Here is a 63,002-nt window from a genome sequence, read left to right on the forward strand (position 1 = left end):
TTGCATCTCAGCCTCCTGGAGTGCGCGCGCGCGCGGGGGGGGGGTGGTTATAGGCGTGCGCCCCCACACCCGGTTTTCCTCTGGGATTTAAGTGATGCTGTGTATGGTCCCCGCCTTGGGGAGGCGCCATGTGGTGGGCAGGAGCGGTAACATGCCTGGCCCCGGCGTGCTGGGGACAGAGGGGGCAGGCTCAGGGGTGCAGGGTCAGCCGCAGGACTTCCCGGGTGTGCGCCGCCGTGGAGAAGCTGTGTCTCCGAGGATGAGAGCCGGTTTGTGAGTCAGGGAAGGGGTTTCCAGGCGTTGCGGACGGCGAGAAGAATGGGGGTAGAAAGGGCCCCTGTTTTGGTCCTTTGTCACTTGGGAGTTCTGGGACTTTGAGATTTTGGGGTCACCCTTCGGACCACGGGGACCCCGGTGAGTCCCCAGCGGAACAGCTACGATGTCCAGGACGCCCTTCGCGGTGCACTGTGGGCCCCAGGAAAAGCAGATCATCGGCGCCCAGGGACTGCGGGATGGGGGAGGGGAAGGCCTGGCCTCTGGGCGGGGGCCACAGCGGAGGGCGCAGGTGGCAGGTGGGGACTGAGGAGTGGGAGGGAGGAGCGAAGCCTGGACTGCACTGCGTTAGCCAGTCCAGCGCTGGCAGCCGGGCGCGTCTACTGTCTCGAATGGGGGGGCTCCGTCCAGTTGCGTTCCAGGGCACTGAGGGTGGGCGGCAACCTTTGGTCTGGGCCCTCTGATCTGGGGGCCTGGGGGTCGCCTTTGTCCTCACTCTTCCTTGCCCCGCGAGGCACTGTGTCGTTGCATATGACTCTACCATCCCAAGGTGGGGCCCTGGGCCTCCAGCCTCTGGCCGGCCGTTGGCTTTCCAAACTGAGGTTGGGCGTCCCTGACCCCAGAGTCCTCAGAGCCTCAAGCGCGCGGTCCCAGGGAACGCAGCCAGCTGTGCAGGAAGATCACCCCTCCTGCTTGCCCTCCCTGAGCCACAACCCAACCCCCGTGGGCCCCAGAGTGAGCAGTGGCCCTGCGGGGTTCTGTGGCATTAGAGACTGGACTTCTGGGGGAGGGGCAGATGTGTTGTCACCTTGCAGAGCCCCCCAAGCCGAGTACACCCGTCTGGCTCCTCTGTAGGCTCCTGGCTTTTGCAGAGTCATTGTGGTTGCTGGAAGTGCCTTCCCCAGGAAGAAGGGCAGGTCAGTGTGATACCCTGAGCACCAGAGGGGGAGACTTTGTTTGTTTTTAACAGGTCTGCTATGTAGCCCAGGCTGGCCTCAAACTCACGGCCATCCGGCCATCCTCCTGCCTCAGCCTTTTGAGTGCTAGAGTTACAGGTGGGCACCACCCCCGACTGAGCTGGAAGACAGCTTAAGCATCATCTAGGGCCTGCTGAGGAGGTGCCTGCCTGTAATCCCAACTCTGGCAGGCTGAGGCAGGAAGATGGCTGGGTCAAGCTCGTCTGCTCTCTTAGTGAGAAGTCTCCAAATGAATTTGTTTGTTTTGTTTTGTTTTTGGCTCCTGGGAATCGAACTTGGGACCTTGCTGATGCTCTTGCCAGGTAGGCACTGTGGCGCAGAGCTAAGTCCTGGCTGTTTGTTTTGTTTGGAGACTGGGTCTCCCCCTTAGTTTAGGCTGGCTTGGAGCTTTCAGCGCTCTGGGCCATAGCTCAGAGCAGAGGCCCAGGGTCAAGTCCCCCCAGTACTGCAAAGGAAAAACAGGAAGAAAGGGCCATTCAGTCTGCCCGCTCTGCCCGCCCGCTCTGCCCCTCCACTGTCTGTCCTCCTCTTCCTCTCCTTCCTGTCCAGAAGTGCTACCTCCTGGAAGGTCCAGCACCTAAAAACCCAGTCCAGACCAGGCTTCCAAGCCCCTCACAGGCGTCTTCTCAGGGTCAGGCTGGAAGGGAAGCCCTGCGGAACCGGAACTGGGGTACTGCTCACAGCAGAGGGGGTGCAAAGGCTGTGCCATGCCAGCCAGCTCCTGAGCCCAGCCTCCAGTCACAGGTGCCCAGGGACTGAGGAGGAGCACAGGGCAGGAGGAGGCCACATTCATCGACCCCACAGCTTCCTGCTTAGGAGAGGAAACCGAGGCACGGGTGTAGGGTGCGGCTGGCTGGGAGAGTCAGAGTGGAGCCCAGACCCTGGCCTGCGGCCTCTGGTTTTCTGTTTTCCCCTAACTGCTCTTGAGCACTGACTGGCCCTGCTTCCAGTCTCCTCCAAACCGGGAGGGGCCAGGAGCCCTGCGCGGTGGGGGCAGCTGTGAGGCTCAGGCCAGAGGGTGAGGGGAGCATGGCTCAGGCTCAGGACTGGAGCCCTGAGCACTCAGGAAGGGCCTGTGGGGACTCCAGACACATTTGACATTCAGGTGCCCAGTCAGATGGTCAGATGCCAGGCGAACACAGGGTGATCTGGCTGCTGCGTCCAGTGTCCAGTCACACAGCAGTCCGAGACCCAGGTGTGCCCGACCTCTGGGTCCTTTCTAGGAGCCTCTCTTAAAAAAATTTTTTTTTGTACTGGGGATCGAACTCAAGACCTTGCACTTGCCAGGCAGGTGCTTATGACACTGAGTTAAATCCCCGGCCCCCTTGAAAAGATTTTTTAATTTGTTTTATTTTATGTTTTGGTACCAGGAATTGAACACAGGACATTGTGCTTGCCAGGCAGGCACTCCGCAGCAGAGCAACATTCCCGGCTTATTTTTATTATTTACTTAGTTATTTGGTGCCGGGGATCGAACTCATGACCTTGCGCTTGCCAGGCAGGCGCTTGCCAAGCAGGCACTTGTGCTCCTGAGCCAGATCCCTGGCCCTATTTCTAATTTATTATTTTTTAATTATTATTATTGTTTTTTCTGCAGAATGAGCCCCTTGCTCAGGCCAGTCACACTACCTAGAGCAACTGGAGACAGCGACCAAAAGCCAGGGGTGGTGTGGAGCAGGGCAGCTGGGGTGCAGGTGCTGGGAACACAGTGGGGAGGTCGGCTGGCCAGCGGGGAGGGTCCCAGAAGCCCGGGGGGGAGGTTAGGGGGTCCAGGCTGCAAAGCCCTCCCCCTCGCCGGGAGGCCGTCTCTGGCAGACCACAGAAGCTGCATGACAAAGGTGCTGATGGCTCTGTGCCTGTGCAGCCGCCGGCTGGGAGGCCCCTCCTGTTGCACTCCTGTGGGGCCCCTCCTCTACCTGCCTCGGGCGGTCGGGTGGCCGAGGGTGAGCGCAGCTGCAGCCCCACTGTGCGTGGGTGATCAGGCTTGCCTGGGAGGCTCAGCTCCTCGGTGCGGTACAGCGCTCAGATCTGTCAGGTTGGGGGTGGGTCCAGGACGGAGACCGGGGACTCGGGCTCCATGGACACACGGACCTCTCCTCCAGACCAGGCTGGACACACCCGGAGACCCCAGGCTGCCTGGCCCCTTGGGAGCTGCCTGAGATGGCCTGGCTTGGCCGACATCTGGTGTCCAGGCTCTGGCCTGCCAGCCGCTGGGAGTGCCCCAGTTTCTGTTCGGCCTTCAAGCAGGACGAGTTTGGGGACTGAGCAGACAGACACACAGATGTCTTCTGGTGCAGATGGACACTTGAGGGCTGTTCACCGGCAAACAATTGAGCACCGGGCCAGCACCGTGAGCCCTCAGAACACAACCGAGCCAGAAAAACAGCCCGAGGGGCAGTTTAGGGAGGCTTCCAGCAGCCCCACTTCTCCTCCGTGCCTCCCGCTGGCCAGCCGGGACGAGGGCGGGGCGCAGGTCCCAGTGCTGGCAGGAGGCCTCGGTGCCCGTCTGAGGCTCAGTCTTTGAGGGGATGGGGTGTTGTGGGAGCTCTCTGAGAGGATTCTGGGTGAGGGGATTGGGGCTGGGGGGTTGGGGGCAGGAAGTTGTCCCCAGGGGAGCCATCCAGGTCCATTCAAGGGTTGAGCACTTGTTTAGGGTTGGAGGCTGCCCCCTCTGGGGACCCGGATTGTCCAGCCAAGGCCATTGTCTGGCCCCTTCCCCCCAGTCCCTCCCAGGCATCTTTGAACCTGAAGTCAGATATTTTTTCTCTGCACGCCCCCACCTCCTTGATTTTCTCCCCCAGGAACTGAGGCTGGAGGCCTGGGTGGGACAGTGGGGGAGGGGCCGGGCTGCTTTGACGTTAGATGCCCACTGGGTAGGGCTGGGCCCGAGCAGCAGGGCTGGCTTGGAGGGTATGGGGCTTCGCCTCCAGTCTGGACTCTGGTTGGGAAACAGGCCAGTCTGTCCAGGGCCTAGGCAGGGGCAGTAGATGGATGTCGGTCCCTGTGCCTGTGTCGGTGAGGACTCAGGCAGCGGCTGTCCCTGGAGATGGGTGGGACTGAGGCTGGCCACATGGGTGCCAAGGCCGAGGCTGCGGGTGGCTGGACGGCAGGGTCCCGCGGGAACACCTGTGTTCTGGCCAGCGTGGGAGGTAAAGGGGTCGTCTGGGCAGAGCGTTGGTTAGGAGCCGAGGAGTGGCCCGGGAGGACTCCGCACTCAGGCACCCAGTGAGTGAGGGGCTCAGGGGGGCACTGTGGTCCCAGGAAGGTGTCGGTGCCACGGAGGATCGGGCAGCCCCCGGAGGCCAACAGGGAGACACGGTGTCTCCAGGGGGCGCGCCCAGCCGGGTCCCACAGACACCAGCAGCACCAGGTCAACACCCTGGGCCTCAGTTTCTCCCACCTCCTCCTCCACCCACTGGGGGCGGGGCCACAGGTCAAGGCTAGGGGTGGGATTGGGCCGGGAGAGGTGTGGAGCGGTGCCGGCGGCCCTCATTTCTCAGGCCTCCGGCTGGAGGGTCCCTCCTTCCCCATGGCCGGACACCTGGCTTCTGACTTTTCCTTCTCGCCCCCGCCGGGCGGTGGGGGTGATGTCCCGGGAGGGCCGGAGCCCAGCTGGGTTGACCCTCGCACCTGGCTGAGCTTCCAAGGCCCTCCTGGGGGGCCAGGAGTTGGGCTGGGGGCCGCGCTGGGCTCTGAGGCCTGGGGCGTCCTGCCGTGCCCACAGCCCTACGAGTTCTGCGGAGGGGTGCCGTACTGCGGCCCTCAGGCTGGCGTGGGCCTGGCGCCCCAAGGTGGCCTCGAGGGCTCCCCACCCGACGGTGAGGTGGGAGCCCCGGTAGAGAGCGGCTCGGAGGGGGCCTCCCCCGAGCCCTGCGCATCCCACCCTGGCGTGGTGAAGGTGGAGAAGGAGAAGCCGGAGCAGAACCCCGAGGAGGTGAGAGAGGTGCCCTGCCGGGTGCGGGGAGGCGGCCAGTTGGCAGGAAGTGGTCACCTGCGACTGCTGTCCAGGCCTGCAACCTGAGGGCACTGTGGCTCTGCCACCCTGGGGGATGGGTGGGGACGCAGGTCACCGAGGAGCTGGGGCCGGGACACCCCCAGGGAGCCTGAAGCTCTGAATGTGGGTCGGACGTGGCCTCAGCCTCGTCCAGGGGTCTCAGGGCTTCACCGCCCGCCCTAGTGGGGATCGGCCAGTGCCACCCGCTCTGCACCAGCTCCAGCTGGAGGCACGGAGCCCCTTTGCCCATCCCAGGCCTTGTAAAAAAAATCTGTCCCTTATCAAACCCAGGGCATTGGCCTCAGGGCTAAGCAGGGCCTGGGGGTAGAAATGGTGCTTATCCCGGCATTGTCCCTGGAGGCAGGGTGTGACTGGCCTGATAGCGAATGGCCGTGTGAGTGGCCTCCGCTGCGGTCTAGCTGAAGGCCTGGTGGCCTCTGCCTCGGGCACCCACTCGCTGGCCGCACTCCCTCGTCGGGAGCTGGAGGTGCGGGTTTGATTGATTTCAGCTTGGATTCCTTGAGTTCTAAACTAGCAAAAGATGCAGTGGGAGTCGCCGTCCCTGGGCCACTCTTAGGTGGCCCTGCACCAGGCGGGTCGCATCTGGGAGCCGTGGGTGGGCACAGACGGGAGGCCGGCTGGCTTGTGGCAGGAGGTGATGCCGAGTGACCATGGCTGGGCTGGGGGCCACTCGGGCCACTTCGGCAGTGGCGGGGTCTCTGGACGTCCGCCGCTCCTGGGGAGGCCTGATTATCGTGTTTCACGGCTCTTAACTGCCTGATGAGGCTAGACTGCGATGTGTTGGCCCTGCTCCACATCCCCAGTAGGATTTAGGGAGCTGAGAGGCAGTGAGGACAGCCTGGTTTTCACTGGCTGTGCGCACGTTGCCTACCTGGATGTGATGGCCACTCACACAGAGCCCTTAGGCTGAGCTCGGGAGTCTCCCCCAGCTTGCCTTCCCCCTGCGGGCGCCTCTGGATGCCCCGGGGTGCAGTCCTCGAGCTCTGCTCTAGCTCCCCTTCCTGCCGCCCCACCCCCACTGTCACATGCCCTTCGGTGACTGTGCGTCTGCCCTCTTGGGGGGAGCGACGGCCACCCCAGCACCCACTGCACAGCCCACCGTGTCTGGTGCCCCTGTTGTCATCTGTGCCCACTGCTTAGGAGACGCTGCTGTCCCAACCTTCAAAATACCGGCGCCCGAGACCTGCCTCTAGCTACCTGTGCCTCCTCAGCTGAGGACAAGGCATCTTCCGAAAGTGGGCATTTCCGGATGATTTCATTCTGAGCTAAACCCGCCAAGTGTGCCAGGCCCCACTCAGCTCCCCCCCGCTGACATCAGAAATCACCTTGGGATTCTTTTTTTTTTTTTTTTTTTTTTTTTGTGGGCCGGGGGAGAAGCAAGGTGTCACTGTAGTTCAGGCTGGCCTAGAAATAATGGCAGTCCTCCTGCCTCAGCCTCCTGAGTGCTGGCATTACAGGTGCGTGCCCCCACATCATGTTTAAAATCACGGGCCCTCCCCTACGGTTCGTTCTCTACTTATGACACTGATTACTATTGGTTTTTATTTCTTTTATTTTTAATTTTTTTACTATTGATCTTTTGTTTTTGAGGCCAGGTTCACTGGCTAGCTCATGCTTGCCTTGAACTCCCTAGGCCGCCCAGGCTGGGCTTAAACTCACGGCAATCCTCCTGCCTCAGCCTCCCAAGTGCTTACAGCCATGCACCATCATTCCCAGCTTGATCACTGTGAGGTGTTGTTTTACTTTGTTTCATCTTGTATGTTGAGACAGGATGTTGCTGTGTAATTCAGGCTGGCTTAGAACTCACTGTAACCCAGGTTAGTCTCAAACATGCAGAGATCCTCCTGCCTCAGCCTCCTGAGTGCTGGGTTACAGGTGTGTTCACCACACTTTGCACATGTTTTTGTAATGTTCCAGTGTGTGCCATGTCTAGTCCTCTCTGGAACCAAGCTGGAGAGAGTGTATTTGGATTTAATTAGAGTCAGCTAAAGTTCCTTGGGCAGGTAACCCTGGATCAGGGAAGCCGGCCTTGAGCATGGAGCTAACAAGTGGGAGCTCCCTGTGTGTCTCCTTCACCCCTCAGTGTCCTCCTGGGCGCAGTGGCCCCTCATTCTGCCCTTTGAGGGGTGCTCCTGGTGTAGTGGATGTGCCCTTCCTGGGAAGTGTTCCTAGCCTCATTGAGCAGTGGATGGGCCAGTGGCGCTGGTAAACCAGCTATTTGTTGAGGTTTGAGGGGGCAGCTGAGATAACTCCTCCGACTGTTCCTTGGTTCCTTGGGGTCACCCACTAGAGAGGCAGTGGATGGAAAACTGGCAGCCTGGGTTCTGAGTCCTCTGCCTTTTTAAAAATGCAGTCCCAGGACATCAACGCGCTTCAGAAAGACCTGGAGCAGTTCGCCAAGCTGCTGAAGCAGAAGAGGATCACTCTGGGGTACACGCAGGCCGATGTGGGGCTCACCCTGGGTGCCATCTTTGGGAAGGTGTTCAGCCAGACCACCATCTGCCGCTTCGAAGCTCTGCAGCTGAGCTTCAAGAACATGTGCAAGCTGCGGCCCCTGCTGCAGAGGTGGGTGGAGGAGGCGGATAACAACAACGAGAACCTTCAGGAGGTAAGGGCTGCCGCCCACCCCGCCTGCAGAGCTCCTGCCCCTCCCAGAGAGGGCAGCACGTTTCTCATTTCCCCGCTCCATTCTGTTTCTTGAGGCAAGGTCTCACTACTCAGGTTGGCCTCAAATTTACAGTGACCCTCCCACCTCAGCCTCCCAAATCTAATGCTGGGATTATAGGCGTGCGCCACGCCTTACTGCGTTCCTCTTTTCTGTTTGTTTTTTGTGCTGCCGATGCGCATGCACTGATTGTGCTCAACCTCTAGCACTTTGGCTGGGCTGGGAGGATCCCCATCCGTTCTCATCTCCCTGGCCCCAGGACCCAGCTGGTCATCCCTCCTAGTACTCAGCTCCCCAGTCCTCCACCTCAGCGTGGCACCCACACATAACGCCAGCTCCAAAGCCCACCTGCCTTCCTCCCATCTTCCCAGAAATGCAAAACGGAGAGCCTCCTGCAGGCCCGGAAGAGAAAGCGGACAAGTATCGAGGACCAAGTGAGAGGCAACCTGGAGAACATGTTCCTGCAGTGCCCGAAGCCCACGCTGCAGCAGATCAGCCGCATCGCCCAGCAGCTGGGGCTGGAGAAAGACGTGAGTGCCCGCCCCGCCCCGCCCCGCCTCCAGGCTCCCTCCCTGCTGCTCTGCCCTCTCCACTCCGGAGCCGCCCCGCCCTGCCCTGACCAACTATCTTCCTGGGGGTCGGTCGTGTGCAGCGCCCCTCTCCTGCGTCCCCCCAGGTGGTCCGAGTGTGGTTCTGTAACCGGCGCCAGAAGGGCAAGCGATCGAGCAGTGACTATGCCCAGCGAGAGGAGTACGAGGCTGCGGGGTCTCCCTTCCATGGGGGGGCCGTGACCTTTCCTCTGGCCCCGGGGCCCTGCTTTGGCACTCCGGGCTACGGAAGCCCCCACTTCACCACGCTGTACTCCTCGGTCCCTTTCCCAGAGGGGGAAACCTTCCCCCTGTGCCTGTCTCTGCGCTGGGCTCCCCCATGCACTCAAACTGAGGCTGGGGCACCACCCAGCCCCTCCCGAGGCAGGCCAGGGCCGGGGCGGGGTTAAGTTCTTAATTCACTAAAACGGAGCAGTTAGAAGCACAGAGGGTGGGACCAGGAGTTTGGGGAGGCTCGGAGGGAAGCGGAAGTTGAGTGATGCTCTGGATTTTAATCCCCTCATCATTTGATTTTTAAATAAAGAAGCCTGGGGCACAGTAGATACTTTGGTCTCCGATTTTCCTTTAGTTCCTGAAAAGGGAGTAGAGATGGAAGAACCCAACGGTGGACACTAACTTCTCTCATACCCCCAGGGACCCCAAAACTGAGTGCCACTCAAACTGTTAGAGGTCAGATGCTGCCCAAGGAGGAGCTGGGGCTGGAGCCTAAGCTAACTCTAGAGGCCCCGGGAGGCAGGCGCTGCCTCTTGGGGTCCCGGAGTGTTTAAACTGAGTGCCACACCTCCACCCAAAGATGTGGGCACCTGTGGTCCATTCCTGTCCAGAGCTGGCTTCCTGGATGACATGGTACTCTTGAGCCCTTGGGGGCTCTGCGTTAAGAAATGAGGTTCTCAAATAACTGTTTCTGCTATGCATTGTCTGGCCAGAAGGTATGTTTTACGCATTTTTTTGCGGGGTAGTGGGGATTGAACCCAGGGCTCTGCAATGGGCTAAATCACCAGGTGTTCATCCATCCATCCTTCCATCTAGTCTATTCATTATGCTGGGGATTAGATTTGGAGCCTTTGCACTGAGCTCTATCCCCACCCCATTAGTTATTTTGGACACAGGGTCTTAGTAAGTTGCCCAAACTATCAGTAAACCTGGATCCCCACAGGGGATGGCGGGTGTGCACTGCCACACCCTGCTCAGCTTGTGTGGCCAATAACATCCCATTTCTGGCTCTGTCAACAGCGAATCAGAGGGTTTTGCTTTGAAGCAGTTTCCTTAATGAGGGGATAGCATGGGTTGGGAAGTTGAAGGAGGAGGGGACAAGCCTGTCCAGTCAGTCGCAACAGCCCAGGTGGAGGTGCAAGGCTTTCTTAGAACTGCAGGAGAAATGTGATACTTCTGCAACACTGGCCAGGATTCCTGGTTAGAAGGTGAAGGTCTGCTGGGCCACATTAGTACTTGCTGTGGCTGGTTTGCCAGCTTCTCTTCCCCCTTAGTAATGGTGAACCCTATAAAAGCTGTCATCCGATGAGCTTGGCCATGTCCAAATACATTGTTTTAGGTTTTTAAAGACAAGGGTCCTTGTGTTGCTCAGGCTGGCCATGAACTCGCTGTCCACCCTGGAATGGCCTTGAACTGATCCTCCTGCCATGGCTGCTGAGTCCTGGGCCTGTGAGCACGCACCAGTGTTTTCTCCTCTAGCTCTTCCCCCCACCGCCTTCCCAGTGAGCAGGTTCCTGCAGTTCCACTCATCCACTCTGTTTGCCCACGAATTGGGAAGCAAAGCACATCAGAAGAGCAAGTACCCAGGAGTAGATAAAGCTGCTTGTTGTTTATTTGGAAATAAAAGCAAAGCTCTAGAAATATTTAGCCATCAGTGCTAAAGCATAGACTGGAAACCAGCCCCAGGTCACAGAGGTCATGGTCAGCAGCAGGATTAGCCAGGTTAAGGACCTCTGCAGTAGTTGCCCAGAACACTGTAGGTGGTGCCATTCAAAATCCTGAAGAGCTCTCCACTGCCCCAGGCCTGGCTTCTGCAATTGCTGGGTGCTGCTCAGATACTCCTGGCATCCATGGTGACAAGCCTTACATCCGGTAACAGCCACATTCCAGCTCCTGGCAACTCATGGAAGCAACACCCTCTTTGGCAGGAAATTAGCTTTTGTCACCTTGGCCACGAGGGCCTGCTCCAGGCCCTGAATCAGTACCCACAGCAACCTCTCCTTGAAGTCATAACCTCCTGCAGGGGGAAGGAAGAAGGGAAGCATTTTTAGGGTCCTGCTGTACCCCATTGTCCCACTGTGGACTAGAGGTGCCAGTTCCATCCCCAGGTGCCTTGGCAGTTGGCCTCTGATCGGGATGCCCACACACCACCTAGGGGAAAGGAAGTCGGCCTCCCTATCAGCTTGGGTGCTACAGCCAGCACCAGGCACGTACTGACACTATACCCAGGGTACTGTCTCTTAAGGGGGGCTGCACAGGGTACCCCACTTCCTAACTGCAGGGGGAGCAGGATGGGGGTGCTGAGTGTTTACTGGACAGAGGGCCATATCCCGATATTCTGAAGGAAGTGCAAAGGCATTGTCACTGAAAACCTGCAGAAGCCTAGATTTCAGCCCTAAATAACCACAGGGTGAATGAACCTGGATAGATTCCTGTGAGCTGGGAAGTTTATTCCCATCCTTCATTTTTTTGAGGCAAACATCCTATGAAGCCCTTGCTGACCTTAACTCTGTCTTTAGCCTTCCGTGCTGTGACTATAGGTGCCCAGCACCCTGCCTGTCTAATCCTCATTGCTACGCATTAGAAGAAGAGTCCTAAAAAGTAGGAACTTTTTAGGGATGCAACGGTAGGTACAGCCCTTGCCCAGCAGGAGTGAAGCTGTGGGTTCCATCTCCAGTCACCAAAAAGGGGCAGGAGCTCCTTGTCTGCACAGGGCAAGCTTTTGTTTTTTGCCACACTGGGGCCTAACCCAGGGCCGCATGCTAGGCAAGCCCTGTCACTGAGCTACATCCTGAGATCCAGCCCAGCAGGCTTTATTTTGTTGTGCTTTTTTTCTTTTTTCTTAAGATAAGGATCTCAACTTACCCAGGCTAGTCTCAAACTTGGGGTCTTCCTACCTCAGCCTCCAAGTAGCTTGGACCAGCCAGTTCTATTTTTTTTAACACTCCAGTTTTAACCACCATTCCTATGTCAACTAACTTGTCTCTGGAAATATTTAGCCATCAGTGCTAACTCTGCTCTGGCCATTCAATGTCCTGCTTCTGTCCACCCTGCCCCCCCAACCTCCAAGCAGGGCGCCTCTCAGCCTAAGGCTCTGTAGAGGAACGGAAAGGGAAGGGTGAGAGCTGGTGGGAGGCTGAGGAGACCCCGCCTCTGCTTACCCTCAGGGTGTTACTGAGGCCTCTCCACACAGAGCTTCTTCCTGGGCTCTGGAAGCACTGGGGGGCTCTGGGGAGCCTCACTTTCGTCATCCAGCTCTGCCAGCACTCGGTGAGCTGATTTCCTCCGGTTTCTTGGGGGTGGGCCTGGCGTGGGCCCCCCGTCCTGGGATGGGGTGGGAATGGGCAGGCTCTGGGGCCCACCCCCACCCCGGGAGAAGGTAAGGGGCTGGGGCTGGAGCTTGCTGAGGCTGCCGATGGAGTTGAGGATCAGTGTGGCCTTTGGAGCAGGGGACCCGGTGCTGAGAGGCCGCTGTGGGGCCCCTTGGGGGGGCAGCATGGGCCGAAAACCAGCCCCAGCCCTGGCTTCTCTTGACCGAGGGGTGGTGATGGCTGCAAAGTCCTGAGGTTTGACCCTGACTTGCTGGAACATGAAGTAGAACTCCGAGGGGCTGGAACCTGGGGGCTCTTCAGGGCCAAAAGTCAGGAGGTCACCATCACTCAGCTCCAGCCTGTGGCCCCTGGGGAGCCGGACATTATTGACCAAAGTCCCTGTTAATGGTGGGGCGTGACACAAGTGACAAGAACAGAAGTGACCAGTCAGAAAGAAACTGACCTGTTTGACTTTCAGGGGGACACAGGAAAGGACAAGCAGTTCCCATGTGCATTATGAACCCTTTGGCCCAGGATGCCACGCACAAACTCCTTGTTGGAAGAGACAAGTTTATTTCTCTTGTGCTCTCCCTCAAGGGGGCTCTTTCCTCTGCACTGAGGTCCAGGCTCTCATGCTTCCTCTGGGCAGTGTGGCTCAGATTCTGGCTCTACCACTTCCGGCTCCGTTTGCTAACCTGCTTTCCTCATCTGTAGGTAGAGGCTGTCAGAGCCCCCGGTGTCAATGTCTCGGTGTCTAGCTCAGAACCGGAAGTGCTAAGTGAATGTGGGCCACGCTGTCATCCTAATGTTCGAAGCACCCCCAAAACAGTTCCCCAGCCTTGTGTTTGCCTAAGAGAAGATTGAGACCTGGAGCAGTCAGGCATCAGACCTGAGGTTCTGCCAGGTTCTAGTGGCAGAAAACCATGAGCCCAGGCCTCTGAACAGTTTTTTTTTTCCCCCCCCCCCCCTGGGCAGTCTTGAGTTGGGAAGAAAGACATACCCAGATCCTTAAAATAAACCCATTACTGCCCAATTACAAAAAGGGGCACCTCCACAAGGCTGGAAACTGAGTCAAGCCCAAGCCTGGTCCCAGAATGCCATTACTTTGACACCTGCCTGTTGGTGTTGCAGGCTGTGGACTGACCTCCCAGCTCCAGTGTGAGCTAAACAGGAGAAACAAGGGTCAGTCCTCAGAGAGCTGACTGTGATGGTAATTAGGGCAGCACAGACTGAGAGGTAGGTGGCATAGGTCCTGGAAGAGCCCATGGTTCTAAGCCTGCTCAGCCAGGCTTACCTTGGCTGCTGTGGTCCTCCAGGCTGACCCTCCAGTCATCACCGCGGCGCTCAGCATGCAGCTCCGCGTGGACCCCAGAGATGAGGCCAGGCTCCTGCTGGGGCCGCAGGGCCACATCACACAGATCTGCCCTGCGGCCCAAGCGGTAGGTGCAGCCTGCCCCGGTGGGTGGGTGGAAGGTGTAGAGATCACCACCCCTGCCACCCCCGATTCGCAGTAGCTGGAAGCAGGGCAGCATGGACAGTGCCTCTTCTGCACACCTCTTCCACTTAGGAGTCCATTGCTTGGCCCTGCGACTGGGCCAGGCACTGCCAGTCTGCTGCAGGAGGGACGCGCCCGGTGCAATTCCAACTTAGAGCGCACAGCCGAATGGTGCAAATTCAATGCAAAGCTGGCTTTTCAGCAGATTGCCGATCTTAAAAATCTGAGAAGGTCCAGTGCAGGGCAGAAATCGCAGAGCTGGGCACCTCAGTTGAACTGGGGCGCCCCAAACATCCAATCTGTGCAAGACAAGAACACATTAGGCAGCTATGGGGCCCGGCGGGCTGGAGGTGTGGACGGCAGGTGACCTGACTTCCGCTGTCAAACTCGCTTCTCCGAATACAGCCCCTCCGCACGTCTAAAGCTCTGAGGGAGGGGATGCACTGTCAACCCCAAGTCGCAGCGCGGTCGGGCCCTGAAAGACCAATAAAGCCAATTTAACCCTTTGCTTTCCGCCTCTCTGTGGAATAAACACAGAAGGGGCTCCTCGTGACCCTGCAAGGCAAACCCAGCCTTCTCCCTCCCTGCCTCAGCCTAGCTGCAGATCTACCCCTGCTCTGCAGTCTTTGTCTTCGGTCCAGGACGGCCCTCCGGGGTCTGCAGGCGCGCCGGAGTTTGACAGCCAGGAAGCCGGGGCAGGGAGGGGCGCGGGCTCCGCGCGCGGGCAGCGCCGACCCCTCCTTCGGAATTCCCGGATCCAGTGAGCCCGCCCCATACCGTTCCCGATTGGCCATTTCGTTTACCTTCCTCCACTCTATTGGGCTACGATCGGAGTAGGTGCCTCCCCCATTGCCCAACTTTCGCCTTTTCTGATTGGTTTATAAATTTTCCCGGGTTCCCGGGTAGGGAGGAGTCGCCAGGGCGCGGAGGCGTCGGACGCGTTAATTGGGCTAGTTTTAGACGCCCCTGCGCCTGCGCACACTTTTCCTCCTTCTTGCTTGGTGAAATAGAGCTTTTCCCCCGGCCCGCCAACCCAGCCGCCTTACGCAGGCGCGCTCGGGGGGGGGGGGAGGCGGGAGCGGGGTGCAAGGGGTGTGGTCACAGGGCCGAGGGACGCTCGAGCTAGGTGAGGGGCGTTCCAGAAGCGTCGGTTGTCGGGGGCGGGGGGTAGGGGGGGTTGGGTGCAGGGGTGGGGTTGGGGGTGGCTGGAGAGGGGCCGAGGGGCTTGGATGAGATGTCGCGGTACTGGCGTCTCTGTCCACGGCCTCCTCTGCCTGGATCACCACGGAGGGGAGGCGGGGCGCATCCCTGCGGGGCGCATGGCGCGGTGGTACCTGGCTGGGCCTTCGCTGGGCCTTGCTGAGCCGTGGCGAGGACTCTGCAGATCGGCCGCGGGGCCCCTGCGCTGGGCGCCTCCGCTCTCACCTCCGACCCGCGGCGGCAGGGATCAGAGAAGCTTGACGAGGGTAAAAACACTGCTCAGAATCCTGAAAGTAGGGGTAGATCGGAGACCTCCCCACGGGCTGCACATCGCAGTAAACTTTCTCCGTGGTGCGGTCTTTAGGCTCGGTCGTCAGGCGTGGGTGTCAGAGATAGGCCTGAACAAGCGAGCGGGTATCACCTGCGCTCTCAGAGAGGGCACTGCTTAGAGTGGGGACCTGGCTGTAATTGATGGCTTGTGACTGTGTTGTGGAAGTTTTCTCTGGGGAAGGCGGCCTGGAAACTGAATCGGAGTATCCTTGTTTGTCCACTTGTTCAGGAGACCGCAGGTGGCTTGAGAGTGAATCTAGAGCTATCAGATGCCTTAGAGATGCTGCCACCTTCAGGTCAGCGGGGCGCCAGGGAGATCTGGAGGGAATCCACGCTTCTCCCTGCAGAACTGACTTCTTGGTCTTGTGACCCTCCAGGTTTCGCAGGGCTGGTCCCCCCCTCCCACTTCCAAGCTCTGCCCCATCCCACTCAGCCCAGAGCGGCTCCAACCCGGGTCGCAGACATTCCCCTCCTCCAGCTCCCGGCCCATCAAGATGGTTCGGAGAGACACCAGAGGCCTCGGGTGACCGCTTGGGAACGGGATGTTTCTGATGGTGATCGTGGACCAGGTTGGAGAGGCAGGTAAGAGCTCATTGCCACCATATTCTGAGAGTTGCTTGCTAGGGACTTTCTTCACTGAGATGTGTTCCTTATCCTGTTCTGGCTCTTGGTTCTGTTACTTGTACTTTTTTTTTGTCTTTTTGAGACAGGTCTTGCTATGCGCTTCAAGCTGGCCTTGGGCTCACTTTATATCCCAAGCAGGTCTCAAACTTGCAAACAATTCTTCTGCCTCAGCCTCCCAAGTGCTGGGATTACAGGAGTGCGCCATCATGTCAGGCTACTTGTGCATTTTCACATGGGCAGTTATTTAACCAACTGTATAAATAGTAATGTCGTGTGTTAGACATTTGAGATGGGAATAACTAAAATGAGTAAGAGGCATCTGACTTAAATTCTCCCTTAATAAAGCATTTAACTGGATGTAGCGGTGCACACCTGTATTCCCAGTACTTTGGAGGCTGAGGCAGGAGAACTGCCATGAATCTGAGCCCAGCTTTGGGCTGCATAGTGAATTCAAGGCCATCTTGAACTACATAGACTTTGTCTCAAAAAAACTCAAAAATTGATTAATAAAGATTTAAAGTTTCAAAGAGGGTGAAGTTAACTAGCAGCGAATCCTAAAGCACAGTTCAGAGCCAGATGATGGGCAGAGAGACCTGGCATGGTGGTACGTGGGTTTGTTCTGAGCTCGGGGCTGAACGTGTGCTGTGCTGTCCGTGAACATTACGGAAATTCTCATTCATGCTGTTTCACCCGTGCGTGTTCCCAAATGTACTAGCTTGACACTCTGCCACTGCCAATCCAGAGTGGCATTAGCCCAGCCTAAAGTAACAGGATCAAGGAGTACTAGGCTGGCGCCAGGAGACAGAGGTTCTGTTTCGAGTTTAGGGTCTTTGCCGAGTCACTTAATGTTCTTAGCCTGCGGATCTCCTTGACTTAAAAAACTAAATCCAGTCATGTGGCTCTCGACCAGAGAGCTCTTAGGAGCCATGTTGGCACCCGTAGGATGCATGCTCTCCAGGGTTCAGTACTGCTGTTTCTTGATGTCAGTAAGGGCTACAGCCTAGCACCTGGCCTTGCGATTAGGTCCCACGAGCCCTAACAGTAATGCCTTGAATACAGAGACCCACCTTCCTCAGCTGCACCTCGCGGTTCCCCACATGTGAGCAGAGAGCTGCTCTTCCTATGGTTGCCGCTTGCCCTACGGCCACCCTCTCTGCACCGGGCCATCTCCTTCCTGCTGTCTATGTTTGAAGGTCCCAGGAACAGGTAGGGTCGCAGGCCCTGAGCCAGCAGGCGGAGCTCATCTCTCGGCAGCTGCAGGAGGTGCGGCGGCTGGAAGAGGAGGTGCGTGGCCTGCGGGAGACCTCACTACAGCAGAAGATGAGGCTGGAGGCCCAGGCCATGGAGCTGGAGGCCCTGGCGCGGGCGGAGAAGGCCGGCCAAGCTGAGGCCGAGGGCCTGCGTGCTGCCTTGGCTGGGGCTGAGGTTGTCCGGAAAAACCTGGAAGAGGGCAGCCAGCGGGAGCTGGAGGAGGTGCAGAGGCTGCACCAGGAGCAGGTAAACTCGGGCAGGAGGGGTTCAGATTCATGACATGGAGCTGGGTAGGGTGAACGGGTGTCACAGAGAGGGCCCCCGGAGCCGTGGAGGGCTCTGGCAAAGGAGTAAACCAGGTCCGTAAGAATCAAGAGAGCCTGGTCTTTGGGGCTGGTTTCTCAGGACTCAGATGGCTTCCCGTCATGAAGACCTCCTTCCCCTTCTGGTTGGACCCATTTTACCCCAGGCACCTGAATCATCTGGAAACCTCCTAAACAGCAGTGAGGAAGTGGGCTGGGGAGGGCTATTCAAGCTGGAAACTCTGCTGCTCTTTGCTGGTGCTGGACCAGCAGCTGGCTGGTCCAGATAGCCCAGTAACCAGATGGCCTGAGTCCCTGCACTGGTGGAAGGAGCAGGCGGCGTAGGCATGCACGGACATTCTCTGTGGTCACGAGTGGGAGGGGAAGGTCAAGGTCCAAGAAGGATAGGCTCAGAAGGCCCTGATGGTGGGGTGAGCCGGGCCCCACTGAGCTCACTCTTCTCTCCACAGCTAGCCTCCCTGAGGCAGGCTCACCAGCAGGCTCTGGCCAGTTTGACCAGCAAGGCTGAGGTCCTGGAGAAGTCTCTGAGTAGCCTAGAGGCCAGGAGGGCCAGGGAAGCTGAGGAGCTGGCCACTACCCAGAAGGAGGCTGAGCTGCTTCGGGGGCAGCTGAGGTCAGTGTGGGGGTGCCAGAAGGGGTCCCAATGGTTGGTACCATGAGGGTCTCCTGGATGCCCCACAAATGGCTGCTGTGTTTCTGCCCCAACCCTAGCAAGACCCAAGAAGATTTGGAGGCTCAGGTGACCCTTGTTGAGAATCTTCGGAAATACGTCGGGGAGCAGGTCCCACCCGAGGCCCGCAGCCAGGTGTGGGAACCAGAGCGGCAGGAGCTTCTGGATGCCGTGCAGGTGGGAGAGAGTCGGGGTGCAGCTGCGGCAGGGCTGTGGGGCATTGGGGCAGGGCTTGGTGTGGTCCTTGCAGAGAGGGACATGGTCCTGGAGAGGAAGGCAGTGCTGTTCGGGGTCGGCAGAGGCACAGGGGCCCTGAGACTCATTCTGCCTGCCACAGCACCTTAAGGAGGACCGCGCCAGCCTGCGCGCCACTGCTGAGCTGCTGCAGGTGCGCGTACAGAGCCTGGTGCACATGCTCGCCCTGCAGGAGGAGGAGCTGACCAGGAAGGTAGGGATCCTGGGGGGACCAGGGCCAGGTGTGCTGCCAGGACCACCGCAGCTGCACCCCGACTGGGTCTCCCTTTCCGCAGCCACCAGCACCTGCTGTGACTTCTTGCTCAAGCGGGACAGAAAAAAGCCAGGGACAGCATCTCTTCCTCTCCTCTGCTAAGAGCCACACTTTCTTCTGCCCACAGGCTCCTCCTCCAGGTTGCCTGGAGCCAGAGTTTGCTGTGAAGCACCAGTCCTTGCTGAACCTCTGGCGGGAGAAGGTGTTTGCCCTCCTGGTGCAGCTCAAGTCCCAGGAGCTGGAGCACAGAGACTCGGAGAAGTTGCTGAGGGGACAGGTTGGTGGCCCTGCTCCTCTTTGCACAAGGGTGACATTCAGTAAATACTTGGTGAAGCAGGCATGGCGGTTACACCTGTAATCCTGGCTCTGTAGGAGTCAGAGGCAGGAGGATCACAAGTTCCAGCCCAGCCGGGGCAACTTAGCAAGACCCTATCTCAAAACAAAAAGTGAAAAGAAAAGAAAAAAAGCTGGGGCTTTAGCTCAGTGCAAAAGCAAAAGATAAATAAAAAATTAGTAAGTGACTGAATGATTCCCACATGCGGGGACTCAGCCTGAGTCACACAGACAAATTGGTACTGTGTGAGCACACGTGTTCTAGCAGGGAGACTTAGTACAGGACAAACGGAATATCGAGCAAGGCTGTGTGCTTAAAGAAGCCCCTGACACAGAAGCCTCTTACAGGCCATGCATCTGCCGGCAGTGGCCTGGTAGGGGCGGCTGTGGGAGTCTGCCAAGTGTCCTGTCCCGAACTAGGTGGCTGAGCTCCAGGAACAAGTGACAGCCCAGAGCCAGGAGCAGGCCATCCTGCAGCGCGCCCTGGAGGACCGAGCTGCGGAGGTGGAGGTGGAGCGCGTGGGTGCCAAGGTTGGTGAGAGACGTGGGGGCGCCAGGCTGGGTCTGCCGGCTGCACTCCAGGAGGAGAACCCTGCCCTTTACCTCAATCTCCCAGGCCCTGCATATGGAGCTGAATCGGGCTCAGGAGGCCCAGCGGCGGCAGCAGCAGCAGACGGCCTCAGCAGAGGACCAGCTGAAGCTAGTGGTCGCCATAGTCAGCAGGTGTGGGGGCAGAGGGGTGTGTGTCCCCCAGTTCCTTCTTCAGGTTGGTGAGGGGAGCTTGCAGCTGCAGTGCCTGGCTGGATGTGTGCTGCCCTCTGGCGGCTGCTGTGTGTGGCTTCCCTGAGGCGGCCCTGTGTGCCCCAAGCTGGAGGTGAGGTTGCTGCTTCCCTGCAGCTGGGGGGGCTGACCCGAGCTAAGAGAGGCAGCCGGAGGGGGTCCCTGCTTTAACCATCCTTAATTGTTGCAGATGTGATGCCTGATGTGCCCCCCCTCCTTTTTTTCTTCTCTCTACTTTTTTTTTCTCTAGTTTGTTTTGAGACACGGTCTCAAACTCAAACCCGCCTGCCTCAGCCTGCTGAGAGCTGTTAGGATTACAAGCACGCGCTATGCTCTGCTTCCTCTCTGCCATCTTATAGGAGTGTGCTGTTTGGGAAGAAATGTTAGTCTGTCTTTTCAAAGCTGCCCCTCCTTGCTTACTGGGTGCCACCTGAATGTACACCGCAGTCCTGAGTCAGTCCCAAGCCGATGTCTCATGCCAATTTCCAATTGTCTGTTCCTGACAGCTGTTGCATCGTTTTTAGCAGCGAGAGTGCCACGGAAAAACAAAACCCAGTAACAGCCGCTGCCCCAGTAGTCCAGTGCCCACGCCAGGCTGTCCATGTGTGGCCTTTAGCACAGAGGCCGGCTCTGAACAATTGAGCGGGGACAGTTTGGGGTTCTGTAAGATTATGATGCAGGCTGGATCCTCGCTTCCATTACTGTTTTCTTGGATTTGAACCTTAAGGGCTGATTCACTTTTTTTTTTTTTTTTATCGGTACCAGGGGTCGAACTCACGACTGCACAATTGCAAGGCAGGCGCTTATGCTGCTGAGCTAAATCCCCAGCCCCTAAGGGGCTGATTCACTTTTAAAAATTCTAAAAACTCTGCCAGATGTGGTGGTACATACCTGTAATCCTAGCACTTGGGAGACTGAGGCAGGAGGATCACTGTAAGCTTGAAACCAACCTAAATAACATAGCAAGACCCTGTCTTAAACAAAAAAATCTTAGCCAGGCACAGTGGTGGCACATGCCTGTATGACAGTACTCAGGAGACAGGAGGATTGTTGTTTAGTTCAAGGCTAGCTCATACTAATTGTCAGAATTAAATGAATTTGGGGAACTCTTGCCCACACACCGTACACTGTGTGTCGCCTGCCCTGTGGCTTGCGTGTTCAGAGGTTCACCCTCACTGCTAGAACAGACAGGTTCACCTGGCCTGGACTCTAACTTTGGGACTGGGAGATCGAGGAGTGGTTTTGCTAATGGTTTATCACCAAGCACCCCTCCAGGCGTAAGTGATGGAAATCGGAGGTGATGTCAGGTTTGTTCTTGAGGCTCTGGGTGGCCTGGAGTCTGTCTGGAAAAGCTGGACAGTCACCTCCTGCCCTCAGTGTTGGGGTGCCTTCTGTCCCTGATGAAGGCACCCTTCACTGCTCAGCCAGCACCATTACCCTTGTTCTGCTGCCGGTGGAGGCCTGAATTCCTCAAGGAAGCCCCGGCCCAGCCCTGCATACGCTGGCCTCTCCCAGTGTCCGTGTCTCTCTTCCGGAGCCCGTGGGTCCCGCTGCAGTGGCCCAGACAGTGATCAGGTTGTAAGAGGTGAACTTAGCGGTCAATTTAAAATCTGCCTGGCCAGCCCGGTGCAGCACCACAGCCAGGGTCACCTGTGAGTGAATGAGGCTTTGGGAGGACACCTAGATACAAGAGCAGTGGTCCTCCTGCATCAGCCTCCAGAGAGCTGAGGGTACAGCGTGTGCCCCGCCCCGGCTAACCCGTCCTTTGCATTGGACGCTGGCAAAGGCCCTCAGATCCTCGCCTTTGTCTCTGCTGCTGTTCTCTTGGCACCTGCTAAGGACCTGGGGTACACTGCACAGCAGCTCCAGCACCTGCCAAAGCACTGCCCCTCCCATGCCTCTGCTTCCGTCCTTGTCCTGTGCCCTCCCCTGCCTCCTCCCTGTGTGTAGCACAGGATGGGCAGTTGGTCCGTCTGAGGCCCCGCAGGCCCTTTGAGGGTGAGCCAGGCTGGCAGGTCAGTGTCCTGTGTCCCCTCCAGCTGCCAGATGGGCCTCCAGAGCACCATGACGAAGCTGGAACAGGCTGTAGCCCGGCTTCCCAGCCTCAGCCACCGACTCAGCTATGCTACCCGCAAGGTGCACACCATTCAGGGTGGGTGGAGCAGTGTCCCACCTGCCCCACCACCCTGGCCCAGCTCTCCCTGGCCCCGCCCCACCCCCACGCTCCTGCTCACCAGTCCCTGCATCTTTCCCCTCTGCTCCTCTGTCTCCCCTTTCAACCCCTGCAAACCCAGCTTTTTTTGCCTTTTGACCCCCCCTAGGCCTGATGGCTCGAAAACTGGCCCTGGCTCAGCTGCGCCTGGAGAGGTGAAGTTGGGGTGCTGTGAGGTGGAGGGGGTGGTGTGTGGGGGCACAGCTTTAGGGTGCTGGATGTTTGGGGTCAGGCTGGGTGACTTCTTGTGCCCATTCCCCTCCCTGTCCAGCTGCCCTGCACCTGCACCCCCAGCTGATACCAGCCAGTGCCTTGAGCTGCAGCAGCTTCGCGAAGAGCGGAACCGCCTGGGTGCGGAGCTGCAGCTGAGTGCCCGCCTCATCCAGCAGGAGGTGGGCCGGGCACGGGAGCAAGGTAGGCCTGGGGAGGTGCTCGAGGGGTGGGGTGGGGCTCTGGGGAGAGGCCTGAGCAAGCACCTCGCTTCCACCCAGGGGAGGAGGAGCGGCAGCAGCTGAGCAAGGTGGCCCAGCAGCTGGAGCAGGAGCTGCAGTGCGCCCAGGAGTCCCTGGCCAGCGTGGGGCTGCAGCTGGAAGCCGCTCGCCAGGGCCAGCAGGAGAGCATGTTGGAGGCCACCAGTCTCCGGCAGGAGCTGACCCAGCAGCAGGAGACCTACGCAAGAGGTGCAGGGACGGCGGTGCCGAGGATGCCCCCCTGGAGAGAGAGGGGCTTCTCCTGATGTCCCCTCCCTACCTTTATCCCAGCTCTGCAGGAGAAGGTGGCCGAAGTGGAGGCCCGGCTGCGGGAGCAGCTGTCGGATGCAGAGAGGAGACTGAAGGAGGCGCGGAGGGAGCAGGCCAAGGCGGGTGCGATGCACTGGGGACGGGACCCTTGGGGTGGGGGCAGCACAGTGATTGTCCCCTGCTGAGCATGCTGTGTGGCCGGTGCCAGGGCGGCGGGCGAGACACATCGCACAGAGTCAGGGGCTCTGTGCCCTCCATGCCCCACAGCAGCTGCCCCACCAAATGCCAGGTAGCTGGCCGGTGACTCGGGATGGCTGTCCCCGCTCCCCATGCCATGCCTGCACACACATGTCTGTGTACATGTTTCCTGAATCACTTGGGTTGCAGACAGACTGCACTGTGTCTCCTGCAAATAAAAAATTGTAGGTGCCACGAGCGCTAAGGTCCGACCTGCAGCGCCTGTTCAGCCCCCTAAGGAACTCTGGAGGTCAGGGCGGGTAGGTGCTTTGGGGTCACAGATGTGAGGGGACCCAAGCAGCTGCTCCCGCCCCCACTGTACGGAGGAGACACTAAGATCTCAGAGCAGAGCAGCTTCCCGACCAGGGGCCGTGCTCCCCCAGGCCTGGGCCTCGCTGCCCCTGGGCTGACCCCACCTGCCGTGTGCCCGGCGTCTCCACAGTGGTCTCCCTGCGCCAGATGCAGTGCACAGCTGCCCGGGAGAAGGAGCGGAACCAGGAGCTGAGGCGTCTGCAGGAGGAGGCTCGGAAGGAGGAGGGGCAGCGGCTGGGCCGGCGCTTGCAGGAGCTAGAGCGGGACAAGAACCTCATGCTGGTAGGGACACTGGGCCGGGGCTGCCCTGGGGCCGGTCCAAGGCTGGGGTGGGTGAAGGTGTGGAAAGCGGGGTGACATCTGATGCTCTCCTTCCCAGGCCACTTTGCAGCAGGAGGGTCTCCTCTCCCGTTACAAGCAGCAGCGCCTGTTAGCGGTTCTTCCCACCCCACCACCAGAAGAGGGGAAGCCGGTGGAGTCAAGCTCCAGGCCTTCAGGTGCCATGGCGGCCGAACCGTCCCCCAGGAAGCCCGGAAAAGGTGATGGGCTCAGTGCAGGGTGGGGCTTGGGAGCACCAGCCTGGGGCGCCCTCCAGGACCCCTCCCACCTGCGCTCCCATCATCCCTGGCATCTCCTCCCCAGGGTCACTGGCTGTGCTGCTGGACAACCTGCAGGGCCTTGGCGAGACCATTACCAAGGAAGAGGCTGTTTGCCAGGGGGACAGCCATCGAGTTCCTGCTCCAGTCCACGGCTGGGCAGCTGGGGGCGGGAGTGGCCATGGCCCGGCGGCTGGGTCCCCAGAGGCGGTGCTGGAGAGTGGGATGGGCCCTGTTGTGTCCGATTCCAACCTCTGCTAGACCTGAGCTGTGCACCAATAAAGAGACTTCAGTGGAGGGGCCAGGGCACGCGTGAGAGCGGTTCCCCGCAGAGCCCTCCCCGGCCCCTTTGGAGAGGCTCCGAGAAGCACTTGTTTTTCCTTATTCTCACCTTTTGCCTTAAACTTTTCTAGCCAGGGCCAGGGGTTTAGCTCAGTGGCCTAAGCGCCTGCCTGGCAAGCATAGAGTTGGGAGTTCAACCCCCAGTACCAAAAAAATATCTTCCTAGCCCGCTGTGGTGCCATATCCTGTAATCCCAGCACTCCAAGAGGCTGAGGCAGGAAGATCAAGGCCAGAAAAATACAAGGGCTGGGGATGTGGCTTAGCGAAGGCCTTGGGTTCAATGTCTAGTAACAAAAAAATTAGTAAATACTGGCTCGTTTTCCCTGGGATGTGACACATGCTGGGGAGGGGAGGGACGCACTCACCCATTCAGCAGCCTCTGCTGGCACTGTCCAGTGGTGAACTGTCCTGGAGAGCAGGAAGACAGCCTCAGGGTGGCTGGGCCTGGTGGCGCACTCCTGGATTTCCAGCACTCAGGAGGCCGAGGCAGGAGGGTCACCATGAGTTCGAGGCTAGCCTGGGCTAATAGTGAGATCCTGTCTGGGGGTGGAGGGGGAACCTCAGGACAAAGGAGCGCAGCCGATAAATGCCAGGAGGAGCAGTGAGATAGAGAGATGACTGGGAGGGAACAAGTGACTGCTGAGGCCCAAGCCGGGGACAGGATGCTGGCTGCTGGGGAGAAGCCATTGCTAAGCGAGGAGTTAGGATTTTATTCTGTGTCAACAGAAAGCCTTGGAGCCTTTTTAGAATCTTGATGTGATTCGGGTTATTATTATTATTATTTTTTGGTCTTTTTTGAGTTAGGGTCTCACTGTGTAGCCTAGGCTGGTCTCCAGTTTGCAGTGATCCTCCTGCCTTGGCCTCCTAAGTGCTAGGACTACAAGTGTACACTACCACACCCAGTTTACTTACTGATTTTTTTGAGACAAGGTCTTATATAGGCCAGGCTGCCCTTGAGCTCAGAGATCCTCCTGCCTCAGGCTCCTGAGTGTTGGGATACAGGTGTACACCATCACATCCAGCCTGTTTTCTCTTATTTTTAAAGGGAAGGTCTTAACTATCACATCCAGGGCAGTGACCATGATCCTTTTAGCTTTCAAGCAGCCTGCTGTGGCTCACGTGCCATGGGTTTGCCTCTTGCATCAGCCTCCCATGACCTGGGAATGCAGGCCACAGGGTTACACCACCACTGTGCTAGATTTGCATTTTTAAGAGGTCTGTGGGTGGGTTATAGGAAGGGGAGCCAGCTGGAAGTGGGGGGCGCCCGGGCAGGGATGGTCCAGGATGCAGTTGGGGGTCTGGCTGACCGAAGGCCCACCTCCCGGTGAGGGAGGCCAGCTGGGAGCAACTTGGGGAACTATGGCCACTACTGAGTTACAGGAGGACATCAGAGGCAGAGCTGACCCAGCAGGAACGGGCACTTGGGGGAGCCCTGGAACTGAGGCCCTGGGTGGCTGGGCAGGGGCCCTTTGCCAGGAGGAAGAGGCCAGGTAGAGAAGCCTGGCAGTGACTGATGCAGCCAGCGCCGAGCGGGGAGGAACCGGGATGTCCTCTTCCTCTGTCCTCACCTTGGTCACCTGGGCGGCCCTGGGAATTGCCCCTGCCACTGCTCAGGAGGACCTGAGTGTGGAAGGAAAGTAGCAGGGTGCCGGGTGGAGAAGGAAGCCCAGGACGGCCACGGGAAGGGGGCTGCAGCCTGCGTCCTGCCCGAACCCTGTAATTAGGGCCCACGCTTCCCCACGCTGCTCTGGGCCAGGTTCACTCCCATCCTTTGGCTTCTGATGGTGACTATCAAGGGGGAGAAAGGCTGGGTTCCTGTGAGCATGGAGACGGCAGTTGGGTATCGCTGCAGGTTGTGGGTGGGGTGGGTTATGAAGATGAGGATGGAGGGACCCAGGACCCGGGTCATGATTGGGAGAGCCAGCGGCCGGCTGCTGGGCTGGGGGCCTCAAATAAGAGACGCCACCATAGCTACCTCTGGCTGGGGTTTCAAACAGGTTTGACCAGTCAGGTCCCATTGGGATTTCCTGTGTCCCTGGGCAGCCCCTCCCCATAGATTGGCCTCCTGCCCTATAAAGGCTCTTGGGGATCCCAGGCACCCAGACTCGGCACCCCAGCTTTGGGGACCAGTAGATGGCCATGAAGCTCAGCTGGACACTCGTGGGGGTCCTGGTCCTTTGCCTGTTTGCTGGAGGTGAGCCGGGAAGACACCAGGAGCTGCTGTAGGGTGAGGGGGTGGCTGAGGGCACCTTGGTGAAGGTGACCCACTAAGAAGGAAGGGCTACACTGGGCAGCTGCAGTGCAGGAGGCTGGGGGGAAGCAAGCAGCTGCAGTTTGTCAAAATACAGATTCTGCTGGTCTGAGTGAGGCTGTGGACCAACTGCGGGGACCAGCAGTGTGGACAAGTGCTCACTGGAGTGAGGGGCTGTTAGTGGGGTCCCTGCAGGGGTGGTCTGGGAGCTCCTGGGCCCAGCTATAGACCACTTCGGTGCAGACCAGTCCAGGCCCAGGCCTGGGATGTCCCAGTTGGGGCGTGGTTTATCAGAGGGAGAGGAGGTAAAGGCTGCACAACCGCGGTTCAGAGCAGCCTGGAGTTGCTTCGTGCGTGGGAGAAGCAGGACGAGTGCTTTGAGGGCCACTTTGAGGTTCGTGGGCTCAGCTCAGGCTGTGTCCCCCTCGTAGAGGAGCTCTGTCTCCTGCCTGGAGCTGGGGTGTGAAGATCAGACCCTCACCACCTCTTCCTGTTCCTCCTGGACAGGCATCTCAGGCAGTGAGGACCACCCGGCTCCCCGATCTGCAGAGGCCAGAGAAGAGGAGGGGCCCCCACCACTGCCTCACGGCCCTCCAATTCCCGGGGATCCCTGGCCAGGGGCACCCCCTCTCTTTGAGGACCCCCCACCCCCAGGCCCCAGCCATCCCTGGACAGACCTGCCTGACAGTGGGGTGTGGCCACCTCAGCCCCCTAGCACCGATCCCCCCCAGCCTCCCCGGCCTGATGATCCCTGGCCGGCAGGACCTCAGCCCCCAGAAAACCCCTGGCCACCCGCCCCCGAGGTAGACCACCACCCTCTTGAGGAGCCAGAGCTTGACCCACCCCGGGAAGAGCACAGATGACAGGGTCCCCAGGCAGAGCGCACCCAGGCCATCTCTACCCTTCTGCTTCCTTTTAAACTCCAGTTTTGTCTGACTCCTTATTCCTTTCCTCATTCCCTCAGTTTTGTTCTGAACATGAAGGCGTCCTTAGTATTTAGTCCCCTCCGGGGACCCACATTTAGCCCGCACGTCCCCTTCTGTTTTTCTCCGACACCAAAGCACGCACTCCTACCTCACCCGCTCCTCTCCCTGCCCCTGCCTCCACCTCCTCCGGATGCCTGGGGTCTGTGACGCTGGACAGGGCCCCCAGCAGCGCTCCCTGCTGCCACCTGGTGGTCTACAGCTGGGACCCACCGGTCGACAACCACGGAGAGTCCGCGAAATGGAAAGAATAAAAATGTTTTCTTAATTCTGAATCTGAGATGCTTCTTTACAACGATTAAGTTTCTGATATTCAGATCCCTTCTTTCCAGCCCCAAATTTACAGAGATCCGGAAGTAATCTGACTTCCTGCCCTGCCCCCGGGCCAGGCAAAGGTGCAAGGGAAGGACTGGACATGCGTCTGCCAAGGTTGCCAGGATATCTGCCCCTCATTTCCGCCTTTCTGGGGCCCCTGTGCTGACGAATGGGAACACAAGTTAGGCATTTCTTTAATGGCATATGGTCTGCATACCTCTGGGGCACACGCAGGCTGCTGAGGGGCAGTGGGCAGTTTTAAGGGGATCAATTTCCAGAGGCACGTGTACCCCTTCCTAAGGCAAGTCTTGTGCCAGTTTCGGCCTGACCTGGGTGCTCTTCCTGGAGCTTCAAAGGTCAGTGAAAGATAACTTGGCCCACTCCAGCCCACTGGGAGATGCATGTTCCCCAGGTGCACACCTACAATCCTGGCTCCTCGGGTCTGGGCAACTCAGTGAGACAGTCAAACTAAAAGGACTGGAGTCCGGACGTCCTAATGGTTTAATGTCAGTCAAGTGCCTCACCAGGGGTGGGGCCGAAGCCGGCCTCAAAGAAACTGCAGGGCATGCCCTTCAATCCACCCACAGGACACACAGTTCACTTATGTGGTTACTCCCATTAAAACTGACAGGTGACAGAACCAAACTAAGTTTAGGGGTAAAGAATAATCTTAGAACGCCTAAGAGTTGTAGAGGTAGCCAGTTACAGTGGTGCTTGCCTATACCGGCTCCTCAGGAGGCTGAGGCGGGAGGATCTCTAGAGTCCAAGAGTTCAAGAGGAGCCTGGCCAACAGGAAGAGGTTGTCTCAATAAATAAGCAAACAAAACAATGGTAAAAAGACCAGGGGTAAGACTAGTAGAATTTAATAGCCCGGGAGCTGGCCAAATTCACCAGTTCAGGTCAATTCATTCATTGATCCGGGTACGATACCGGCCCCTCCCCAAGCCCACAACGCCGGAAGGCGCAGAAGGCCGTTTAAACAGGCGGGCAGATGAAAAGGAAGCCAGGACAGGCAGGACTGACGCGCCAGGCTGAACAACATCACACGTAGTGAGGAAGCACATAACTAAGTAACGACATGAGTAATCCCAACGCGCTGGCTTGGCAACAGACGCCAAGCTCACAGCAGCGGGTGGGAATCCGCCACCCGGACCTGCAGCGAGGGCGCCTGCGCAGGAGGAGGGCCGGGAGAGGGCGCCTCAACTGCAGCACGGCGCAGGCGCGGGAGTCGCCGCGCATGCGCAGAAGCCGCCCGGCGCCCTGTGCCTTCCTCTTGAGGGGCTTGCTACTTTCGGGGGCACTGGAACGTGTAGGTGCCCAGCGGCTGGCAGGCCCCTGGTCCCCTGTGGGTTTTCCCTCTGCAGTCGTTTCTGCCCGTGGAGGCCTCTCCAATACCTGTGCAAAATGTCCGTATAGGCCAGCAACTTGCAGTCCTCTTGCCTCAGCCTCTCCAGCAGCCGAGATTAAAGTTTACTTGAATCTGTTTCTGGGGACTCTGCCCTATAAAAGTGATTTTGCTACTGAGCACTGCAGCTTCTTCTGTGCATGCCTCCCGTCCCGGGGCAGTCTCGCTAAAGGTCCTGTGGATTCAACTCTCTCTTAATTTGCACAGTAACGCTATTTTATCAGCATTTTTTTTTTTTTTTTGTCTTTTTCATTTTTATCGGTACGGGGGATCGAACTCTCGACCGCCTGCTTGCAAGGCAGGTGCTTATGCCGCTGAGCTAAACCCCCAGCCCCCATATTTTATCAGCATTTTAAGGAAAAGAGGAACAGGGCTTGAAGAGGTAGTGACTCATGCAAGGTCACACAGGGGACAGGTACAGAACGGGGATGGGAACTCTGGTGTGCTGTGTGCGCTAGCAACTCCTGATTGTAACCAGCAGCCCTCACTCTGCCCCTGTGGGTCTGTGGAACCCAAATACAATGGCTGGGCCACACTGGACGCTGAATGTGCGTCTTATTACTGGCTGAGTCCGTTAACGAATGGTAAGAAGATAGATTGAAATAGTCCGGGTGAGGGGTTCTTACCTGGAGGAAAAGATGTTGTTGGACAGGTAGGCTGGGGAAATGAAGGCAGGTCTTGGTGCAGGTTCAGGAGCTCCTGTCTGAAAACTCCCGTTAGAACTGTACCCAGGATGAGGAGCATCCTGTCTGGGTAACCTGGTAGAGAGGCATGGGAGTATGGGATGGGACAGAAGAAAGCAGTCTGGACTCACACTAACCCTCACAGCCTCCCAGGCCACTGAAAAGTTGTTAGTTGGGGAAGGAAAGAGAAAAAAAAAATGTTCTTGTCTTTTTGAGACAGAGTCTCACTGTGCAGTTCAGGCTGACCTTGAGCTCACTTTGCAGCCCAGGCTGGTCTCAAACTTGCAAGATCCTCCCACTTCAGCCTCCAAGTGCTTGGATTACAAGCATGCACCACCATGACAGGCTCTTTTTTGTCCTTTTGAGACAGGGTCTCACTGTACAGCTCAGGATGGCCTTGAGCTCACTTTGTGTCTTAAACTTGCAACGATCCTCCTGTCTCAGCTTCCTGGGGAAAAAATGTTGTTAAAAGAGAGAGAAAAGGAAGGAAACTGAGTTCCTGGTGTGGCCTAAGTAAGCAGCTAGCGCTCCTGACACCACATTGCACAACTCCACATGTCACGTGGGTTTCCACATCTTTCTCTTCATATAAAGTACAAGCTTCTGAAGATAGGGACTTGGCCATGCCTGTTTTTGTATTCTTTACGTCTCTAAGACAAATCAGTAGCTCCATTTCGCAGGTTAGAAAGCTACTCTAAAGCCAGGCATGATAGAGGGTAACTGTAATTCCAACTACTGGAGGATGAGGCAGGAGGCTTGTGAGTCTGAGGCCAGTCTGCCTTCCACCGACACAAAGGAAACCACTGAGCTCTGGGAGAGGCCACTTCCTGTCTAAGGCATATCAAAGTCAAGACCAGGTGCAGGACTGCTTGGCTCCAAACCAGTCCTTTTGAAGTAACAGGTGGGAGAGTGAGAGGGAGAAGGAGGAGGCGTGAGGTACCTGGGAATTGAAGGCCTATTAATAGGTGGTGGGTACTGGCACTCAGCATGCCATGTCTCTTAGCTGGACAGGAGCCTGCGTGGGACACAGCGGGTGGAGTATTAACACAGGGAGGCCCATTGTGCCAGCTGACCTCAGGGTAGACAGTTCCCACTCCTGTCCATCTGCCGTGGCGGGCCTCACCCATGGGTGAATATAGTGGAGACATGGTCACATCCAATGTCAACACGGAGTCATGGGGTTACATAATAGATAGGATCACAGGTCTATGGAACAATAGCCCTGTGCCTTGGGCATAACATAGGCAATAAGTATGTGGTCAGGGAGAGAGAAGGCCTGAGAACCAGTATCATGGTGTAATCCAATGATGGGAGTCCTGGGCCCAGCCCTCAGCCCTGGGCAGGCCAGTGCTGTCCTGGACCAGACGGGCGAGATGCTTGCCACCCTGCTTTGAAGATCGTCAGTGAGGGAAACTCCAAGCCACTCATTTGTTCCCTGTTGGCCCACACGTCCCGGTCCTCACCAGGCTCCTGCTGTGTGGGGTGCTGGGTGGCGGTGACAGTGCTAGGAAGCAGTTTCAGTCCTCCCTGCCCTCAAGGAACTTTGTGTCCAGGGAGGAAACAAACATGTGCATTGTGACAGCAGGCTGTGATAAAAGGTAAATTAGAGAGGGGCGCAGCTGAGTGGACGCCCAGGAGGGAAGTCCCAGGTCTTCTGCCACTTGCTTGGTTTAGATTGTTTGACTGACAATTTGCTTTTTAAACTTAGACTCTGTTATAGTCTATCTGTCTGTCTCCTCCTTGTCCCTCCTCTTTCCTCTCTTTCTTCCCAGATGGAGTTTGGTGTGTGGCACAGGCTGCTCTCAGATCCCACCTCGTGCTCTCCAGCACCTGGAACCACAGGTGTGACCCTGTGCCCCTGGCTCCAGATCTTTAACCAAGGGCCACTAGGGCCAGGCGTTGCTTTGAACAACGTGACCAAATCCAAAAGGCACAGTCGCCCCCAGCATTCCCTTTTGCAGCACAACCTCAGCTCCTGCCAGTGACACCACCAGCAGCGTGTGACTGCTTCTGTCCCCCCTCGGCCATCGGCTCTCGGAGTGACACTGGGGTGCGATTTAGTCCTGATCGCTAACTGCCCTGGCATCGCTGAGCTGTTCTCCTGTGTATTTCCCACACGGCCACCAGGGGGCAGCCTAGCGGCTCGCGGGCGCCCGTTTAGCTCTTTGGGTGACCTCCTCCTGTGAGCACTCAGGAGAGTCCTCTGAGTCACCAGGGTGACCCCTCTGTGTGATCTAGGCATGTGAGACGAGGCTAGGGCTGTGCAGCCCTCAGGAGGATTCAGGCACGTCATTACCTCTCAGTGCGCTTGTGTTTACTTCCCCGCAGGCAGGCAGGCACGTGGAGGTGCAGGGGCAGCAGGCGGGTGAAGGGACGGTGGGCAGTGGGTGCCAGTTGTGCTCAGGGCAGCGGTGGCAGGGAGAGGACAGGGATAGGCTGGTAGCCCCGGGTCGCATGTACACTGAGGCCTACCAGTCCAGGGCTCATCCCCCACTGGTGGGAGGAGCATTGCGCTTAGCTCCCAAACTTGTATTTGCAACTCTGAAGGTCAGGTGGAAGCTTCTGTGTCCCAGGTCACAGAGGGAATCTGGACAAGTCCTGCACACAGACCTGTGCTGTCCAGGACAGAACTTCCTCCAGAGAAGCTGGTGCAGCAGAATCAGCCTCAGCTCTGGTGACAGACCGCGTGGGGATCAAGACACTCTGGGTGTCGGAGAGGCTCTGTCCACCAGGAGCCCTTAGCTGGGGACACTCAGGCTGCCCAGGAGACAGGGGGCCCGCTGCCCTGGGACCTGGGGCTCAGAGAGCCTCGTCCAGCGTGGGAGTCCTCGGGTGCAGGCTCCTCCAGCCTCTTCCAAGGCCTCGAGGCAGCACTGGGACTCCCTGGCTCTCTCTGACTCCTGCAGGCTTTCTTCTGCCGGGTCCTGCGGGATGCGGGGAACTGGGTGACCAAAAACAGTAAACACACTGAGAGCTCTGGCGGGAGGGATGATTGTTCAGTAGGGAGGCACCAAGAGGCCGGCTTCCCTGATCCCCCAATCCCAGGACGGAGAAGGGGAGAAGCTGCGTCCTGTGAGTGCCACCGTGGCCTCCACAGCGCGGCCTCCTGGACAAGAGGCTGGGGCCGAGCAGCGGGGCTCGCGTGCTGGGGAGCAGGGCTGCCCCGCGGCTGAGACCCTGCTGCTTTTCAAAAGGGGGCAAAGGGACGAGGATAAGGGTATAGATAGCCTGATGAGGTCCCACCCCACCTCCGCAGGATCGTGCCTGCCCGGGAAACCCCCGCGCTTCCACCCGGGCGCATCGCGTCCCGCTGTGCGCTGTAGGCGTGGGCGTAGCGCAGCGGCACAAGGCAAACGTGAGGTCGTGAGTTCGATCCTTTGCACCAAAACAAAAACAAAAAAACCGAAAACCTGGGCTGTAGCAAGAAGGTGACAGGAGAGCCAGTCACCCGGCAGGAATGCGGGCGGGACGAGGGCGCACGTGTGTCCTCCGTGTGTCCTCCCGCCCAGACCAAGGCGGCCCCGCCCGCATTTGCAGCGCTGCGCCCACCCACAGTGGGTGTGGCTGGAGGGAAAGAGGTCGGGAGCCGCAGAGGAGGACACTGTCGCTGGGCCTCGCCCCACAGTCCAAAAGGGGGCAAAGGGACGAGGATAAGGGTGTAGATAGCCCGCGCGTGGGGCCCGTCCTTCCCCCTCTTCCAGGATTGGAGCCTGAAGCTGCCCTGGCTCTGACCCCGTCCTCGTCCCTGTGGCCCAGCGCGGGTTCCTGGGTACCTGAGCATCCAGGCCAGGAGAGAGAGCGTGTTCAATGCGCCGGTCCGGGAGCTTACAAGGAGTCAGGCCAGGCAGGGCGGGGACTCCGCCTTTGACCACAAGGAAGACCCTCAGAAATAAGCGGGTGACCCCAAGAGGGAGGATAGGACAGGACGCTTGGACTAAGGGGGGTGGGGCGCAGGTCGGGGGTGAGGGGGAGGATGCACAGGGTGCAGGATAGGGACGTCCCAGGGCCACCCGTGTGGGTTGGGCCTGGACAGTCATCTTCCACAAGGGAGCAGAGGGGCAGCGACTGGAGAGAGGGCAGATGAGAGGGGAGGCAGTGGACAGCCCCAGGCCCGAGGCCCCTGGGTGGCCTCTGTCCACCTCTTCTGCTGCAGGTGAGCTGTCTCCCAGTCGTTCCTCCCCCCAAGCCGAAGCCTCTGAGGCCACAGGTGAAATGAAGAGGGACCTCAGGGGCCGAGCACCCTCTGGCTTGGGCTTCTTTGGGATTTTGAGAGCAGCAAGGACATTCTCTCTAGGGATTCCGTACACAGGCTTACAAGGTGTAAACAAGTTGGGACCCCTTGAATGGTTACCATTGCACAGCTGGCCAGGGCAGAGGATTCGTGTGCGCGGCCTTCCTACAGCCTGGGTTTGAGCTGTTTCCAGATTTCTCGCTTGCAGGCAGCTGGTCCTGATGCATAATTTAAAATCAGTTTCCTCCTCTGTGAAATGGGTAAAAGCAGTTGCCCCACAGGGCTGCTGTGAAGATTAAACTAGGAGACAGGCTGAGGACCAGGATAGCGTCTGGGCTGCCGGAGCCAGGCAGGAAGTGGGGTTCTCTTGCCCTGGCTTCTGCTTTGACCGTGTGGTTCTCCCATTCAAGGCCTCTGGTTCTCCTGTGCCCATCTGAACTGACTCCATCTCCGTTAAAACCCGAACCCCTTTAGGCTTCTGTAGTCACCTGCAGCGCAAGAGCCTGCCCACCTGTCAGTCTGTCCATCTGTCCCACAGGGCCTCAGCCTGTGCCAGGCAACCACTCTTGACTCTCCATCCTCACCCTCCCCAGCACCGACAGGCCTGGCTCGGAGCTCCGCAGGGCCCAGGGAGAGTTCTGCCACGTCTTCCAGGCTGAGGGCCACCTACTTCTCTGCACTGCACTGTGCACCCCAACTGGCCTGCCGCTCCTTTGGGGCAAGGCACAAATCCTCCTCCTTGCCGTAACTTCCAGAGGGAAGCACATGTTCGCCCAGCTTGGGAGCTCCTGGCGGGGCAGATGGCAGCACGGAGCTGCTGTGGTCAGGGGAGATCTCCTCCCCCAGGAGTGCGGCTGCCCCCAAGGCTCTGCTCTGGGCTTGGCTTTCCTTTTGGTGCTGGAGGTACCCCTGCACCCCCACTTTCTCCTGCTGCCCAGCCATCACGGGGCTCTCTCTCTTTCTGGTGGGGCCGGGTGAGAACCTTACTGTAGAGGCCAGTAGACCTGCCTGTATGTCTGTGGACATCACCCAGGTGACCAGATTCCCAGAGGGCGGCATGCTGTGTGCACACCCAGCCAGGTTAACGGGGAGCACAGTGTGACGTCCCCAGTATCTGCAGGGAATGCAACCCGGGAGCCCAGCCGTGCCCAGCCCTGGACGCACCAGGCTCTGACTTTTCCCTTTTTCCTTGTCTAGGATGAAGCTCGACATACACATTAGGTGCAGTAAGAAATGAAATAGAATCATCATAGCAGCATTTGGGTTATAAGAAAAGTTATTTAAAATGTATGAATTGTTTATTTCTGGAATTTTCCATTTCTTTTCAGACCACACTCGACTATGAGGAACTACAACAGCGGAAGGAGAAACCATGGCTAAGGGGCCGGTGGCAGCACGCGGCTGGGCAGGGTCACAGCGGAACAGGAGCGTGCATGGCGTGGAGCTCAGAGGGCCCGGGCTGGGCAGGGCAAGCTGGACCTGCAGCCCAGGGTGGCGGGGCGGGCAGGGTGGACAGGAGCACAGGAGGAGAGCAGCCTGGAATGTGGCACGTGGGTGGCTGGAAGCTGGCGGGAGGCCGAGAGAGACTGAGCCTCCTCCAGCTTGGCCGTCCCGCCAAGGTCTGACAGCAGCGGGGAGGAATGTGGAAAAGAAACCAAAACAAACTGTGCCACCTCTGGCTTGTGCTGGAAAAGAAAATCCCACATGCCCTGGGTCTCCTGCCTCCTCCCCGCCCACTGGCTGCAAGGCCCCTGCCCCTCACCCCCACTCCCTTCCTGCCCCAGTAGCAGGAGCCTCCTTCCCAGGTCCGGTGGGTCTGGCAGTCCAGGGAGGGTGCCGCAGGCCTGCGGTCCAGAGAGCGGCAGCCGTGTCTAACGGCAGCCGGGCCTCAGTCCGCCTGCTGCCCTGCCATGGGCAGTAATAGGAGCAGCCGTGGAGCTCTGTTTGCTGAAGGCTGATGTCGGGGCTACGCCCCTCTCCCATTTCTTCCTCCCGGTAATTTCTTGTTAGATCTTTGCAAAAACTCCCAGTGCTGGTGTTATTTAAAAAATCCTCCCCACCTTTCTTATCTCATGGTACTGGGGGTCACACCCAGGGCCTTTACACTGAGTTATATCCCCTCCTGATTTTGGGGGGATCCAGGGTCTCTCTAAGATGCTACATTGCTCAGGCCGGTCTCAGACTTAGAGTCTTTCTGCCTCAGCCTCCCAGAGCGCTGAGATTATAATACAGTTGTGCACCACTGTGACCAGCAAAATATCCCCATTTTACAGGTAAAGAAACAGGTCAGGTGGGCTGGGGTCACAGCTCAGCGGCACAGTGCCTGCCTGGCAAGTACAAGGTCATGAGATCTATTCCCAGTACCCCAAAAATGAAAATAAAATAAAGAAAGAACCAGGTCAGGGAGCTTTCGTGAGCTGTGTGAAGTCAAAGGGTGAGCCGGGATTTAAACCTCCATCGTTCTGATACTAGAGGAAGAGGTTTCGTCTGTATAGTTCCCTAACACAACCCTAACCCTAACCCTAACCCAACACCGATCCAAACATACCCTAACCCTACCCAACCCCAACCCTAGGCAGCTAACTCTCACCTTCTTCTTTTTTTTGAGACTGGGTCTGGCTATGGAGTTGTCCATCACCGAACTCACCATGTAGCCCAGGCTGGCCCTTAGTTTGTGGCAATCTTCCAGCCTTCCAAGTGCTGGAATTATAGGGGTGCACCACTGCACCCCATTTAACCCTAACCTTCTAATGGTAACCATAACAATAACCCTAACCCTAACCTCCCAGGTCCCTCCCCCTTCCCATGGGTCCTTGGTCCCAGAGGGTGGTCAAGGGCCGTACCAGGTGCGGGCCAGTAGCTGCACGTGGTTGTTTACAGTCAATGAATTAAATTTATGTGACATGTAAGAGTTGCTCCCTTAGTGGGTTACAACAGCCCTAGCTCCAGGTGTTTGGTGACCATGTGGCCAGATGGCACGGGACTCCGATGTCACCTCTGGCCTAGGGCTGAAGGCTGGTTGGGAGACCCAGAGAATGGGAGGCCAATTGGGGAGACCAACTGAAGGGCGGGGGGAGGCGATGCCTTCAAGGGGAGACAGGAAGCTGTAGAAGTAAGCTGGGGTGGGGAGGAGGCTCCGCCAGGCCAGCCATCGGAGGCGAGGAGGGCACAGGAGTCTCCCAGGCCCTCCCTCGATACTGATACTGGGGGCAGTGCTCTGAGCAATTGGCCAGGGTGAGGCCGGGCCACAGAGGGAGGGCCAGACCTGCAGGGAGAAGCCACCACCCTCTTCGCAGATCCCCAGCCCTGGTCCTCTGAGCTTCAGGGCCCGGAGCCTGCCAGCCCTCCTTAGCGCTACCCAGACTGTCCTTCCCTGGCTGCTTCCTGCTAGCTCATCCGGGCTCGTGCGCCAGCTAATGGGGACCAGGCCCCCACCTCTGCAATTAGCCCCATTAGCTGCTTGCTCAGCCCTGGGCCCTGGGTCACCTCTAGGGGAGAGGCTGTGAGTAGCCTGTGAGTAACTGAGGCCCAGCTGTGACAGGTGGCCCCAGCTCGGGCCACCCCCAGGCTGAGCTCCAGTACCCCCAGAAGGGAGACATCAGGCAGCTGGGGTCTGGGGACAGGTGACAGGCATGTGGCAGGCTGGACTGGGGCAGTGGCACCAGGGGAGATGGGGGGCAGGAGGAAAGTGGAGGAGGGACAGGGTTCCAAGGGAAGGGGTGGATGGGGACAGGAACCCTGGGGGTCGTCCCACGCAGCGGGGCGGAACAAGGCACTTCCTGGGTGCAGAAGAGAAAGCTGAGATGCCCACGTCTCCAAGGACAGGAGAGCAGGGGGTCACCCCGGCCGACCTGAGGAGGCAGAGGGTGAAGCAGCCAAGTGACTGGGTCCCCTCGGCCGAGCCCCCACTCCACGGCAGAGCTGCTGAGTAGGCAGATGCACGAGCTGATTACTCCAGCTCCCGGCCACGCCAGCCTCCCCAGGCCCCTCCCCACAGTGACTCCTGCCCGGAGAATGTCCAGCCCTGGCATAAAGGCCACGGTGTCTCCGGGCCGCTGTCAGTCAGGAGGCTGCCCATCCACCATGGGAGGGCTCAGGGTGACCATCTTGCTGCTGGCTGGCCTCCTCCTGCCAGGTAGGAGGCTGGGACCCTGGAGGTGGGGAGAAGGGATGCAGATCCCAGGATAGGGCAGGCTGGGCCTGCAGGGTCTCAGGACAGACCCGGGCAAGGGATGGGTGCTGGACCCTGACCTCTGAGCCCAGAGGCGGCTGTTCCTGACCTTGTCACCTCGGTGAGTTACTTAAGCATCTGATCTTGGGTGCTGAAACTCTGCATGGGCTGCATGGTGGCATTCAGCCAAGTCCCGGCCTGGCTCAGTTCTGCGTGTGACCTGGGCTCCGGCTGGGAGGGCCACGCAGATGCTGCACTGACGGTGACAGGAGTGCTGGGAGCTCGAGACTGGATGGATGGCTCCTGGCCATAAACCTGCTGTGTCTCTCAAGTCTTTTTTCTGTCCTAACGGCAGTTTGGATCATTACAAGAATCTCTGGAGAGACGGGTTATTCCCGCTCTGCCGACGAGGACCCTGCAGCTCAAGGGCCAGAACAGGGCTCAGGGTCAGTTAGAGGCAGCTTGGTCAGGCCCAGCGGCAGTGGCCCTGTTCTGCCCGTCACTTCAAGAGGCTTCATGACCTCCCCGCACAGGGGAACGGGGCGGGTGTGTGTGTGTGTGTGTGTGTGTGTGTGTGTGGTGTGCCCAGGGCCTCTGGCTGACTTCAGGTGAAGACAAGGGCACAGCAGTGTACGAAGCCAGGACAAGGGTGCATGGAGGTGGCAGGGCTGCCTGTCTAGAGCCCCTGCTGGGTTGAATGTCTCACTCATGTGCACAGGAGCACGGAGAGGACAGCGGCAGCGGGAGGCCACCCAGTCCCTGGTGTCAGGCCAAATCCCAGGGGTCTCATAACGTGCTGCTGTGTGCCTCTGTCTGCGCCCCGGGGGACTCATGCAGGAGGCAGAGAGCGGGCAGAGGGTGGAGGAAGGAGGTGGCTCCGCCTCTGGAGAGGCAGGGCCGGTGACAGCAGCTGATTGCGGTCAGGCCACGAGGCTCTCAGGCTCTCGTGCCTGTGTCCTGGGGCTGGGCCATCCAGGCAGAGGTGGCTCCGGGCGTGGTGCCCGTCGCACTGGTACTGGCGGGTTCTGAAGCAACAGGCGCGCGCCCCCACATCCTGGGCCCGCCCAGCTTTACTGGCGTGGCCAGCGCTGACGCAGGAAGCCGGACTCTGCAGCCCTCGAGCACTCTGGCCTTTGCGGCAGCCCTGTGCCGCGGGTTCTCTCGCCCAGCGTCTCTGTGTTCCCGGCCTCTGTCGCTTTCCCTTTCACCTCCTCCTCGGTCTCACAGCTGCCACCAGCACCACTCTCGGAACTCCACCTTCAGTCCTTTTTAATTTTGGGGGCGAATACGGATACTAACAATCAAACTTGAGACCTCACACTTGCCAGGCAGGCTCTTGTGCTGCTGAGCTAAGTCCCCAGCCCCTTTAATTTTTAATTTTGAGGTAAGTTCTCTGGAAACTTCCCAGGCTAGGCTGGACCCCGCCGTCCCCTGCCCCAGCCTCCCAGGACACTGGTTACAGGTGTGTGCCGCCACACCCAGCTGGCCCTCGGTTTCCTCCGATTTCTCTCTCTCCGTCTCAGCTCTGCCTCCCTTCAGATCCGTTTGTTCCCCTCCGCTGTTATCTGTTCCTTCTTCCTGCGGTGCCCGGCACTCTGGATTTTGCCATCTGTTTTTTGGGAGTCAGCTTCCTCCCCACTCAAACCCTCTTCCTAGAGCAGGGACACTGCCCATCTCCTGCCGCCTCAGTGTCCTTTAGCTGCTTCTCTCTTTCCTGCGCCCCAGAGCTCTGCTGGGTTCCTCCGGGAGAGACCAGAGTGACAGGAGCGGGAGGTAGCGTCCTCTCTCTGCCTGACTGACCGCTGCTTCTCTCCCCAGGGACCTTGGCTAAGAGCATCCGGACCTTCTCAGACCCCTGCAAGGACCCCACGCGAATCACCTCGCCCAATGACCCCTGCTTCCTTATGAAGGGCCACTCTGGTGGCAGCAGCCTCAGCAGCCACGGCGGCTCCAGCAGCACCTTCAGCAGCTCTGCTTCTGGTTCCAGCAGCTCCGGCGCTGGATCTGGCCGACCAGGTGTCTCCCAGAGCGGCCCTTCGGGAACTGTGGTGTTTAAGCCGGGGCCAGCCCACGCCCAGGTCAGCTTCTCCTCCAGCTCCAGCTCCCAGGGCTCCTCCGGCTCCTCCCAGTCGGGAACCAGCAGCCGAGGGCCTGGGAATGGCTCCGCTCTGCCAACTGACGACTTCTCACACTCGGTGTCAGGCTCGTCCCAGTCCCGGTTCCGAGGAAGCTCCAGCTCTGGGTCATTGGGCAGCAGCTCCAACCTGCGTCCCTGCAGCGCCAACGTCCCTGACTCTCCCTGCAGCGGGGGGCCCGTGGTCTCACAGTCCGGCTCCTACATCTCCAGCTCCCACTCTGTGTCGGAGGGGAAGAGGCCCGTAGTGGTGGTGGTGGAGCAGCACGGCTCTGGGGGCCCCGGAGTGGTTCAGGGGCTACCCTGTAGCAATGGTGGCCCCTCGGGCAAGCCCTGTCCCCCTATCACCTCCGTGCAGCAGCCCTACGGTGGCTATGAGGTGGTAGGCGGCTCCTCTGACAGCTACCTTGTCCCGGGCATGACCTACAGCAAGGGCAAGATCTACCCTGTGGGTTACTTTACCAAAGATGGCCCTGTCAGGGGCGCCCCAGGGGCTCCTCCACTTGCAGCCGGGCCCCCCATCTCTGAGGGCAAGTACTTCTCCAGCAACCCCATCATCCCCAGCCGCACCTCCTCAGGTTCCTTCCAGGGAGGAATGCCCCCCGCCATTGTGTTCCAGCCTGTGGGCTCCGGGGGGGTCCAGCCTTGTGGAGTCAGCATCTCAGGGTCTAAGGGGCCCTGTGGTCCCTCGGGTTCTGGGGTGCACATCAGTGGTTCTAGCTCTTCCTACCAACCCTGCGGCAGCTCTTCCCAGGGGCCTTGCTCCCCGTCAGGCCTCAGCTCCCTCAGCGGCAGCTCCTCCTCGGGCACCAAAGTCATCCTTCAGCCTTGTGGCAGCAAGTCTGTTTCTGCGGGCCACCCTTGTATTTCTGTCTCCTCGTCGACCTTGAGTGGGGGTCCTGATGGCTCTCCTCAGCCCGATCCATCTGCTGGTGCCAAGCCCTGTGGCCTCAACAGCCCTGGGAGTATTCCCTGCCGCTCCATCCGGGACATCCTGACCCGAATACAGCCCCTGGGGCCCCAGCTAGCAGACCCTGCGGTCTTCCTGCCCCAGGGAGAGGAACCTTCGAGGTCCTGAGCCAGCTTTGCAGATGCATGTGCATGGTGCACCTGTGCTCCAGCTCGCAGTGGGGAGACGCCGGGCCAGGTTGGGGCCAGCTGTGTCCCCCCACCCCGCCCAGGGCTGCTTGATACCCCAGGATCACCACTGTCTCCACTGTCCCAAGCCCTGGCCTGCCTCTCCTCACTGCCCTACTCCAACCCTGCTCTTCTGCCCTCTGCCAGGTCCCATGGCCTTGCCAGCTCTCCTGAGGTCTCTAGGATGACCAAGACAGATGAGCGCTGGTTAAGCCCACCCATTTGGGGTCTCAGCTGCAAACCCCGAAATGTGCCCACCCTTTGATGCCCAATGTGTCATCCTGACAGCCCTGATGGGTTCTGCCAGCCTGGGGCTTAGCTACCTCTAACATGGCATCCACCCAGCTTGGGACTGGACCCCCCAAAACTGCAGCATCTCTCTCCGAAAGTACCTTCTGAGTTTCTCTTCTAGTTCCAGAAACAACCCCCCCCCTTTTCCCACATGCACCAAGCCCTCTCCAACCCCAAGGCTCCACAACCACCCATGAGCTCGTACCCCCAGCCCAACTCCATAAGGGCTGTCCCCAGCTCCCCTTTGCGGAGGGTCTTTGCAGTCTCTACCAGCCTCCCAGGCAGGCAATAAAGGCTTTTTCTTATCTCTGTCTTTGTGTCTCAGCTGTGCCAAAAAGCCTAACACCCCCCTCTGCCAAATAAGCAAAGTCCAAGCCATTCCCCAGACAGCGCCCAGGCTTCCTGAGCCCTGCTGATTATCTGCTCAGCTGGATTGGTTGGGGTCTCCCCCAGCCTAGCTCCCCCTTCAATGAGCCACCTCTTTGTCCTTCTCTCATCTCTGCCCTTGTGTTACCCCATCCACCACTGACCACCTCGAGTCTCACAGTTCTTACAGGTGAGCCATCTCTCGCTTTAGGGTTCTTGTCTCCACATCAGGAACCCCAAACACACACATACTTTGGTGATGGCTGGGGATGCAGGAGTTGGGATCTCTCTGGTTCACATTCCTGAGGAGGGGGTGATTCTTTGCGGAGTGGGGAGGGGGGACTGGGACTTAGCTTTTGTGGCCTGGTTCACCTTTACTTGGCCACAATGTGAAAAATTCCTTCCCGAATCCAAAAGACACACTGCTCCAATGGGTACACTTGGTCTTCGAGCAATCTTATAAAGCAGGCAACTAATCCTTTACTGCCAAATGGCTTAAACTCAACATTAACATAAATGGGCACAGGTACCCTATCTGCAAGTCTGTTTTGCTCTCAGGGCACAAGCTTCCCCACGGAGGTGTGTGGGGAGGTTCAAACCCCTTTGGCCACTGCCCAAACCCTAACCTGACATCCCGCTGGCCCTGTAGACGATATCCCTTCTGCCCACTCTCCTCCTCCACCGTGCCCACAAAGCTCTCCTGTGCTGCTCTGGCACTGTCTTCTCCTCCACCTCCCAGCTCCCCACTACTCCTCACCACTGTCTTCACCCGCCCACCTCACCGCTCCCCTCCCCTTCCTGCGCCTCTGCCGCCATTCCCCCCCCACTCCACACTGGACCTCCCTCCTCCCTCTCACTGCCAGCTGGTAACGTTCCCACACGGTGCCCTCATCATCCCTCTCCCCAAAGGCCTTTGACATGGTGCTCACCCCGGTCTCTTCTTCTCCTTCATGAGGTAGCAGTACTAAAGGCTTGGTCCACATTCATGTCCTTCATTCCTTCTCTGATCTCCCAACACTCAACATCTTTGCTGCTGACCCGTAGGATTATATCAAAAGCTTGAATTCATTATTCAATCCCATGACTTGATCTACAAAGATCTCTGTGTTATTTTCACTTCTGCTCTTTCTCCTCAACAAAAGGTTAAACTCTGGCTGGCAGCTCAAGCCACAGCACCTAACCATCCCATCAGGACAGCCAAGTGCAAACCCCCCATAAAATTATCAGCCCAATGCCAATGGCTCAAAGCACATTACAGGAATGATTGACTGAATCTTAGCAGATCTTCAAAAAATCTCCTGTAAACCGGCTAGTTACCAAAGACCTGGGGAACTAACCCAATAGGCTGACGATAACTCTGCTGAGTTACAGAGGCTCTTGCTGGATTTACTAACATAAAGCCCAAATCCTCTGAGGGAATCATTCTCCTTAATTCCCATTTTATTTCTTAACAACTCCAAATATTCAAGTCAAATCTTTAAAAACTCAGATCTTGGCCCTCACGCCCACCAGGGACCCTCCTAGGTGTGGCTTTCCATGTTTTCAACAATAGAGGGAACAACAAAAGTGGGATGACCTTTAAAAAGTTGACTCCAGGCTAAACTCCAAGGCCAATTCCCAGTAGCCTCTAAACATCAATGAGGGCTCAAACTTATTTTTTTTTTTTTTTTGTCTTTTTCATTTTTATCGGTACCGGGGATCGAACTCACGACTGCCTGCTTGCAAGGCAGGTCCTTATGCCACTGAGCTAAATCCCCAGCCCCAAGAGGGCTCAAACTTATGACCAGCAGGTTTCTTGGGCCCACCCATTCACCTTACAGCCCCCCCCCTTGTCCCTGTCCTCAAATCCAACAACTCCTGCTGCCTGATCAAGACCTCAGAGCCATTATTAGCAGTGAGACGAGGATGATTCCACCAGCGGTGCCAAACCCTTATACTATACTCATATCCTTCCGTCTGCCTCTCATTTTTCCATGTTAGACCTTAAAGACATCTTTTCACTATTCCCTTACATCTCGACTGTCAAGATCTCTTTGCTTCACATGAACAGATGCAGACACACTCTGGTCTACACAGCTCACACAGAGAGTTCTGCCTCAGGGATTCGGGGACAGTCCACATTTCTTCAGCCTTGCAAGTGCTTGCAGGAGACTCAAGACTCTCAATTTTGGGGCTGGGGATTTAGCTCAGTGGCATAAGCGCCTGCCTTGGAAGCAGGCAGTGGTGAGTTCGATCCCTGGTACCCTAAAAAAGAAAAAAAAAAAAGACTCTCAATCTTAAACCCAGGATTCTGTGGGCTGGGGATTTAGCTCAGCGGCATAAGCACCTGCCTTGCAAGCAGGCAGTCGTGAGTTCGATCCCCGGTACTGATAAAAAGGAAAAAGACAAAAAAAAAAAAAAAAAAAAAAAAAAAAACCACCCAGCATTCTGCTCCAGTATGTGGATGATCTTGTCTGTTCTCCACGCTATGCGGTAGTTAGATGACACACAGTGACCCTTCTCAACTTCCTCTCAGGTTGGGGGTACAAAGTGTCTCCCACAAAGTCCCCTTCACAAAGGTCAGACACCCGGGGCTCACTGTCACCCTCACCACCCCTTCTACAACCTCTGGCCACAGAGCCCTGCTCCATGATCTCCCGGTGCCAACTACAAAACAACACAAGTTTTCTTTTCTAGGCCTGGGTAACTTTCTTTGCCTCTGGATTCGTAGCTTTGCTCCACCAGCCCAACCTCTCTGTAAGGGGTCGAAATGTTTCCTACCGGAGCCTCGACCCTGCTACTCCCACCGACCCCTCGTTTTCTAAACTAAAGGAGGCCTTTTAAGGCCCTGCCCTCACTCTCCCTAACAACCCAGCCTTTCACTCTGTACAGAGCCTCTCAAGGTTGTGATGCTGTGGGAGTTTTAGGACACCAAAGGGACCTTCTCTCGGAGCAGCAGCCTCGCAGAGCCGTCAGACAGCGCAGTGTGGCTGCCTCTGGCCTCCCTGTCTTCGAGCCCTTGTCTCAGTAGCTGCACTGGCTCAGGAGGCCAAAGAGTTCACTTCGAGGCAGTCGCAGTCCACTGCCCACTGCTTTAGTGACCTGATTTCACACAGACACTTCCTGCCTTATGACCGCATCTCACTCACAAGTTCACTTAGTACTCATACAAGGCCCTGCGGTCACCATGTCCTCCAGCAGACCCTCGACCCAGCCACCTCCCCACTCCTCTGATGACGCCCCTTTCCACAGCTACACTGAGGCCTTTCAGAGTACTTCTACAGCCTTCCCTCTTCACACTGACAGCATCCCTCTCCCTACAGTCCTCCTCCTCCTGCTTCTTCTCCTCCTCTTCCGCCTCCTCCTCCTCTATTGCCCTTTGAGGCAGGGTCTCACTATGTGGTTCAGGCTGGCCTTGGGCTCACTTGTAGCCCAGACTGATCTCGAACTTCCAGTGACCTACAGCTTCTGATACATGGTTCATAGATGGCAACTCAACCAACACAGACACTCAAAAAAGACAAATTATGCTATAGTCAGGGCTGTAAGATAATACAGGCCAGTCCACTGCCACCCGGACATCTTCACGAAGATATCCGTATTACCCTCACACGGGCCCTCACGCCAGCTAAGGACAAAACCACAAACATCCGTACTGGCTCCGAAGATACATTCAGCATCCTTCACTCTCATGCTGCCACTTGGCTAAAAAGGGGTCTAATTACCCCACAAGAAACCCCCCAGCATTAATTCATCCTTCATTCTCAAACTACTAAAAACAACAGAATGCCCAAAACAGACAGCAGTCATTCGCTGCAAGGGACACCAAGCATCATCAGACCCTCCTCTCAGGGTAGGGCCTATGCTGACCGACAGGCCAAACTAGCGGCACGACAGCCATGCCCCTCTCAGCGTCTCCCCCTCACCCCAAACACCCTGCTCTCACCTCAGCCATCACCCACAAGGATACAATTACCTCACAAACCTACTTGTGGTCAAAACATGCAGGGACAGACTGTCCAAGGCTCAGAATTCCTCCTCCCAGACCAACAGGCCTCAAACACCATCAGGCCGACACGACTGCATCCACACAGACACTTGAGCCCCACACAGACTCCTACTCGTCCTTCCCCAAAGAACACCGTTCACCAAGTCACCCACCCCTGTCATCTCTGTGCCAAATCCTCCCCTCAGGGACATCTACCTCCTCCTTCCTTTCCAACCCTCCAACTTCAAGGCCACACCCCAGACAGAGGAACAAATGGAGTTACTCACACAGCTCATTGTAACGCCTGCCCACCCCCAGCTTCCCTGTTCGTAGCCCCGGTGATCTGTTAGTCCTTCACTCCCTGTCATTTTGACTGCTGGTTCTCATCTTCGCTATCTGCTGTAGACCGTCTCTCCCTGCAACACCAACGCTCTCCTAGCGCTGCTTCAACCCTTGATCTTACCCGCCTCCCGCTGTTCCTCTCGTTCTCCTCCTAGGACCAGCTTTACTGACAGCCCCCGCCACAACCTCACTACTCCTCCCCCCATACATCCCACCCCCAAACCCCAAGTTCAAACCAAAATTCTCCAGTGCTACCACACACAACAAATAGCCCCAGCTCCAGCCAAGCCTCTCCCTGTCCTCTCTATGAGCTCCCATGATGCCCCTGCCTTCACCTCCACGTCTCCAAAACTGACAACAAAACCCTTGTGACGATTAACCACACAGCCACCGACACATCCACGACTCTTCACTTCCTACACCGTCAGCTCCACCCCATCACACAAACACGGCCATCACCATGATGACCGGACACGCCACCACCTGTTGGCAATGTGCGCTCCCTCCGCCCCACCAGCCCTACACCATGCCGACACTGACCCAGGCTATATTTTATGCCTGGGGATCCCAGACAATGGGTCCTTATCAGGAGGGCTCTCATGAAACAGACAGACACCCCCGTGTCAACGTTCTTCTCCAGCAGACGGCTAACAAAAAACATCACTGCGACAGAATCATGAAAAACACACCTTCCACCAACACCTTTTAGGGGAAACGCGGGTGCAAGCCTTTTATGACTGAGCGGGTCCCTCCACAGCCTCCTGTTTCTCTCAGTGCCCACCAGGGCCCACTCCTGAGCACCTTGCTGACGCTGTCCCCCCACCCCGCGCCCTGGACTCCCCACACCACAGCTCTCCCTTTCCTCTCTCCTTAAGGGAACGATCCAGGCTCTGTTCAGCAATGTTACTATCCCTGGCAAGGTTTCTCCACCTGGTCTCTGAGGGGCTGAGCCCCTCTCTGCTCCTCTTGACGGGGCCTCTATATTTTTACCTATAGCTCCCTGTCTTTTCAAACTTTTCCCAAGATTTGTTCCATCTGGGACACAGACCTTCACTACCAGGCTGAGACCCCGGCCCCAGCTTCTACTTGGCCTGATCCATAATCAGGCAGCTATAACTGGCCCCCCATAGCAATCTCCCCAGCAGGAAGCAGGCTGATCACCACCCCACTCACCCACAAAAGCGAAAGATGGAGACGATGGTTCTGCCAGCCTGGGGCTTAGCTGCCTCTGACATGGTATCTGCCCAGCTTGGCACCAGGCCCCAAAAACTGCAGCGCCTCTCTCCAAAAGTAACTTCTGACATCTTCTCCTCATTCCAGAGATAAACCTCCTGCTCCTTTTTTGCACATGCACCAAGCCCTCTCCAGTCCCAGGACTCTACAAGCACCGAAGCGCTGCACCCCCAGCCCAACTCCATAAGGGCCATCCTCAGCTCCCCCTTGCTGAGGGTCCTTGCAGTCTCCACCAGCCTCCTGGGCCAGCAAGAAAGGCTTTTTCTTTTCTCTGTCTTTGTCTCTCAACTGTGCCAAAAAGCCTAACACCGCTCTCTGCCAAGTAAGCAAAGTCCACACCATTCCCCAGACCACACCTGCTCAGCCGCCAGCCTTCCTGGGGGTCATCGGTGTGAGGGGCACTCTGGGTGTCACGGGGCCGAGCAGCTGCCTGTGGTCTCTGGTCCCGGACGCAGCTCCATACTGCTGGAACTGGAGGTGGACCACTGGCCTTCCGGGGTCTGCTCTTAGCACCCCCAGCTCCTCCCACCGAGATCAGGAACAGTGACATTTGCTGCAGGAGAGCAGAGGCCGCCCACCTCTTCTCCCCTCTCTCCTCCTCTCTTGCTGCTCCAGCAAATTCAGTCCCTTCCTGCCCACTCCAGTCCTCCCTGCCTGCTCTGCGTCCCTGACCACTTACATGAGGTTCCCACCAGTCCCCGCCCCTTCTGTGCCACCATTAACATGTCCCATCTTCTGACACCGTCTTTGCTGGACCACCAGCACCACATCCATCCTGGGTTCCCAGGGCACCCGGAGCCATAGCCTGGGACACAGCTTCCTGGACAAGATTCCTGATAACTGGGGCTGGGGATTTAGCTCAGCGGCATAAGCGCCTGCCTTGTAAGCGCACGGTCGTGAGTTCAATCCCTGGTACCGATAAAAAAAAAAAAAAAAAAAAAAGATTCCTGATAACCGAGTAGGAGTTCATTTGTCAGGAGCACAGGGGAGAGTGAGCCAGCCAGGATGGCATGTGGCAGGGCGCGTGCCATGCAGGTCATGCAGGCGACTCGAGCTCTGGCCTGCGGCACAGGAGAGCAGGCAGTGTCCTCTCCACATCCATGCACAGCAGCTGGGACGGCTCCGAGTGACAGCTGTAGTCAGCAGCTCCCAGCAGAAGGGACGGCGGCTTCCACGGAGAAGAGGAAGTGGAGTGCGTGGCGGGGCCCACATGACTTGTCTCCAGGCAGGGCAGGGGCGCAGGTCCCTGTGGAAGGGGCTCCCTCTGAGCACAGGTCACCTCTCCTTGAAGGAGCCAACCCATTCCTGCCAGCTGGCGCAGATAAACTGGTTTGAGTTTGAGTGCTGGGCTGAGCCAGGGCTGTCACACAGGGCTGTACCCCATCCTGATTCTATTTGTTTTGAGACCGGGTCTCTCTAAGTCACTCAGTTGCCAAGCTTTGGGGTGACTGAGCCAAACTTCACGGCTGGCTCACTGGAGACAAAATCAGGCTCCAAAACAGCTGTTTCCTGTCACTGCAGCACCACCCACGGCCCAGCATCTGGACCCCGGGCTGCAGCTGCACAGGGGGCAGGGCCCCCCAAGGTTCCACTGTGGGAACTGCAGAGGCCCTGGGGTGCGCTTCCTCCAGTCTAGTGATGTCCAGGCTAAAAGCCTCTGTAAAATTGGTGGATGTCATCCCCAGGAGGCTACTGAGCTTCCTCCCTGGCTGGTTCTGGGGAAAAGCACATTGTTCTTCTGGTACCTGGCCATGTTACCCTGGCTCTCAGACAGCCCAGCCCGGAGAGCCTACCTGGTGGTTTCTAGAAGAAATGTCGAGGGTAACGTTGTAAAATTGCGGAACACATTCGTATCCGTCCATTTTCTGTTGCTTTTCAAAATACCTGAAATAGGGTAACAGGTGAAGAATAGAAGTCTATTTAGGTCACAGTGTTAGAGGTTCAAGAGCAGGGTAAGGGCCCCTGGGCAGCATCAGAAGGTGGCCAATGGCAAAATGGGGGGAATGTGGTTGGTGGGGTGTGTGTGAGCGAGAGACAGAGACAGAGAGAGAGACAGAGACAGGGAGAGACAGAGAGTTTACAGGGCCAGGCAGGGTGCAGGAGGCCGAGAGGCTCGGGACTGGCTGATTGGTTTAATAAGGATCCACTCTCCCAGAAAGGAATTCCCCGTGGGACAGCACTGGTGACCTGAATCACACAGTCACCTCCCACCCCCTCTCAGTGCTCTGCACACGACCTTTGGGGACACTCAAACCAGTGCAAGCCACAGCCACACCTAAAAAGTAGACACTTAATGGACGAGTCCCTTTGTCCCTTCTCTCTCCTGCAGCGACTAAGCTGTGCCGTGTGACGACAGTGTTCAAACGTCCCCCTCCACTGTCCCTGCGTCCTCTCCCAGTGGCTTACGTTCCATGCAGGCCTTTGACTACACGCGGTACTGAGCCACTGCCCCGACCCCAGTACCCCAAAAGCATCCGTGTCCTCATCCCCGGAAGCTGTGTACATGTTGGGCTGCGTGGGGAAGGAAAATGAGGAACTAAGCTTGTCAGTCAGCTGGACTTCAGGTAATGGATTATCCGGGATTATCTGGGTGGATCTAGCATAATCACCGGGTTTTAAAATTGAGGTACGAGAGGCAGAAGAGGGAGTCATCGGGGAGACGTGGGAAGAACTTGTTTGGGGCTTTGAAGATAAAGCAGGGGAACCACAGGCCTGGGAACGCGGGAGCCCCAGCTGGAGAGGGAGGCAGGGGCCCTGCCCTGGAGCGGGGCAGCCCTGTGACACCGTGCTCCCCACCAGAGAGGCCTACTCTGGCCTTCACAACCCCAAAACTGTAGCAACAGGTTTGTGTCGCAAGCCAGTGAGTTTGGGGCAGTTTGTCAGAACAGAAACAGAAAACTAACAGGCCGTCACCTCCTGAGAAGGAGCCTGGCCTACTTCCCCGGGATGGCGGATGCAGGAGCAGCCCCTCAGACGGGGCCACTTCTGTACCCAGAACCCCCGAGGATCCAGGACCGAGGATCGGGGCTCAGGTGAATGAGACTTCAGGATGAGTGAGAGAGGGGTGGAGGTCACTGGGAGCCAGAGATGGAGAGGCAGGGAGAGGGAGAGGAGCCAGGGCTTCTAGTCGCTGAAGGGGCACTGAAGCCACTGGGACCCACAGATGAAGGCCCCTGTGGGCTTCCGCGGGGAGCCAGGGAGGGACAGGCTGGTGACCCAGCATGAGCCACAGATCAGGCGCTGGGACAGGAAGGGGCAGGGAGCGCAAGGAAAGAAGCCAAGCAGGGAAACACCCAGCTTCCGCTGGGACATTCAGGTGACACCTGTTGCCACAGACCGTGTCCAGAATTAGGGTGGGTGAGGAGCTCCATTGTCTCCTCGGGCACCGCCCGGCCTGTTTCTGCATCCCCCGCCCGGCGGCTGGGATAAAGGGGCTGCAGTCTCAGGTGGAGGAGAGGCTGGAGCTGAGCAGGATGCCGGGCCGCACGGTGGGGAGCTGGGCTCCCCTGGGGCTGCTCCTGGTCTGCCTGCATCTCCCAGGTAGGGGGCTCTGCTGGGGCTGGACACAGGGAATGGGTGGGAGACAAGAAGGGCACAGAGCCCACGCTCGGGTCTCAGCAGAGGGTAGTGGGTGGCCGAGTTGGCCCCACACATCCAGCTCATGGGCGCTTTGTCTCCCCCAGGCCTCTTTGCCCGGAGCATCAGTGCAGCAGAGGAGAAAGTGGCCTCCTCCCCGTGGGCCAGCCTGCCCGCACCGGGCCAGCCTCCCCTAGCCAGCCCCTCCGGGGCCGGCCTTGCCCAGCCCCACGCAGACCCAGAGGCCCAGGACGTCTCAGGGCTTCCTTCCAAGTCCCAGGCCGCAGGGCGCTCAGGGAGGCAGGTGTGGCCCCTGTCCTGGGGCCTGCCCCCCTCCGAGTCCTGGCCCCTTGAGTTCCCCTGGCAGATGGTGGCCCCTGCAGCTGAGGACCTTCGGGGGCAGGCGCTGCCCGAGGCGCTGGCCTACCTGTCCAATGCCGGTGCGCTCCCTCCGGTCAGTGGGTCCTGGCCAGCCGAGTTCTCCACCAAAGCTGCGCAACCCTCGCCTGAAGCCCTGCCGGCCCACCTGGACTCTGCGGCACAACGGCTGTCCCTTGCCTCTCCACTGGGAGTCCCAGGCAACCTTGCCCAGCGCCCGTTCTGGTCTCTCATCTACAGACTGCTGCCGCACCTGCCCTGGGGGGCCCTGAATCCCAATGTGCCTTGGGGAGGGGGGCTTCTGGGGACAGGATGGGGAACGAGGCCCATGCCCTACCCTTCTGGAGTCTGGGGTATCAACAGTCAGTTCCCAGGAGGCAACTGGGGGAGTATTAGCCGGTATCCGGGAGGCAGGTGGGGGACTAGCTGGTACCCAGAGGCCAGCAGCTCCCCAGACAAAGCGCCCACCAACCGGTATCCAGTGAGCAGCTGGGGGAGTAACAGCCGGTATCCGGGTGCCGGCCGGGGGAACACTGCTCCTGGAGTCGTCCGTCCTCCTGGCCCTTCCTGGTACCTCCCAGCTGGCCTCTCCAATCCCCCAAATCCTGGCTTGCAGTAGGGCTGGCACTGAGCACAGGGAGCTCACGGTGGGAAGACAAGAAGGGGTGCTGCCCTGCCCCTCACCCCGTGGGCGACATCAGGCTTAGCAGGGTGCTTTCCAGCCCCGTGCCCCCCTGGCTCCTGGCTGCCCCATGCTGGTCCCCAATAAACAGCAGTTCCTGGCTCGACATGTCTCCGTGCCTTTGTTTCTGGGGATAAACCCCAGTTGTTTGGCCTGGCCTCACCTTCCAGCCAACTCCCCATCTCTGGAGTCCCCTCTGACCCAGGGTCTCCCCAGTCAGGTGCCACAGTGTTGCTGGGACTAGGTGGGGAAGGAGAGGCGCAGGACGGGTCCCTGGAGGCCAGGAGCCAGCACAGGACCAGGCCAGACATGAACCCCTGATCGTAGCAGGCTTGAGGTCACGCTGTCCCGAGTCTGGCTAGGTCACCCTCGTCTCCTCCCCATCACTCAGCGCCCATGTGGACGCTGAGCGGCTGCTGAGAGAATCGCAGCCTGGGCCAGGGAGGAAAGAAATTGAGAGGGGAGGAAAGGGGAGGAGATTTGGTCCCCGCGGCCCAGCTGCTGCTCCCTGTCCGCCTCCCGTCTTCCCCGCAGGGGCCTGTAGCTCCCGGCAGCAGCGCGGAGCAGCAGAGTTGCAGGAGAGGGTGGTGGCACACACAGTCTCTGGGCTTGTGTGCTGCAGCGGGTACTCGGCCCTCAGAGATCCAGGCACCTGCGCCGGTGTACAGCCCTGGACCCAAGCCCAGGGCACTGGGCGGCTCTGGGGGAGGAGGCAGGAGCAGGACAAACCCAGAGCCAAGTACGGGCATCGCAAGAGGAGCCCGCAGCCTCCGCCCTGGTGTCTGCCCCACTCCTGGCTCCCACAGCCCCCTCTTCCCAGCCACACCTCTTCCACGCTCCTACTCCGGCTCCAGACCTTTCCCGCTTGCGCAGGCCCAAGCTCCGGCTTTCAGGATTGAGGGCTTGTTTTTCTCTATTACTCTTCTATTGACCTCTTTGCTCTGATCTGCATAGTTTTCCCCTGTGTTGGGGACTAAACTCAGGGTGTCTGAACTCTTTATTATTCTGAGACTGAGTCTCCCTAAGTCTCTAAGTGGTCAAGGCTGGACTAAATATTTCAATCCTCCTGCCTCAGCCTCCCAGAGCGCTAGGATCACAAGCATGTGTTTCAACACCAGGCGAAGACCTTTCGCTTCTGCATCAACATTTCCCTGCTCCACGCCCCGCGGGGACTCTGCCAGCTGCCGACTGCTGCACGCCCAGCGCCAGACTGGTGCTCGGCAAACACTGAGCACGCCGAAGAACCCCCTCTCTGTCTCTCCCTCTCTGAGGCCTGCAAAGGCCCGCGTGTTACAGGCACCGGCCCAGAGTGGCAGCCCTAGGAGGGGGCAGGAAGCGTGTGAGGAAGTGGTCTTCAGGTCACTGGGTGCCCTGGAGGGGGGCCTGTGGGCCCGGCCCTTCCTTCTCTCTGCTCCCTGGATCACCATGAAGTCTGCCATGACGTGCTGCCCCCTACAGGCCCAAAACAACAAGCCCAGTCCACCATGAACTGGGCCAAAACAGCCTTTGCTCTGTGATCTGCTCCTGTCAGGACTCTGCAGGGCAGAAAGCCGGCTGACAGCGGCGTCCCTGCTGTTTCCCCCTCCGCTTTGCTCCTGAGCCACCCGGCTGCACAGTCCAAATCCACGCTCTTCCCAGCACCTCACCGGCGCTTACTCAGCTGGTGGCCAGTGGCTCCCTGTCCTGGCTTCCAGGTCCTCAGGGACTGGCCAGCACCTGCCCCCCCCACCCCCTTCATGTCACGAATTTGCTGACCCCTAGCCGAGGAGCCCAGGACTTGCTTCCTCGAGGGGCAGCCCCGGCAACTCCTCATCACACTTCTCAGCGCACGCTGCCGGATGTGGGATGGGCCCTGTCCTTCCCCAGTCGGGGGCTCCCCAAGTTTAGGGCCACAGCGCTGCAGCCTCAGCCACTTTGGCCCTGGGGGTGACTGGACACCAGGCCAGGACCCTGTGCAGCGCTCAGGGCTAGCACAGCCACCCCCATGGCTTCAAGACCCCTGGGGCTGCTCCCCGCGCCTGCCCAGGTGACAGGGCCCCAACCCGCCACTATGGAGCGGGGCCTGCAGCAGGAGATGTCACTCTGAGGGGGAAGGGAGAGGTGCGAGGAGCACCTGTGGCTGTCCGCTGTCCGGTGACACCATGGGTGAAACAGTGCTAACTCCCTTCACCTTGACTCCTGCACCCACGGTGATGGTGACACCGGCTTCCTGCACCATACTCACTGGGGACCAAGGGAGTCACGAGGTGATTCCAGCACTCACAGCCCTCACCCAGGGTGTCCTGCTTGGGGGCTTTCCCCTCCAGAGAGGGGCAGTGCTGGGGCGTCGCTAAGGGGTTTGGTCCCCAGGGGCCGGGTCGGAGGCTTGGTCCGTACACAGAGTGGCAGACCCGTGGTCACCACGGCGGTCTTCGGCCATTTCCACCAGCCCCGAAGGAAGGCTGGAGCTCCCTCCGCGTTCCCCGAAGCCGCCCGGGCAGCTGCATCCGGCTTTTGTGTCCACGTCTCCGCCTGTGGGAAAATCCCACTCGAGCGAGCTCTGCGCCCCGCGGGCCCTTGACCGGCTTCTGCCACTCACTCTGCGGCCTGTTCACCGGGGGTCCTTGCCGGGCTCGGCTCCCTTTCATCGTGTGCCCGCTTTAGGCGCAGCCCGGGCCTCCCGCCTGTCTGGGCCGCTGTTGGCGGTGGGTGCCATCCAAGGGGCGCTGAGCTCTCGCAGGGGTTCAGGCCGCCCTGCCCTCGGGGAAGCGGTGGCCCGTCGTGCCTTCGTGTGCACTTCCGGGTGACGGTCGCCTCTTCCTCACGGGGACTGAGGCAAGGAACCGGGAGGCACCGCTGTGGCCCGGGCTGTGGCTCATCACCCTCACTGCAGTCCGAGGGTCAGGCAGCGTCACCCGCTTTGCAGAAGGGAAGCGAGCCGGGTGTGTGGCCCAGGCTTGCAGTCCCAGCACTCCGGGAGGCTGAGGCAGGAGGATCACAAGTTGAAGTCCAGCCTGGGCAATTTAGGAATTTATGAGACTTCCCCTCAAAACTAAAAATGAAAAAGGGCTGGGAATGGAGCTCAGTGTGAAGACCCTGGGCTCAACCCCCAGAATGGGGTGGAGAAGGGCAGGGAAGCCCTGTGCGCCCACCCTGAAGTAGCCCCGGAGGCCTCTCCTGTCCCTGCTTCTGTGCCTGCAGCCCTGGGGCTCCCCGAAGCTCTGCCCACCTCCCAGGGCCCCTTTCCTCACTGAGGCCCTAACTTCCCCCACCACGGTTTATTTCACTTGAACAGATAAGAAAGGGAGAGCAAACCACCCCCCTCTTCCCACTCACTAGCTTTTCTCCTTTGTTTGTTTGTGGGCTTTTATTTTATTTTATTTTTTGAGACAGGGTCTGGCTATGCCCTCCAGGCTGGCCTTGAACTCAAAACTGAAAGCCTCTTCCTGAACTTCATGGATGTCTCTTGGATTCTTACTCCCTAAACCCTAGCTAATTAATTAGCTTCGGTGCTAGGAATTGAACCCACAGCCTCGCACTTGCTTGGCAAGCCCTCTACCACTGAGCCCTACGCATCTCCAGCTGGAACTTCGTGATTCGAATGTTTTATTTTGTTAGCTCACTGGATGCCCGCCAGCCGCGTCAGGCGGGCCGCTAGGGGTCCTCACCCCTAGGTGGCGCTGTCGGCCCGCACCCTGGAGCGCTGACAGTGGAGCTGAGCGGTGGCTCATGGAGACCGACGGATTTTGTCGCTTTATAGTCGGTGAACGTGACCTACTGGGAGAATTATAATTTTTAAATATGTATTTATTTATTTTTCGTCTCTTTGAGACAGGGTCTCGCTATGCATTTCAGGCTGGCCATGAACTCACTGTGTAGCCCAGGCTGGTCTTGACCTCGCAATGATCCTCTTGCCTCAGCCTCCTGCATGCTGGGATGACAGGCGTGCGCCACCAGGCCTGGCTGCTGGAACAGTCATAAAACAATTTTATTACTGAAATATGTTTAACTTTCTTGAAGGTAAATAAAGTAGGACTATGAACCTCTATGTACCTCCTGCACAGTAGCAGCAGTACTGACGCTCGCCAGCCTGGGGCCACCTCACTTCCTCCCACAGAACCCCGGAGCTCCGTGCAGCCCTCTGAAAGTTACAGGAAGAGGAGGGAGCTTGTTGAGTTCACTCAAAGGCTGAACTCACAGCTCTGAGCGACAGACAGGCCTGTCAACCTCCTGGCTTTGTTTGTTTTTTGAAACAGGGTCTCGCTCTGTAGCACAGGCTGGCCTTCAACTTGCTGCAGTCCTCCTGCCTCAGCCTCCAAGAGTGCTGGCATTATAAGTGTCAAGGCCAGCCTAGATTATATAGTGAGTTTAGGTCAATTGAATGGTATACTGAGATTCTGTCTCAAAAAACAAAACAATAAAATTTTAAAAAATAAGCCTAGGGGCTGGGGATTTAGCTCAGCAGCATAAGCACCTGCCTTGCAAGCAGGCAGTCGTGAGTTCGATCCCCAGTACCGATAAAAAAGAAAAAGACAAAAAAAAAAAAAAAAAAAAAAGCCTGGCACATGTCTCAGTGCCTTAATACATATTACTGCCTAAATGAGTTTCTATCTGACTTTGAAAGCCAACAGGCTCCACAAGGCTTGGAGAGAAAAGCTGGGGCCGCACATGTGCCGGGCAGCTGTCTCCCACTGAGCCAGGCCCGTGGCTGTCAATGGCTTTTACTTTGTTATTTCTTAGATGTAGTATCTATCAGGAAGGGTCAGGCCCATGAGCAGAGGTCACTCAGGCCTATGAGCCAGGAGAGGGCCTGTAAGACTTTCCCATCCTGTGAGGCCTGACGGGGAGTCTGCTGTGACCCCCAGTGCCACGCACGCTGCCTGGATTTGCCTCTGGTTATGACTTCATCACAAATTTTCCACTAAAATTCCCCAGGAGGAGTAATTGTTCTAAGAAGCCCATTCAAATGTTGTTAGTTACAGACGTTCCTTGTCTAAATCTGTAGTTCCTTTGGGGCTGCAGCCCTTTCTTCTCCACACCAAGCCAGGCCTCAGTTTACCCCACTCCTTGGAGGGCCCAGTGTCTTCATCTCCCAGGCACTACGCCCCCACTCTGAGGAAGCACACCACTACTAACTTCCTGACGAAAGGGGCAAAGGAGAGAAATTGTTGAGGTTTTTCTGAAAATGTCTTTTTTGTTATTATCACTGTTGATTCGCAGATTCACTGAGAACAGACTTCCAAGTTGTCAAATTCAAATTTGTCTGAAAGCACTGCTCGATCATCTTCTAACTTCCAGTGTTGTTGTTAAAGAGCCCTGTGCCATCTTTGTAAGTCAGTGTTCTGTTACTGTGCCAAAATACCTGAGATAATTAACTTAAAAGGAAGGAAGGTTTATACTGGCTCATGGCTTCACTATATAGTCCAGGCTGGCCTTGAACTCACAGCAGTCCTCCTGCCTCAGCCTCTCTAGTGTGCTAGGATTACAGTTGTGTGCACCACACCCAGCAATCTGTCGTTCTCTTGCCATGTGACAAGATCGTTTATTTTTGTTTTGTGCAACATTGGGGATCGAATCCAGGGTCTACTCCTATGTGTCAGGAAAGTATTCAGCCGTGTAGCCACATCCTAGCCTTTTTCATTTTTATTTTTAAGCGGAGTCCATGCAGCCCAGGCCTCCAGCCCCCATCCTTCTGCCTCAGCCTCCTGAGTGCTGGGATGGCAGGCGCGTGGCACGGCGTCCCGTTCATTTCATTTTTATGCGGCGGGTTTTGTTACTTGCTTCCTTCCGTCGCCTGCACTCCTTCCCAGTGCTCCCCGCGGCGTTTCAGGGCTGTGAGCGCCTCGGTCTCCTGGTCTCCGCGCTGACCCGCAAAGCCGCTCTCCGCGGACGGCGCGCCATGTTACGCTTTGTCGCTAGAGGGCGCCGGAGGGACACCGCTGCAGAGAGCGGTTCCGCGGCTGGGTCCTGGGTGCTGGGTTTGGCCTCCTTCCCGAGTTGAGGCCGGCCTTGGACTCATCATGAAGCCAAGACTGGCCTCGAACTGCGGCGATCCTCTTGCCTCAGCCTTCCAGTGCTGGGACTACAAGCAGTCAGCACACTCAGCCTATTTTTGGTTTTTTGAAGCAGGATCTCTGAGTAGTCCAGGCTGGCCTTGAACTCTGATACTGGGGTGCACCGCTGCACCTGGGTGAGGATTTCTGCCTTTCTGCCTGGTGCTCCATACAAAGACACAGTCTGAGAAATCTGCCTTGGAATTCATTGTCAGGGAAGGCGCCGGGAGCTGCTCTTGCTCCTAAGCAGCCCGAGCTCTCAGGTTCCTGTCAGAAAGTTTAAATCAGCAACTTTCCCAAACACGTTAGTGTTACCAAGCTTGGAACGTCTGCTGTCTCCTCCTCGGGCTATACGTGTAATTTTTTCATGTATACTTGTTATTTCATTATATGTGTTTTTGCTACAGGCTACTTGGAGTAATCCATGGAAAGCATGGGTAAACATTCCTTCGGAGGGACCCTCAGTGCCCTGGGTGTGTGGTGGCACACACCTGTACTCCCAGCATGCGGGAGGCTGAGGCAGGAAGGTTGCAAATCCTGTAGGGACACTGGCCCTGCACCAGACCTGTCCTTCTCTGGCTCGGGATGCAGCTGTGGAGTGGAACACGCATCTGACCCACTTGAAGCCCTTGGGTTGACCCCAGCCTGGGAAAGTAGCCGTCCTTCTCCTGTGAGCTCCGCAGGGCACCAGACACTGCACCTGCAGTGGCTCGCATGGCCTCTGGGAGGGGACCCTGGAACTCCAAACTCAGGGGCCCCAATGCTGGGGAGCAAGCCAGATGTGAGGGGCCAACTGTGCCCCCAACCCCTGTTGACCGCGTTCCACATGCCAGCCTCCTGGGGGTACAAACGCAGGCTCAAACACAGGTCCTGCTGGCTCCTCCCGCACCTTGAGGCCGGCACATCCCCACTGGGCAGCGGGTGGGGAGCAAGGCCAGTGAGGTGCACCAGGTGGACACTGGCAACGGCTGAGGTGCCTGGGACCCTCCCGGTCTTGCTTCCCCCTGCCTGGTAGGAAGCCGAGGCCAGTTCCCAGGAATGCCATGCTCCACTGGAAGGGTTGTGCTGGGGTTTCTTTATGAACCATGGTTTGGCAACAGATTGACACGTCCACTAATGGGAAAACCAAGAAAACCCACAAGAGGTGCATAGAGCTGGGCGAGAGGCCAGGTTTCTCCAGGTCTCCCTGGTTCCGCTCCCTCCTAACTCTGAGCACCAGTCTCAGGGTCACTGGCTCAGATCACCTGAAACCACAGTCCCCAGAACAGGCATCCCAAAGAGGCCAGCACACTGACAGCCCCCAGCACCGATGTCCGCAGTGTCCCAGCACCAGCACCACACAGATGCTCAGGACACGGGAAGAGACAAAGCCCAGGGTGTTGAATGACCACTAAGTCACTTGTTGTATTTTGTGCATCGTGAGACATAGTTATTCTCACATTTAATGTCTCTCAGAGAGGGATGCGTGTTATAAGAGGGCACCTGGGCTGGGAATTTAGCTCAGCGGTGTAAGTGCCTGCCCGACGAGCGTGAGGTCACCAGTTCCAGGGCAGCTGCTCTAATCCAGGTCACAGATGTCACAGTTAACAAACTGCTTTTTGCCTTTGGAGACAGGACCTCAGTCTAGCTGGAGAGAGAAGGGGTTCCACAAATGCAGGATGCCCCCCTCCTCAGCTTCCTGAGCACTGAGAGTGCATGCATGTGCACTCACACACACACACACACACACACACACACACACACACACACAGACACCGCCTGGCTGCTATTTTTCTCTCTTAGTGGTGTATACAAGGCCAGCACGTGCAGATTAAGGATGGAGCCAGGGCGGACCCTGAGCCACTGCAGGCACTCCAGGCACTCAGGCCAGAGACCCACTCCTGGAGCCCCTCACTCTGGGCCGCACGCAGTCAGGAAGAGCGGGCGCAGCTTCCTTCAGCAGAGGACACAGCCTGGAGCCTCTCTCCTCCCCAGGGCTTCGGGTGCCATGGATACCCTCCCCATAGCTGCTTTGCCTGTCAATGCTGATTGCCACGGATACTGTTCCATAGCTGCCTTGACCCTCATTGCTTTTTTCTCCAGGTTTCTTTGTGCAGGCTGAACACATATTCTGATCAGATCAATGCAACAGTTCACCCTATCCAAACCTCCTCTAACGGTCGGTTTTCTTCAGTCATGACATTCACAGAGTTCCACTTTCCTATTGAATTCCATTGTGAAAACGCTAGCAGCCTCACGGCCTTCTATTTCACTTCCATTCAGTCACAGGGTGTGGCTTTAGGCAGCAGTGCACAGGGACTGAATACTAACGGAAAGGACCTCAGGGGGCTCGGCGTGAGGGCAGCCGCCCTGCTCCGCAGTTTGTCCTGCATCTACACGACAAACGACAAACCCGTTCACTCTGCTCTTTGCGTGGCTGTTTGTGTGGCTCTCCACTGAACGAGTCACCCTGTGCTCTTCTCCCCAGGTGGCCAGAGATGCAGGAACCCTCTCCCTGCTGGGCAAACTCACAAACACCTTATAGGTGACCTGGTTCGGGTGCTGCTCTGGAGCTCCAGCTGGGATTCAGAACTCGGAATGGAAAACTTCTGCCTGAGTCCACTCTTCACGTGCAGAGAGTGAGGCCCTGGATGGTGGAGATTTAAAAAAAAATTTAAAGCACCACTCACTAGCAAAGGCAAGTAAATGCCATAAATGTTTAAATCAAGGACATGGTCCCCTCTGCTTTGCAAGTGCCAGCGATTCTTCAGTGTGCCACCCTGAGCCTGTCCTCAGGAGGCTCCAGGAGGGCATAGGTTTTCAGCCCCCAGTGATGTGTGAAGAGGGCGCCCAGCAGCCAGCCTCGCTCAGCCTCCTGGAGCAGGAAGAAAGAGCTGAACACCTTGCCCTCCTGCCCCATGATGGGGGCAATCCAATCTTTTCTTTGAGCCTAAGTCTCCCCATTCCTAAAGCATGCTTCCTGCATCTCACGTAGCTAAACTGAGGATCAAAAGGGGCAGGGACTGGGGCTGCAGACCCCGTGCAGGAGGCCGGATTAGATGCCCTGCTGCCCCTCCCGAAAACTCCAGCTCTGTGAGAGGACAGTTTCCACTCCATTAGCCGCAGTCCTTGGGGGACTTCCCACATCTATACAGGGGAGCTCCCCTCCCCTCCTCCCAGGAAGTGAGGCCGAGCTGAGACTGCTGGAGAGGGCAGGGGCCGCTCCATTCTCTCCTTTGGGGCTGCCAGCTCTGCCCCAGAGGATGCCTAACATGCACCTCACACTCACTTAAAGGAACTTAATTTCCTTGTGTTCTGAACAAGAGCAAATCAGAGAGCACAGCACCGAAGCAAACCCTGCTGCACGCATTTATTCCAAATTATGTACTTCAGCGAGTCTAAGGTGACACCGGGTAGGAGGTACAGTGTCCCTGATGTCCCACCACAGATAAAAGCACTGCCAATGACTCCGTGACACCATGGTGGTGACGCACACTGCCGGGTGCCCACAGCACAGCGGGGCCCGGTGCATCTCAGGTGACTGCCGAGCGTCTACTACGTGGCCCCCACCCACCCTGCTCTCCAGGGACTGCCGTGCTGGTGACGGAGCTGGATGTGAGCAGGGACACAGGCCTGAGCCTGGCTGTGGTCTGCTTCGCACAGGAGGCAAACGCTCACAGAGACTACAAGTGGGGTTTGCTTTTAGGTTACGCGTGGGAAAGGTCCTGATCAGATCTGGAAAATAGCTGTGTCTCTTAATGTGCCAAACACCACTCAGGCGTCCTTCAACGCCCTGAGCTTCAAAGCAGCCTGAGTGGCTCCCCACATTACCACTGCTTTTTGCTTTTTTCATCCAATCTTTGTTCAAGATGAGAAGAACCTGGACTCCAACTCCAGGAGAGGTGAACAAGCTGAACATGGGGACGCCTAGTTTTCCAGCTACCCTTTAGGAACAAGTCCCCTAGTACCCTGGAGCTGCACCCCCATCCCGGCTGGCAATGCTGAAGGTGAGTGGGTGTGAATCCAGTCGCGCACGCGTGGCAGCTCCCACTCCCCGCCCCCCAGCAGCCTCCAGAATGCTCTGGTTTCAAGGTGGTGCTGGTGGCATTAAATGTGGGCACCTCGGCTGTGGGATGCATTGCTGGGCCTTGTCCCATTTACACACCGATCTGAGCTATGGCTCTCGCCTCTTCAGGCAGAGATCAGTGTACGAAGCTGCCCAGGCTCCACAAGACCTAAAGAGGCTGAGACCTGCTCGGGCGGGGCAGCGGATTGCTCAAGCTGCTGCTTCAAACTCCAGGTGCTCTTAGTCCTTAGTCAAGGTGGCCGAGAAGGAGCAGCAGAACTGAGGGGACGAAGATCAGCCAGAGTCGGCCACAGGCTGGCACGGCAGAGCTGGGGCCCCTTAGGGACGGGGAGACACCAGTGCCCGTCTGAGAGCTGCCACCAACTGTCCTTCCAGGACAGAGCACTCAGGCTCATAACACTTTCCTTGCTCCGGTTTTTAAAGAAATCTTTTGCAGAATTCCAGAATGGGTAGTAATTAACACAAAATATAACTTCTGGCTCGAGTGGCTCACCCCAAGTGCTGTGTCTCCTCCTCCCGCACCCAGCCCAGGCTAGCATCTGCCGCATCCCCTCCTGTGTGCACAAGGGCTCTGGCTCTGAGCGGGTCCCTCTCTGTCCTCTTTCCCTCCTCTCCCTCTGCCCGCCCACCTCTCATTTCCCTGCCTGCTGCTCCTCTCCCTTCTCTAGGGTCTCTGGGCTCTCTCTGCTGTCCACCTCCTCTCACCCCTCAGCCCACCTGCCTTTCCTCCAGTAGCGTCCTCTG

At 57.8% G+C, this 63,002-nt stretch overlaps 6 protein-coding genes across 12 annotated transcripts; 5 read left to right on the top strand and 1 right to left on the bottom strand.

Annotated features, from left to right (window-relative positions):
- Positions 1–626: 626 nt before the first annotated feature.
- On the top strand, positions 627–9,083 carry Pou5f1 (POU class 5 homeobox 1). The gene is given in 5 exon segments (XM_003473990.4): positions 627–5,184; positions 7,619–7,873; positions 8,302–8,460; positions 8,607–8,817; positions 8,820–9,083. Coding segments are annotated over 5 exon segments (1,083 nt in total). The 5' UTR covers positions 627–4,779; the 3' UTR covers positions 8,873–9,083.
- Positions 9,084–10,340: 1,257 nt separating this feature from the next.
- Tcf19 (transcription factor 19) lies at positions 10,341–14,328 on the bottom strand. The gene is made up of 4 exons (XM_003473762.4): positions 14,168–14,328; positions 13,357–14,032; positions 11,913–12,461; positions 10,341–10,768 (listed from the first exon to the last, which is right to left on the bottom strand). The coding sequence occupies exons 2-3, from the start codon at positions 13,592–13,594 to the stop codon at positions 11,923–11,925; spliced, it is 777 nt and encodes a 258-aa protein (XP_003473810.1). The 5' UTR covers positions 13,595–14,032; positions 14,168–14,328; the 3' UTR covers positions 10,341–10,768; positions 11,913–11,922.
- A 268-nt stretch (positions 14,329–14,596) lies between these two features.
- Cchcr1 (coiled-coil alpha-helical rod protein 1) lies at positions 14,597–24,334 on the top strand. Of its 6 annotated transcripts, XM_003473763.5 has the most exons (18): positions 14,770–15,023; positions 15,317–15,383; positions 15,465–15,669; positions 16,905–17,208; positions 17,735–17,898; positions 17,997–18,132; positions 18,293–18,403; positions 18,591–18,740; positions 19,217–19,327; positions 19,413–19,519; positions 21,616–21,728; positions 21,898–21,943; positions 22,060–22,202; positions 22,280–22,468; positions 22,550–22,651; positions 23,208–23,359; positions 23,457–23,616; positions 23,720–24,043. In XM_003473763.5, exons 1-18 carry the CDS (start codon positions 14,787–14,789, stop codon positions 23,932–23,934), a joined length of 2,712 nt encoding a protein of 903 aa, XP_003473811.4. In that variant the 5' UTR covers positions 14,770–14,786; the 3' UTR covers positions 23,935–24,043. The 6 variants fall into 6 exon arrangements, with proteins under 6 accessions (XP_063095270.1, XP_063095271.1, XP_063095267.1 ...); XM_063239200.1 differs by lacking the exon at positions 14,770–15,023 and adding an exon at positions 14,597–14,683 and having other exon boundaries at positions 23,457–24,334; XM_063239201.1 differs by lacking the exon at positions 14,770–15,023 and adding an exon at positions 14,654–14,716 and having other exon boundaries at positions 15,315–15,383; positions 23,457–24,334.
- Positions 24,335–26,047: 1,713 nt separating this feature from the next.
- Positions 26,048–27,524, top strand: Psors1c2 (psoriasis susceptibility 1 candidate 2). Its single transcript, XM_003473991.4, has 2 exons — positions 26,048–26,209; positions 26,774–27,524. Exons 1-2 carry the CDS (start codon positions 26,149–26,151, stop codon positions 27,127–27,129), a joined length of 417 nt encoding a protein of 138 aa, XP_003474039.2. The 5' UTR covers positions 26,048–26,148; the 3' UTR covers positions 27,130–27,524.
- Positions 27,525–37,852: 10,328 nt separating this feature from the next.
- Positions 37,853–41,921, top strand: Cdsn (corneodesmosin). Of its 2 annotated transcripts, none has more exons than XM_003473764.3 (2): positions 37,853–38,018; positions 39,873–41,921. In XM_003473764.3, exons 1-2 carry the CDS (start codon positions 37,898–37,900, stop codon positions 41,264–41,266), a joined length of 1,515 nt encoding a protein of 504 aa, XP_003473812.2. In that variant the 5' UTR covers positions 37,853–37,897; the 3' UTR covers positions 41,267–41,921. The 2 variants fall into 2 exon arrangements, with proteins under 2 accessions (XP_003473812.2, XP_063095312.1); XM_063239242.1 differs by lacking the exon at positions 37,853–38,018 and adding an exon at positions 39,417–39,438.
- Positions 41,922–50,982: 9,061 nt separating this feature from the next.
- On the top strand, positions 50,983–52,258 carry CUNH6orf15 (chromosome unknown C6orf15 homolog). The gene is made up of 2 exons (XM_003473765.2): positions 50,983–51,064; positions 51,208–52,258. The coding sequence occupies exons 1-2, from the start codon at positions 50,998–51,000 to the stop codon at positions 52,095–52,097; spliced, it is 957 nt and encodes a 318-aa protein (XP_003473813.2). The 5' UTR covers positions 50,983–50,997; the 3' UTR covers positions 52,098–52,258.
- Positions 52,259–63,002: the final 10,744 nt, after the last annotated feature.

This window comes from Cavia porcellus, unplaced genomic scaffold, assembly GCF_034190915.1.
Source record: "Cavia porcellus strain 051 isolate PalLab524CR breed Dunkin Hartley unplaced genomic scaffold, mCavPor4.1 scaffold_28, whole genome shotgun sequence".
NCBI lineage: Eukaryota > Metazoa > Chordata > Mammalia > Rodentia > Caviidae > Cavia > Cavia porcellus.

Bases quoted from the DNA above. Each gene is read 5' to 3' on its own strand.
- Tcf19 (XM_003473762.4), bottom strand. From the start codon at position 13,594: ATGCTGCCCTGCTTCCAGCTACTGCGAATCGGGGGTGGCAGGGGTGGT. The intron at 12,462-13,356 runs GTAAGCCTGGCT...CACCATTAACAG, and splicing joins GGAGGACCACAGCAGCCAAG to GGACTTTGGTCAATAATGTC.
- Cchcr1 (XM_063239197.1), top strand. From the start codon at position 14,787: ATGAGATGTCGCGGTACTGGCGTCTCTGTCCACGGCCTCCTCTGCCTG. The intron at 15,384-15,464 runs GTCAGCGGGGCG...GTGACCCTCCAG, and splicing joins AGAGATGCTGCCACCTTCAG to GTTTCGCAGGGCTGGTCCCC. The intron at 22,203-22,279 runs GTAGGCCTGGGG...GCTTCCACCCAG, and splicing joins GGGCCGGGCACGGGAGCAAG to GGGAGGAGGAGCGGCAGCAG.
- Psors1c2 (XM_003473991.4), top strand. From the start codon at position 26,149: ATGGCCATGAAGCTCAGCTGGACACTCGTGGGGGTCCTGGTCCTTTGC. The intron at 26,210-26,773 runs GTGAGCCGGGAA...CCTCCTGGACAG, and splicing joins CCTTTGCCTGTTTGCTGGAG to GCATCTCAGGCAGTGAGGAC.
- Cdsn (XM_003473764.3), top strand. From the start codon at position 37,898: ATGTCCAGCCCTGGCATAAAGGCCACGGTGTCTCCGGGCCGCTGTCAG. The intron at 38,019-39,872 runs GTAGGAGGCTGG...TTCTCTCCCCAG, and splicing joins GGCTGGCCTCCTCCTGCCAG to GGACCTTGGCTAAGAGCATC.
- CUNH6orf15 (XM_003473765.2), top strand. From the start codon at position 50,998: ATGCCGGGCCGCACGGTGGGGAGCTGGGCTCCCCTGGGGCTGCTCCTG. The intron at 51,065-51,207 runs GTAGGGGGCTCT...TGTCTCCCCCAG, and splicing joins GGTCTGCCTGCATCTCCCAG to GCCTCTTTGCCCGGAGCATC.